The sequence below is a fragment of the Teleopsis dalmanni genome, chromosome 2 (assembly GCF_002237135.1).
Source record: "Teleopsis dalmanni isolate 2A chromosome 2, ASM223713v2, whole genome shotgun sequence".
In the NCBI taxonomy this organism is placed as follows: domain Eukaryota; kingdom Metazoa; phylum Arthropoda; class Insecta; order Diptera; family Diopsidae; genus Teleopsis; species Teleopsis dalmanni.
The window spans coordinates 230,997,140-231,069,228 of record NC_051847.1 but is presented as its reverse complement, the minus strand read 5'-3'; positions in this window follow the sequence as shown (position 1 = coordinate 231,069,228).

Here is a 72,089-nt window from a genome sequence, read left to right as displayed (position 1 = left end):
TATGTGGATATCCTAATTCTGAATTATATTCTCGGTTGTTATTTAAAGTATTTTATCTAGAATCTGTCTGTGAGTTTGCTTTATATTTTTTTATTTTTTCAACTATTCTGATCCCATCACTTAATGGCATGAAGCATTAGCATTTGTTGCTAGGTATTATAAACCAATACTCCGCTGATTGATTTGCTTGTGGAGCAGTACTGTATCACCTATTCTTCTTTTTATTTATTTTTTTGTTTTTTTTCAAGTTTTCAGGTGATGGATTTTAAATTCTGTTAATACTGCATAAATTTTTGTACATAAGACATTCAAATCAATAATGAAACTAATGTAATCAGTAATTAAAAAAATGTCTAATTGAATATGCTTATATTATATTATATATATTAGTAATTAAAAAATATATTTAATTCAAAATATGGTAAATATATATTTATAATAAAACTGCAGTGCAATATTTATTAAATTAAGTGCGTTGAACTTATATGAGGCCGTAGCTGGTATGTTTATGTCCATTCACATACAATCTATTCTAGGTGGTACCAAAAAGTACTGCGCGGTGGTGACTTTAGTTGTTAAAAATGCTTTCAATTCTGTTGAGTGGAGTAGCATCTTAAATGCACTGATGAAAATAAGAGTTCCAGAATATCTTTTGAAAATATTTACATCTTATTTTAAAGACAGATTACTCTTATATGATACAGAATCCGGACCCAAAACATATAAGATTACGGGAGGGGTTCCCCAGGGATCAGTTCTAGGGCCAATTCTATTGAATATCATGTACGATGGTATCCTTCGAATTGAAAAGCCGGACGGAGTGAACGTAGTTGGGTATGCAGATGATATTGCAAACCACTACTAGGTTGCAAAAACTTTAGACGAAGTGGCTAGGAATTGCAACGCTACTATTGCAGCAGCTAAATCGTGGTTGCAGTACAACGGATTGAAGCTCGCTGAGCATAAAATTGAGGTGCGGTTAATTAGCAGTAGAAAAAAGATTGAACAACTCTCAATTAAAGAGGGTGGCGTAGATACACAATCCACCCCCCAACTTACGTATCTTGATGTTACCCTAGATAGTATGTTGAGTTTCAAAACTCACCTAAAGCAATCGGGAGACAAAGCCGCACGTGTTTAAAACACATTATCCCGGTTAATGCCAAACATAGAAGGCCTCAAGGACACCGCTAAAGTTCTTTTAGCATCAGTTTCGAAGTCGATGATGCTGTATGCTGCTTCTGTGTGGATGCATGCTACAACCATAAAGTCGTATTCACGCGTAATGAAAAGCACATAGATTGTCAAACTTACGCATCTGCCGTGCTTACCGCACCGGACGAAGTTACAGGAGTATTGACTGGACGTATGCCAATAGACCTTGAAGCGATTTTGGCCAAAAACAGTTTTTTTCTACGTTCTCGTCTACAAATGACTAAAACTGAGCAATCTTTGTAAGATTCTTATCTAGAAATAAGAGACAAATACCTTAAGGAATGACAACATTGGTGGAACCATTCCCAAAACTCAAGATGGACGCATTCGTTAATTCCAAATATGAAAGTTTGGATTAACTGAGGATCTGGAGACTTGGGATTTCAAATAATACAGTTCCTCCGAGAATACTTATACCGGTTCAGACTGGCAAGTAACCCGTGTTGCCAGTTTTGTGCAGATCAAATTGAGAGTCCTGACCATATAATTAGAAACTGTATAATATTCGTAGATACTAGACAAAATCTTGAGCCACTAATTGGTGAAGCCAGCCTTTCTATTATGGTAATGCAGATGTTGGCAGGCATTGAAGAGTGGAGCCTATACAAGTGCATAATCTCTAGAACAATAAATATTGTTGGAGCGGACGAACTTCTTAGTATACAATCGAAGTTAAAGCACGCTGAGTGCTCTTCTAACCTGCCCTGTGAAGGAATACCTTAATTGGTCATACTGCAGGGATTTTCAGGATTTTGAGCTGAGAATATGGTGACTTTTTAGTCCGTAAGCATTTATGACTCAATTGAGTCGTGCAAATGGTACGGGCCACTTGTATCTTTAGAACATTTTTCCCCGAAGTTCGATACCAAAAAAAACAAAAAACGGCCACAAATCACATACGATTTTACTATGTATTATGTTATTATGTTATATAACGAGTTCTCAGCTGATATTGAGATATGTATTATTAGGTGTGGTTTTCGTTAATACATGGACGAAATTTGAAAAAAGGTTTTCAGAATTATTAAAGAATTATCAAATGGGAAGTATTTTAGAATAGCTAAATGCTATGAAAAAAGTATTATATATAACTTGTGAATTGTGCTAGTGCAGCATAAATTGTGATAAAACAATACAAAAGTATTAGACCTAATTAAAAATGTGTTTTTATGTAATAATTATTATTAATGCCAATTAATAAATGAAGTTGATCAAAAATAACAGTACGCATAATAAAAGTAAATGCCAAAATAACCCTAAAAAATCAAAAACTCACAGTGTAAAATTCACATCCGGCGTTGAAGAAAATTGGTCAAAAGCCAAACAATTAGCACAGAAACAATGAGCCAATATTGGCTGATGGAGCTAAAATGGATTATTACACACATAAATAATGCTTTGTGGACTTTGTTGGTTTCATCTTTGTTGCTTTTAAAAACCTTTCATACAAAGTTGGGTAATTTAAGTGCACACCAATCGATCGCAACGGCACCGGAAGTTCACTCGAAACTCGCGCATTTGCTATTTGGTCTACTCCTTACGGCTGAGTTGGTCGCCGCTTTTGCGAAGCATTTCAAAATTTATTTATTTGTTTATATTTAAAAAATATAAATAAATTGAAAGTGAAATAAATAAAACAAATGAAAAATTCACTCGAAACACTTCCGGTGGGCATGTTGCATTATCGAGGCTCACCGCCATTGTTTCAGGAGTGCGTTGCACACCAGAATTAAAGCCCATAAAGTAAATATGGCGTAATGCAACAACAAAAACAGCAGCAACAACAACTTAACAAAAAGAACTAACAAAATAAAAAATGGAGTGCAAAACTTTTTTATAAATTTATTTTGTTTTCAGTTTGTATTTTACCGCTTTAACCACGCGGGATTTGTGATTGCGCTTTTGAACAGTGATTGCGGCTTCAGTACTCACGCGGCAATTACTTCTGGAGCATTCACTTTAGGCAGCATTTAAGCCTATGGCCTTTACATCTCCTTACACCCCATATTGTAGTATATGAAGCATATGTAATTGTTCGGTAGCAGAGAGCTTTTGTAGGCTAGTATACGGCGGCAACGTAGTGGCTTTCGCGTTCATCGAATTGTGGACTTTATTTTCAATTGCTGTCAATTTCATTTTACTTTGTCATCCCGTTTTATGGCGATTTTTATTCACTATCTTTCTTTCTGCAATCGAATTGCCTGCACTGCTCTGCACCCTTAGTTCACCTGCATTGTTATGATGACTTCACTATAAAATATATAATTTTGCAACGCTCTTTGTTGTTTTTAATAAAATCTTTCTGTATATTTTGCACTTGAGTTGTCTTTTTTCATGTTCACTGACAATGAGCGGAAATGAATTATGTTGGGTGAAGTGCAGAGTGAGTGCATTTTGGAGTTCATTGTATGATGCAGACAAATAAATCAGCACCGAGCGACTATATTGTTTGTTAAAATATTGCTCCATAATATTTTTGATATTTGCGATAAATAAAATTTAAATTATATTCTTTTTCATCATACAAAATCTCAATGTGGCAACAATTTATGGCGGCTGACCAATAAATGTTACTACTTTACAAATCGCTGTGGTAATCCTTTGTCAATTTACATATAGCGAGTTAACAATTCGGGAAGAAATACAATCTAGAGAATTTAAAATAGTTTTAGATTGTTCACAATATTTGAACTTATCATAATTCTTTCATACTGAAGGTCTGACATTCTTGGTTTTTGTTTGCATTCACGATGTAATGAGAATAAAATAATTATGTCTTTAGTACCAGTTAACAGAATGATATACCAACTCTTGCTTATTTAATGCCCGATTCTCGAAGCAACTATGAATAAACTGTAATTGCTTATAACATATTTCATCTAAGTCTTTTATTAAACAATTAGAAAAAACAGAATATCACTGAATTTTTATAAAAATAATAATAATAAATAAAAACAAAAAAATTTGTTTCTTACAAGTTCAATATGTGTTTTTCAATCGATATATGTTATTATTTGCAATTCTAAAACATATATTTAAATTAATTAATTTTAAAATTTATTTTTTTTGACGTTATACTAAGTTTGAGTCCTTTACTATGTTCTAGTCACCTAAAGGTGATCAGCTCACAACAAACAACAAAGTTAGCTTCTTTCTTTGTAGCTGCCGGAAAAAATACATACATAGTAACACGTTTAGCGGATGCGGATACATGACACCGTAGTTACTTCCGCATAATACTATGCGACACGACACTCTATTGAATTTCGATAAAAATCGGAAAGTCTTTTTTGGTAATATTTATTTGCAATGATTTTCTGGCGCTCAACTACCATTTGCAATAACAATAATGGTACATTTGCGGCATGTCATCGCCTGCAAGTATTTTTCAGTACATATTTTTTACTCATGTGAATATCCTTTTGCTCCAAATAAGCACACATACAGCCGTGCATGTACATTGATTGAAATTTTAATAGATTGCTTCCGTTTTGCAAACAGCACAGTTGAGCCGGAGTCTGCTTACTGCCGTGGCAGCACATGTGCTGTGCATGTTGCTTGCGAGTTGCATATGTTTTTATTTCTTCGATTTATCTTTATTTTGCAATCTTAGGTGCCGGTGTTAAATGCGAGTCTCGCCTTCTACCTTAGATGAATTCGATGTGACTTTTATGCGATAATTTCAGTATCTTCGAATTTACTTCTGTCAAATGGTAACACAGTTGAGTACACCGCCAAATGGGCTCTTAATAATATACATAAATGAGGAAGTTCGGAAGAGGGAGTTATGTATATCTGGCCTTAAACTTGTGGTTTAGCATACAAATTTACGAGTTTTATTTCAATAAGTATCTTTCATCTTTTCATGATTCGGTTGTCTAAATTTTTTTACAATATGTGACAAGGTTCTCTACTTACGAAATATAACGTTTACTTTACAAATTTCTTTAACAAAATTTCTCTTAACATAATATCATAACCTACTACTTACATGAATACTTATATATATGGTGTAGTTATCACCATTGCACTGCGTTTGAGAATTACTTCCAACTCATTAAGAAGCTTAATTGGCCTTTTTATGGGAATTGATAACAGAGCCAACATCTGCTCTTTAATGCTATTTAACTCATTATGATGCAACGTTGTGTCTCTCCAGTGTGAAACATGTAAAGCGAACGTCTGTGCATGAAGTTAAAGGTGCTGCAGGTGCAGTAAATAAATTTATGTAACCTGCGCAAATAACTGGAAAAATCATAAAATTATTTAAATTGTATCAATTTGTAGTCTTTTTCAATATACACGTATATAAATGAACTAATGGAACATGTTGTAATGTGACCAATTCGATTGCTGATTTTTCTATAGATTTTTGTATGATATTTGCAGAAACGTTTGAGAATTTTAAGAAATTTTAAACAAATAATTTTTAATAAATCATGATTTTTTTTATTATATATTGGTAATAAAAACATAAAAATATTTGTTTTATTAAAATAGTCCTTAGATGGCTTAACACATTATAGGAATTAAGGTGACTTGTTATCCCGATCTTTCCTTAGTCGATTATAAATATTAATAGGATTTCATTTGAATGTTAGTTTTGTTTTATTGTGATTTATTATACATATAGAGCTGAGAAGTGCTTTCTGTTGATAAAAAATTTCCAAATGAGATAGGTTATAAAGTTCGGAGTTCGCTGTTTAAAGGTGAAAACAAATGATCTTAGAATAGTGATTGACATTCTTATGTCCTTCAAGCAACACAATAGAGGTGAGAAGAAAACAGTTAAGTTAAACTGTGCTCTCTCTCACGTCTTGGTAAGCATAGGTTAATCTCTTTCAATTTGGTAAACTTGATTAGCTCAATTAAAATTTGTAGTGTATAGGTATAGGCTATTTTGAAAGAAACATATATTCCTGGTATAAGATCAACTTACTGCAGAAGTGCATTATGAAAATTACACAGCTCTCACACAGCTCGGAAATCAGTTACTAAAATTAGTGAATAATAATTATAGTACGAACAATTCAATGAAGCAATCAAAACAACGAACCTCCCTAAAAAACGGAGTTAACCAAACAATAGATAGGAAGGTTTATTGCAGACTTTTTGTTTAATCACTATAGAGATGAGATCTATAAATTTGAAGATCGGTGAAATAAGTTTATTGAGATTCAAGCACATTTTACCTAAAATAGCTAATACATTTTGATTAATCATTCACTAAAAATTAATAATAAAATTAATAATAATTATTTTATTCATCATTTTTAATTCCGCACCTTTTTTTGAGATAGCTCAACTTAATAATTTTTATTATACATAGTACATAGTATTGATGTATACTTAAGTATTGATGTCAAATAAGTTTAACTTGAAGCTATTATAATTTTTGTACAAAGTAAGATAGGTACTGAGGTTTCAAGTATAGTAGCGCACCACATTATAACTCCGTTTTATAAACCAACAATTAAAGCAAATACAACGGGCTTAAAGAAGAAGAAGAAAAAGTCATAGCTGCGAAAGTAAGCAAATCTTGAAATCATCAAATAGAGTTGATGATGTTCTTAAGTTAATTATAAATTGTTGGAAACCACAAATGCTTCCATTTGGTTTGTTTTGTTTTTAATTTTTCCTGGTAAGCGTTGAGTAAGAAGAAACAAGAAAGGGGTTAAGTTGTAAGGAAGAAATGTGTATATATGTTTATATAAATATTTTTTTGGATGTCATGGAATTAAAAGTTTATTTCGCATTACCGTTACTTTGCAAAGTTTAAATTGAATTAATGTTTGATAACAAACCCGAAGTTTCTCCTGATTGCTCAAGAAAGGAGTGGGGTTGTTTTGACTTCACGTCAATGCTGTATATTCTGTGCCATTCGCGTTTTTCTTAATGGTTTGCTTTGAATTAATTCAAATATAAATTAAAAATGCAAGAAACCTTTGAGTTCGGTTTTTGCATATTTAAGTTGTTAAGGTAAGTTAATAAGAATTCTCTAATTGTTGGATAAACAAAAATCTTAAGCAAGTATTTCATTTAAAATGTTGAGATATGAACTTACTGACAGTTGATGTCGTTAAATTTTCTAGCATATTTCTTTTTCAATTCCAGTTTATCCTCAATGACTGGAATCGAATTATATAAGTGCTCACGATTTTAAGACAGGAAATGCAAACAAACCATTAAAATTAACAAATGAAAATGGAGAAAAAAATGCATAAAAATTCATCCAGAAAGAATTTCTACTTTTTTCGCTGAGGTGCTTGTGAATTATTTATAACACTTGCCACAAAACAGATTACAAGATTAAATTAAGGTTACAACAGCATTAAGTAACTGCTTTGCATAATTTACAATCGCAGTAGAGGCAACAACAGAGCGACTAAGATCCTTTCCTTTCAGACTATCAGCAGTGCAAAAGTACTTAAGATGTTGGCAAAGTATTCATTCATAGTAGAATTCATGAAATACGCAAAGGCCAATATAAAAAGTTATAAAGTATAAACATAGGTAAACACTGAAATACTACAAGGAAGCTGCCAACGAAGTTAATTTTTTCTTTGGAACTGGGATTTGTCGGTGCACATTTTTCACTGCACAAAATTCCTTTGTGACGGTGACTGCGGTTCCATCTTCACACTCAGTTCACGAGAAAGCATTCTGTTAATAATAACATGCTTCTTCTTATTCACTACTTCCCAACATATTGGAAGCATTTAAGACACCTGAGGGAGCTATGTATGAGGGGGTTGTGAAAACGCGGCAGACAATCTGATGACTTTATGTCTTTCAATTCTTACTTGAGCACTCGGTATTTTTTGATACCTAATTTACATTTTAATTTAATTTCTTTTGACTTCTCTTCTCCTTACAGCCATCAGAGTCGAAAAACCAACAAATGAATCTGGTAGCATTTGTTGTCTGCCATTGAAGTAGACGCATATGAAGATGAGAACTACTCGTTGCAAGTTAATTTACGGAATGTGTGTGTTGAGAAAACACAAGGTCGCCTGGCATTCTCTTAACTGAGGTCCTTTGCAAGTTTGTGTTACGAGTAACACAATATTGTTTAATTATTTCTTTTAAAAAACAAAAAGTCAGAATCATTCAAATATGACGCTTCAAATAAAAAATAAGAAATCAATTCTTGAAATTAATATGGGAAGAGAATGAATATACATATAATATTTATAGAATCATTCCTATATGTGAATTGAAGTGTTGACTATCAGTGTACCGGGATTAGCTTAATATTTTTATTTATGTAATAATCTAGTTAAATACAATGTAATTCTGTTAATAAGGTGGATGATCGATAAGAGTGATGTTATTTTCGGTGAATAATTTGCGTTTGAGCAATGATGTATTGTCGCGCAATAGAAAGCAACTGCTTGATTTTCGATATTCTGTTCGAATTTTTTTTTTCTTTTTGATTCCTTTTGAATTTGTTTCTGTCTTCGTATTGTTGAATTCTCCAGTCTTTTTAGACGCCCGTTGAAGTTTGTACATAGCTTTCGTTTAGTGAAATCTTCGGTGAAAATTTGAAAGGTTATGCCTTTTGATATTTTACTTTCCTCTATGACGAGCCTCGCTGATAAACAATTGTTGCTTTAAAGAATTGTTTTAATTTTTTCAATGTTTTTCATTGCAATTGCGTTTTGGCGACGTCCGGTATTCGTCTTCAATAGAAAACTTGTAAGAATGATATGCATTCATTTCCGTAAACATTTATTAGCATTTTGTACGTTTCTGCACCATTTTCAACTAATTTAAGATAATATTTAATACAGATACGCTGTTTATTCAATGATGTTTTTTTAAATATGAAATGTCTAGTCACAGCAGAAAGTTAAAAACATTCGCTCCAATTTTGTTAATAAGTAAATAAATAGCACCCAATTTACATACCATTACTCACTCATAGATGTCACTGCGTTAAGTTTTTCATGGAACAAGCCCAATAATGTTTGGGACAGACTATAATTAAATGATATTTGAACTGATATTTCGATGGTACATAACACATATGAATATTGCAATGAATGCCGTTGGCAGTTTACTTTATTTTTACTATTGCATAAATCTACATCTTAACTTTATGATTGTTTCTTGCGGTTATGTTTTTTGAAACATCGGCAACGACAATGCCAAAAACAAAAACAAAGAGTTTATATTTAACAACCGGAAGCGAAATTTCTAGACAATATGCGGTTGAATTTTAAACTCAAGTGCACAGGGTCTTCTTTCTGCATTCGTACGTCGGGCGCAACCTACTGCGGCGGATCTATTAGAAAATCATAAAATGGTTATGCAGCATAAAATTATAACGACAAAGACTGATGTTATCGATACAACAAAAATGAACACGTGTAACAAGCCGTGATGGTGCCATAGAAAGCGGGGGAACGGAATAATCCTCAATTTCTCCTGAATTGACAGGCGAAGGTTAAGCTCATAAAAAATACTTAGACAGAGAATCGAACATAATTTCATTGATGTGGAAAAACAAAAGGAGCAACTTTTAAGCAAATAATAAATTTATTGCGCTAACTTTTGTGCTCCTGTGCCTCCATCTATTGCGTTTGTAAGAATTTCCGTCATTTTATATAACTTTTTTATCACTTTTTGGCTTGAGGTGAAATTATTGGAAAATTATGCCAGAGGAATGCAAAATTTTGCGATTTGATTTTAAAGGAATTTCATTAGAGGTAAAATCGTTTAATATCACAATTCGATAAGCTCAATCAAGGATGTATGCTTGAAAATTTATTAAAGATTTATTAATAGAGATGGAGGCAGCAGCGAACATTTATCGCCATCGGAGTTGGTGGAGTGCGGATATGTAAAGTTGATGGAATTCCATTTTATTATTCCACTTCAGCAAAGAATTTAGCTTTTTTTCTAAATTTATGCAAACAATGTTAAGGTTTATACTTTGCAATGTTTGTTTAAATTTTTAAAAAGGAATTTTCTTATGACTTGTGCAAACAAAGACTACCCGGATGAACACAACTGTTATGGGAAGGTACATTGAAGTAAAGAGCTTCATGGACATTTCGCTTGTGTACCATATGCACACTCCCACATGAGCATTATCAGAAAGTGGCGAAGCATATGTGTATGTTTAATCCTTGCCAGAAACTGAATATACCTAAATTCACTTTATGTTTAGTGTGGACATATTCATATCCAGTATTTCTTAGCGGTGATTTTTATTCCGGAACACGTTTTCTATTAAATATTGTCATTCTATGATTCTTGTATGTGGAATTTTTTCCAAAGTTGAAGTTCGAGTTTTCTATATTTACATAATTATATAAGTTCGCTATTTTGCATGTGATAAGTATTTGAACTTTTTTATTAACACTATGTTCTATAAAAATTTTAAGTTAAATTTAAAAGAAATTTAAGAGATTAATTTATTTTAATTTTCTAAATGCGGTTAAAACTTTTAGTACCTGCCAAAAAAGGTATATCACCAAAAATTTTTCCCGCGTCGTTACATGAAATCCTTGAATTAAGGACACTGGAAACAGTTGCCAGTTCCTGTTGTCGTGTTACGGTTCATAATTTTTTAAATTTATGATCTGTGTCCATATAAAGTTCAGTAGTCTCCGGTTGTCGATTACAACAGATACTGCATAGATACCACAGCATGTCTGGCCATTAACGCGAAGGCAACTGGAGTAGAAGCCGAAACTGCGGTACAGCGGTAGTGGATGAGATACTTGCACAAGGTGATATTTTATGCGGGTTAATACTGATTGCATTGGGTGACAGTTTTGTTAAATGGAGCTTGAAGCAATCATTACTACTATGAAGGCAATCGTTAGACAATTTTGGTTCAATTGATATTAAATTGATTTTATGGTATAATTGACCTGCAGCTTTACACTAGATTTTTTTCGATTCATTTAAATTTAGTAAACGGTATACTTTTACTTAAAGTTTCTTAGCTATGAGAAAATCTAAAGTAAATTATCAGTGTAAATAAAATATGAATATTAAAAATGTTTTTGTTCAACTTAAATATATTAATAACTTGATAAACTAATCGGAGTTATATGCACAATATTGTTTACGTAACATAAAATAAAATTTTGTATTTATGAAATATCTCATTTGAAAAACTATTTGTAATTTCAGAATCTAAAAGAAGTCAGTTCCTTGAACTGGAAGTTTCCAACTTTTAGTGAATAAGTAGAATTCATCCTCTTGAGAAGCCTGCAATTTCTTAAAGTCGTGTCCTTAGGGGCGTATAGATGTAGGATCAGCTTTGATATGTCCCGAGTTTTAAAGTATGAAATTAGGTCCCAAAGATTTTTAGTCTTTCGAGACTAGTTTTTATTGTTTGAGGCAATTGGACTTTTATTGGTCAAAGGCGGACACTGCCGCAAAAGGAGAAATAAAGTTTCTACCTCATCTATAGAACCACATCCAGATTAAATGTTTTTTTATGATAGGCCTTGTCTCAATATATGTGCTCCTAATACACAGTAAGGTCTCTGCCAGCTCCGCTTTGAGCAATTTTTGTCTAATTTGAAAAAATAAATCTTGGGGATTCACAAAAACCTTAATCTACCAATAAATTTTTAACCTATTGTAGATATTTAGATATTTACAGGTAGTTATTTAGGTGTAACGCGCAGCGTAGTCGTTACAAGTAAGATAAAAATATCCGAGAAGAGAAATTTAAAGAGTAGTATTCAGCTTGCTTGTATGAAATCTGCTTGCATATAAGTTAGGAACTGACATGCCTAGCAAACATATTGGAAGCCTGAAATTATAAAATTGTTAAGGATGTAGCTGTAGAGCTTACTAGAAATTTGAAGGAAGCGATATTATAAGGCCTTCATCTAACAAAGACTATTTTATCTAGAGTTCAATTATCTCTACTGAGGGTGGAGAGTTGAATCCTTTTTAGAGATTCGGGCCAAATCAAATATAGTCAATAGAAATCCTGACTCAGAGCAATAGATAAGTGGGTCGAAACATTGAGTCGGGTTGCCATTATTGCTGCTTTTCACAATCTAAGACGGTAACCAATGAAGTAATTCGAAAAGCCTTTATAGAGGTATAACATAAAGTTCCAGTAATTTACTGTGCAGCACTCCTTCTTGTTTTGATCTTAGGCAGCTAATATTTTCAGTTGTTTGTCGCCGAAATATATCCCCAAAGAAAAGAAATAGTTTCATGATAGCGTACCTAGAGCTTGATTTGAGGTTAAAGACTTTTCTGCGAGGAACAGTAATTAGCATATGGACATATTAATTTATGGACATATTGTTTTGATTTTAGTTAAGTTGGCTTTCTAGCTGAGTTTCAGTTTAAAAATTAGACAGAGTTATGAGGTATTCGTGCTTAATGAAATTTCTACTTTATATTGAAGAGCATAAATTTCGTTCTTATTGGATTAACCCCTAGATCAGATGTACCGCAGATTTTTGTAACAGAGACAAGTAAACCGTTTAATATAGTAATATCATCCTTATAAGTTACAACGCTGTATTCGGACAGAAGTACTATATTATAATTGAAATGTTTATTCAAAACCTTCATTCTCTTGATATACGTATAAAACAACAAAATACAAAGATAGATTAACAAAAGCTACTATTATAACACAATTCAAAAGATAAGGAGGTACAATGTTATCGCAAACTGTTAAGTATGACTAAAGATCAGAATTATAGATTAATAGTATATTCTTTCTCCAAAAGAAATGCACAAACTCATTACCAAATGCAATAGATAAGCAAATCGATCACATATTTATGGGCAAACGACATGCTGACTTTGTAATTATTTTCAAATAATAATGTTATAAAAGAAATTAAAATCCAAAGTTTATGGATCATAACTCTAACGTAGAGTTATGTTGTACTAAATGTGCGGATGCAAGTAAGTGCTGACTGATAGTAAAATTTTCAGAACAACAAATTAAATTGTTTATTAAATTGAAGACTAACTACCTCTAAAAACCATTACAATTAACACAATTTTTTTTATAGGAATTTATAATTTAGCCTTCCCGAAATAATAGTTAATATATATCTCCAAACTAACCAAACTTTTTGTTACTGGCTTTAAATCAATCTAAAGCCCTTTAAAATATAATAAATAACACATGTTATTATAAAAAACTGAATTTTTATTAATTAATTCACTTCTAAGTAAAGCAGTGTATGAAATGTTGGTAATAGCGGAAAGGTTAGAGCTAAAAATGATACTCTTCTGTGTTTCTGGATAATATGTGTTGCTTTCTTATACTGTGAAGTTACTAAGTTGATGTTGGTACACGTAGATAATAAATTAAAAGCAACTGATCTCACAGGTCGCAGAGTAGCGTTGTTTGTCTTGAAAGACATTGGATTTAATTCGATGTTGGACTGTCGCTTTCCTGATTCAATTAAGTCTATCATTCATCTCTAAATTCGAGTACGTATACTTGTTTTGAACGACAGTGAATGTAGTATTTTTTATTGTGTCAGTATTTTAAAAATAGGTTTTGCTGTTGTCAATCTTGCTGAACATTGATATTTTTGTCTTAAGATAATTACAACATTTATTGTCTGTGTTATACAAGTAATTCAACCCTTAATACATTATTTAAAGTCACCTTCACTTGATAAAAGTTGTGAATTACTTTAACCATACTCCACTTAATTGTAGCAGAGATAAAGCGATAAATACTTTGTGGCGTTGACACAAACACCGCAACAACCACTTGGAAACCATAAGCCTAGCCGGGAGCAGCACAGGAAGAATGGAATGAGAACACTCAACAAGCTTTTGAATTACCTACTTAAGAAATTCTGTTTCAAGTGAGGCGGTGTTAAGGAACGCTGAACAATGCGCGGATGTCTTCTGCATGGAAGACAAATTTGCTTGCCAAGTGCCATTATGAATATTTCCGGGTTTGGTTAGACATAGGAAAGTTTCATCGTTATTACCTGCTGTTAAGATCGTCGTTATATTGCAGATAATGTTTTAATGTTAATTTTTTACGAGCTCGTTCAGAAGCTGTAATGTTCTTTATATTTTTGAGGTTGCTTTGCTTTGTTAATTCCCTTTCATAAAAGGACGAAATGCGGCGCAAGGATAATCAAAACCATTTCTTTAGGGAAGTTTTTAAGTGTTTCGCGTAAACAGGTAATTTAATTGTGCTTCGTAAAGTATAAAATTTTCAAGGAATTTTTAAACAAACTATAAGAAAAAAGCAACAAATAAGTTTAAAAACAACTATGAGTTAATTTTGTGGAAAATTACAAAATAATGTTGACCGATTGCAAAGCAAATGTCAGGCAGCTAATACGTGACGTGTTCTTCGCTCCAGTAGTACACAAAATGGGGTTCAGAAGTGAGTTGTCGGAATAAGCACAAATGCCTGACTTATGTGCAAAAGCGGACAAATGTGCCAAATACGGATGTGTTTTAAGGCACAAATGCAAACAAACACATCCAAACATATTTACAAAGAATTTTTTGACAAATTTCGAACAAACGTTTAGAAAGCAGAACATTTCGGAGAATGTTAACACTTCCTTCTTTGTTGAGAGTTACTGCAGAGTCGTGCAAAATTTTCAGAAAGGATTTTATATTTTGTAGATATGACATATTTTGCTATAATTGCCCTATAAGCTTTATGATATGATAAGGTGCAGAAAAGATGCAGTCAACTTATTAATTTGTGAAAGCAAAATTTTATTTTATCTAAAATAATTCTGTATTTTTTAAGTTTTATATCGCATAGAAATACTAGAAATCTTTCAATATAATATAGTCAACTGAAATGAGTATTTAGTTAATAAATAAAAAATTGAAAAAATTTATGTAATTAAATTTTTAAATTTTGATAACATTTAATTTATATTTTTAAATAAAACTTTTAAATTGGTTTTAGAAATTGTATTTTACTGCATTTTATTTTATTGTATTTTAATCTTTAAGGTAAAAATTCTGTTTCTATGTGAGGCTTGAGAATTTCTGTAAGTTGTTTTGACTTATCTCGCAGTTTACACCAACGTCTGGATGTATATTATTTTTAGCTTCGAACGTATTCAATTGTATATTTAGCCGCAAACAAGTACCTTTATAATGAATGTATAAATTTACTGAGAAAAATACCTTTTGGCAAGCATTTGGCCCCAAATTGCAGCCAAGAAATTGTTTTTTCACTTTTGCGGAATTTGTGTCCAATATGCATTTGGCGTCATAGATGTTGAGCTGAGGGGTTTACGTAGAAGTAAAGTGCAGTGTAGCTGCAATACAACACTTTTTATCTAAAACCTCAGTCAGTGGATAATTTATTTACTTAGATGCACAACGAAGTGGATAGAGTAGCAAACAGCCAGACAGACGTAGGAAACTACAAAAAGTGACAGCTCATATCGCATTCAGGGGCTGAAGAATCTCACGTGCAAATCCGCGATCACTACATTACATGGCCACCACCGCTGCCTTCTCTGATTCCACAAAAATGTTCTCAACATAGCACAGCAATTTTAATTGAAATTACTGTGAATTCCGAAAGTAAGACGAAAATCCTTTTTTAATGCAGCACAGTTTTTACCGAAACATTTGTATTCAATGTTGGATTCTTACATGTTAGTCTAATTTAAGTAATGTATTTTTATTTTAATTTAATTTAATATTCGTAGAATTCTTCTTTTGAAATCAGAGGTAGATCAGCACCTGCAACATATTATATTTGTTTTTTATTAAGTGGCAATTGTACTATAGACATAAAAAAGCTTCCAAAAGTTTCATAGAATGTAAAATAGCCGAATTAAGCGACAAAACATTTTATACTGAAGTTGAACAATGAAATAATTAGTGACTAATTCTATTTTCTTCGTAAGTGATGATTATAAATTATTTTTTTAAGATAAAAATATAAGAATTATTTACAAATTACAGAGCCATGTAAATCCGTAAACTAAAGATTTAGTTATAGATAATGAAAAAATTATGAACTTATTTATAGATATTTAAATATTTTTATACATCAAGAACGGGGTATTCAGATTGAATTTGATAATTCAGTACTCGGTTATTTTTTCTGCGTGAAATAACCCCTCTACCGAGTCCATAAACCCTGTGTTCCACAGCATCAGGTCTATTCAGTAAAGTATTTTTTTTTGCACTTTATCTAGATTTTATATTTTAATGCACTTCGAATGCAGGTTGACATACTCTAAAAAGTACTTTGCACGTCAAGTGATTGCCAAATAAAAATTGATCATTTCAAGTGGAAAACCTTGTTTGTAAGTACATAAACGTGTGCTGGTTTCGGATTATACAGTAGTTCAGTCATGAGACTCTATGTGAAAGTGTATAATATTTTTTATGGATTCCCTATTGCACCATGTGACCAATTTTGTGCATCTCCCTTTGACTTGATTTTAAAGCACAAAAATATGTAAAAAAAATTCGTGTGTGGGTAAATGCAAATGGAAATTTGTTCAAATATATTTTGGCGTTTGTCCAACCATTTAATGATGCTCGTTGCTTATTGAAGCAGTATGAATGCTTGAGAAATATGGGCTTCTTACGAATTAATTTAATTTATGTTGGACCAATTTTCATTTAGGCTCACTTATATAAATGTAAAAATCGCATCTGAAAGATTGGCACCTTTGCGTTTAATACAGCGAATGCTACCGCACGCAATGCATCACTCTTGCATGGGAGATTATGATAGGCTAAAAGGCGCATAAGAAAGTGGAAAATTAGTGCCACGGCTAATCACTGATACATATAGCTGTACTGAAAACCAATTTTCGCTTAACAGAAATGCCAGCATATATATATCAGAGCAAATTTATGAAATTTAAATTTTGCCCATAAAAAAGATTTCAAGATGATGCTACCAAATGTTGCAGCAATTGCCTTTTGCAACGTGCGTGTGGTCGCGCAGTCGTGCAGGATAACAGCAATTATATTGTATGAAATTAATTTGTTATTGCGATTCAGATTCTTTGACTATATTCAAGAACTCGCCTCTAGAAATATTTTGCTATGCAACACCAAATTATTAATTTAGCATCACAACACTACACCTAAATCTGCCGAGTGAAATTGTGATGACAAATTAAAGTGTAAATTATTAACTGGCAAATTGCAATTAGTTGCTTATAATTTACGAATATTTATCTTAATTGCAAACATGTTCCGAGCAATAAATGCACATAACTCATTTCTGTATTCGGTTTCCGTAAGGATTGGTTTTTTAATTTCAACTCAGTATTTGAAAATATTTTTGCAATCAGAACACATTATTTGCTCACTCAACTGTTCGTAGGTCAATTGTTCCTCAAATTTTAATCCCATCCAAAGTTTCATATGAACAGAATCTATTTTTGTATATACTAGTATGGTACCTACGCCACCAACGCTTCATTTTACTCATTATTTCGTATTATATGCTACCAATTAGTGTAGAAAATTAGCTACAGTCGGTCAAAACCTGTGCTATATCAATAGTATCTTAAATTTGTAAAGTCAACTACAATTGCACTAATCTAGTGGGTAATACAACTTAATAGTTCTATTTTTTTTTTGCATTTTATAATAAGTGTAAGTGTATCAAATATGTATTTTAAAATAGATTTATTTGGACATTTTAATAAATCTGAAATTAATAATTTTAACTTTATGTATAACACACAATATAATATTTATTATATTCCCATGTAATTTATAACTTGTTATATTGGTGCTTCAATTTTAATATTTTTTGTTTTTTAAATTTCATCACGTTCATTGGAATGAATGATTTTTCACATTCTTTCCAGGCGTTACTTATCAGGTACATCCGATATATCATTTCCGTTCCGATATACATCAAAACTGATCACAGTGGTTTCAAGTATTAACAAGCATGCAAATACGTATGTATACATATGATATATAATTAATTATATATACAAATCTAAATAATTAATTCCAGTTCAGTTATGCAAAAATCGATTAATGTTATTCTCTTGGCTTATTTGTACAACGTAATGAAATTTAAGACAATGAATACTATCCGTTGCGAAACTTATTTTATCCTGCTATATTCTATGGAGTTCCCAGTTCTATCTTGTACTCATAAGTGATGGGTCTCATAAAATCGCTGATTACCTTAACAAATGTTTAATCACAGTTCAAAAAAGAGTCAATCCCATTAACTAAACAAGTACAGTTCCAAAGTTTAGTATGTGATCAGAGAATGTAGTTTGCCGGCAATGAATTGTTTCTACTACAGTAAATTTGGTTTTCATTCGTTGAATTCATTTGTTGCTTTTTTAATAAATTTGCGTTTTCCTGTTAATTTTATTTTCGGTTTGGTTGAATTTATTTTCAAAAAAGGTAGAACATACTGCACCGGAAATGTAGGGAAATGTAAGTGTGAATGTGCCTGCGAGTGTGTGTTAAAAAGGGTTTAATTTAATATACACAACCGAACTGAACAGAATGCACACACAGCATTACCAAGAGCTCAACATATCATCACTGGAGCATATGCGTCTGTCAGTTTTCGTTGGCGATTATTTGACCAGAAATCGGATTAAATTTATTGAATGTTAAGCGTTGAAAGCTTATTTTTATTAGCACGCTTCAATAGCCTCGTCTCATCCTGTTAAGCAGGAGCTGCACATATTTATGGCATACGTATTATCCCGACCGGTGATACGCGGTCAATGATTCTCATAAATAATAGTTCCTTTTATTATTTAAATTTAAATCAAATATAGTTTCAATAAGAAAATCTACATGAAAATTGACTCATATACCCTTCTTTTCATACTCGCAGATAAACAGTGGCCTTATGCATATCTCTATTCTAATCCTTATAATCCGCATTATCCTCATAAAACCCATAACACTTTTCATCATTTATCTTGCAGGCACTAAAATTCCAATACCAAAAATATTAAGTAAACGCGTTTAAGCAAATACTTTCCCATTTATTACAACTTCATTGCCATGCGAGTGAGTTTCTTATGTTACACTCGCTTACGTAGCACTTTTGTTGTTTCAGCCCCCTGCTATTGTCGCGCTCCCGTAAAGAAATTACCTTAAGGCTATAAAGCAAATAACTTTCATTACACCGTCGCTCATATGAGTGAGCATAGGAGTAAGTATGTGTTCATTGCGTTGTGTTTGCCCGTGTATGTGTTTTTGTTTGCGTATGATTAAACGAATATCGCGGAACGCTTTCTTACCTACCTCGAGGGACTGCGACAATGGCGTTAGTTCCTTGAGAAGCTTACGCTGTGTTATGGAATAATCAAGTGTGTTTGATGATAATGTGAGCCATTGTTTGTTTATTTTTGAGAAATGCTGATGTGGATAATCATCAGGAATGAGTGAAATGTATATAAGGTTGATAATGATGGCTCAATGACGCTGATAGTATATTGCCATACAAATTTAGGAATAATAGCGGAAGTATGGTTGGAGTCTTGTCAATAAGTGTAAGTAAAATATTTACACGAACTAGTTTTTTATTCAAAACTGATTCGAAAATTGTGTAATAAATTTTTTAATTAAAAATTTATATAAAATATTATTTATCAACGGTTTCGAATTTCTATTATTCATATTATCTAATTTATTTTTATACAATTTTAATTCAAAATCATTTAACAAAATTTGTAGCTGTGGTTAGTTGCTCACTTTATGTAATATTCTAAGATATAAAGTTCTTCTATGTGAACTTCTGGCTAGAGTTCAATGCAAACTCGTATGTTATTTTGAAAGACTTTCTTTATAATTTATCATTTTCCGTTGGGAAAATATGTATACAATTTTGTTAAAAAAGAACAAACTTGAAAGTACTCTTAAAATAAAAATAAATATTTGTCTTCCACCTGTTATCTAATATTATTTGCCATTTACATTCCCTTCATTAACACTACAGTTCTTGTAGGTAAGTCATTTGAATTTTCAAATGAAAATAATGGTAACCGCACCTGTGACCGCACCATGTACTACTTCTTTTTATTTTTGTGACACTAAGTAACAATTTCATTGTTTGCAAAATAATTGCATGGATTTTTGCAGCTGATACCGAACATCAGTTCGAGGGTCGATTGCGAATCCAAATCCGTGCTGACGTACGTGTTGCCATTTGAATATTCAATTTTATTAAAGGTGACAGAAAATACATAAAAATTGATCAGACATTGCTGCCGCTTTTGCTGAAGTATAAATCACGCCATTGTTTTTGATGAGTTTCCATTTATTCGGTTTTTCGGTTTGGGGTTCAAATTTAATATTAACAGCATGCGCTCTCATTATGCTCCTGGTAATCTCAATAAAAATCCTACACATTATAACAATCGATTGCGCAATATGAATGTGTTTATATACAATAGTATGGTATAGTATACTTTAATATATTTTACTAGTAAAGCACACAAAGGCAAATACCTTTATTCCTACAATTGTTGCCGTTGCCGTCATTCAAACCTGCTGTTGCTCGCCAGACTTTGTATCCGACTGAATGTGTGCTCCTTTATTTTGCCTTGCACTGGAATTAGAATTTTCTGGCTTATTCATGAGCCTCACTTGGCGCAATGGGCGAAAAGTGCCAATAAAGCACATTCATTGTTCAAGAAGTGCTTAATAAAACGTCAACGTCACTAAAAAGTAACGTAACGTAAGCGTAACAAATAAACGTATGAATAGGTAAAAACGGAAATGCTTGAATAAGCAGGACTTGTGAGTATGATTATTATTACTAGCGGCAGTTGGGAAGGCAATGCCCGAGTATTAAAAACGCCATAATGAATACTCCTGCTTTGTTCCGTTGTAGGCGAATATTGGATGCAGTCATTACTTCCGTTGTTGTTGTTGTGATACGATGCGATGTGGCCCTATTGGGCTTCAATTTCAATTGTTTATCGAGGTAGTCCAAAGACTAGTGCCAAAGCTATTATTAACACACGTTTAGTAAACACTGTTTTAACAGGGTTATCCTACAAGTAATTTATAGAAGTATTTTAGAAATAACAATTTTTTTATTCATCAATTTGAAAAATACGTCCTTTGTTATATCATCTAAAATATTATATTACATTACACTTAAGCTTTTTGAAGTAATGAATAAATGTTAGTGATAATTATTATGTCTAATTATTATGTCTATTTGTAATTATAATATATGTTACTATCTTTAATCAGAGTATCTGTAATTAACTGTTATTATTGCATAAATAAATTATTACACAAATTTGATTAAACCAAAAAGGAATTAAATGTATAAAAAATGTATTTAAATTCGGCTAAAATTTTTATAATTTAATAAAGAGTACAAACTTTTACAATACATCATTCTGTTTTTGACCCTGTATCCAACGCAAGTTAAATTCACCTTATTGACCTTATTGTATTTTTCGACTATCCAATATAAAGAATTATTATTTGCCCTTATTCCCCCTTATTTTATAGGAAAAGTACAACTTAGTATAGGTTAATCTGCTTGCGTTTAAGTATCCATCCATGTGTGTCGTTATTTTTGTACTGTAATGTTCAGCATTTTTTATTGCTTAAGAAACAATTTAAAGGTGGGCTTGACAAATCCTGTAAACAATAAAAAGAGAAGACGAATTTAATCGTTTTCGTTTTCGTTTTACTGACGTATCCTTAATGATATAGTCTTTCCGCATATGAACACCTTTTATCAAGGATTATGGTACAAGCCCGACAACATGTATGCAATCATGCTAACGTAGAAAGCAGCATTTCAAATTTCTCATGGGAAAAGATGAACTCAAGTAACATTATCCATTTCACTTGACCAGAACGGATATGTGAATCTATTTAACTAAGTTCGCTACTTCACCTCCTGCCAGCATATCAAATCGGTCGCTTCATTTCATTTCGCTTATATTCGCTTTTATTGACCACTTCAGTTTGCCGTGATTCCACTTAAAACGTTTTTAATTTGTTTGTTCGACTTCGAACGTGAGTAAATGTTTAAGTTGCTTTATTAACTCGGCTGTTACCGAAGGGACTGAAGTAAAGACAAGTGAGGTTCGTTATCTATTTTTACGTAAATTGAAGCTTGATTTGTAAAGCCAGCAACAAAGGCTTTAAAAAATATAAAAACCTCTTAAAGGTTACTTTATCAGATTGAAAGTGAGTCCCCACCACTCCCTCACATAAATTCGCACTCGCGTACCCATATTTCATGCGTATATTTAAAAATATTTGCGATAATGTTCATTTGCATTTAATTTTTGCCCGTGGTTTGTACACATAATGGTCGCCCATTAAAATGACTTATAGCCAACATTATTGGAAAATGTGTTTATTGTGAAAGTATGCAACCGCATGAGTACAAACAGAAATACTTCAGCCCGACATCGAAATTAAATAAAACGAAATATGTATTGAACTGCATATGGTTAAAAATAATGGACCCACAGTAATTATTACCTTAAAGGATATTTTACACAGTTCCAGGTACATTTCGTATATAAACAGTTAAAGTATTTTATAATTAATTTCTATTAGCAATAGTCTTATGTTTCAATAGTGCAATGTAAAGTTCGGAACATTGGAAGAAAAGTTTCCATTTCACAGTTTGTTGAAGAAAATTCTAAATAATACTTTTTGGACTTGGAAATCTAATAACTGAAATAAATAAAAATATAGCCTAATGATTGAATTTTAGTTGCTCACTACAGTAGCTGACGACTTTCTCTGTAGTCCTTACTGTAGTCCAATAGCTCAACTTAAGTTTTGACATTTCAAGGATAACGACAAAGTAATTATTATTATTTATTATGCAAATCAGAAAGAATAATAGGAAAATGAAATATAAAATATTAAAAACAAGAACTATTTCTGATATCATCGAAATAGTTAGGGAAAGTGGAGGAAGAAACGAATCCTCCTGAATTAGCTAAGAAAATCGTTTAGAAGAAGGTCAAGTTAGAATCAGTCAGAACTATTTATAAAGACGAAAGTGTAATGCTACTGCTGGGTCCGAAAAACTTAATTCTAGGTCTGGTCAAGCCTACAAACAGACACAGCAGGTGTTCTGGTGTCCTTTCTTCGAGATCTGCTAGACACGCGTTCCAGGAGATACTACAGGTTAGGTCGAGCCTAGCTTTATGCCGTCCGTTTGACTAGTGATCTGTAAAGACAAATATTAACCTAGATACCCTCTGATTTACTTTTGTGTATCAAATGAGAAGTTTTACATTTGGGCCCACTTCCTATTTGCCTGTCGCAAAGAATGAATCAACCTCTGACTACAGCTGAAAGGGATGGGGATTTAAATAGGTGCATCCGTAGAAGAGGCGTCCAGTCTAACAAGCTTTTCTAAACGCACATTTTCTACTATATTAGAAAACCCGGGAACCTAAACTAGAGTTACCTTAGAGATCATCGGAATGCCTAATAATAAAGAAAGGTTTCGTTCTCAAAGCTATTGATAATATTGGGATTAAGAGTGGAGTGTAAATCTTAAGCTCTGTCTAAACTAATTATATTCTGCATGTTGTTTCAAATCATTTGTATTACAATAACATGTAGATGCAATACATATTTTTTTATATACTCTTTACTTGGGACCTCTTAATGTTTAAATAAAATATTTTACAAAAATGCAAAGAATGGAACTCTTGATACAAACAATTCTTAAAAACAAAGAAAAATATTTTGCTTTAAAATATCAAACTCATTATACTAGAATGTGGTTAAAACTATTTTGAAAATACTGTCTGTTTTGCAACAGGCAAATATGAACTACAGGCAAATTTACCTTGACACGCAGCCAAGAGACAACATACTTGCAACATTGTAGTTGGTTAATGCTGCTGGCGAATTCTATGCGATATGTCATACTGCAATACAATCCCAACAAAAGAAAGCCATAAATTACTGAATCACTGACAGTTTTCAAGTTAAATGACCAAAAATTCGCAAAAAGTAAGGCAAGCGCAAAAACTTAATGGAAACTCGAGCTAAAATGAAAAGTGACGTTGATGCCGATCTGCTTGAGTTTCTGCTAATGGTGCTGATGTAGTCTTATAAGTAGTTCGTATTTCTTTAAAGTATTTGCATTAATAATACTTGTAAATAAGATTTTTGAGGTGAAAACAGCTTTCTTGATAGGAATAAAATAGTGTCACTATTCCAAATAGTGCATTGTGCTACAGCACAGACAACACCACGATCATATTGAAGGTGCAGTCTGAGTATTAATGCAGTCGTAGCCGGCAAAAAACTATTTAAAGTGTATAGATTCGTAGAAGGCCCTTTGCTCCGAAATTAAATTGACAGAATGAGAAATTGAAAAATATTTTAAATTCCCTCTGTGTTTAGTTTTGAAAATCTGCAACTTTGTTCTATGCCTTCAGTAGGAAGAGGGATATGGCAATACTGTAACATATGGTTTAATGTGGGCATCTAAGTTAGGAGTTCAGTACAAATCGATTAGAGAGCACTGAAATCAATTTTGAATCAATATTGCAAAATTCGAATATGTTCTGTGTAAATTTTGAGCATCAGCAGGCTAATTTATTTTGGGAACACACATAACCACACATAACATATGGACCAAAGCAAAACCATCAAAGGCCAAATGATTAACTACGTCACAGTGTATAGTGTTCCACACTTAATAATAATATTATTATATGGGTACCAGTTCCGGGTTCACAAGTCCAATTATCTCGCAATGTTGTGAAAATATGACTGCTATAGGTTGCTACTTTTGTGTAACGATAAAGGAATATATGTGCATGTAAAAGTTGCGGAAAATCTTTACAAGAAGTTAACACTTACAAACTAATAGTTGATATGATAAGTTTCATTCATTCTGATTCAAGTTTTCATCACCTCACAAACTGTGTTTAAATTGTAGGATGATAATGTCATCAGCAGAAATGTTGTACATAAACACCAGTAGCATTGCTAAGTACTCAAAACCCAGAACATGAGCATTAAGGCAATTATTACATAAAGCACCTTGTGCAGGCGTATGACATTTCCTAAGAGCAACATGACTTGCAGATTTTCATCATTTCACTTTTACGAAATATTTTCAATGTGTTTGGGTCACTGGAATATATAACGAATTGTTGCAGTGATCTAAAGCAGATTTGATTTTCTTAGACATGCCACATGCAATACAAGTGGCATGAAACCATAAAGGTTTATATTGATTATGTTGAAGCTATTTGAGCCAGTGCACTTGAGCACTTTTACTCTTTCTTAACTCGAAGTATTTTCAAAACCCCTCTTTACGCGTTGACTGAAATATTGTTTATCACTTCATCAGACTAAGCAATAATTCACCTCAGATACGCATACCTCCCCGAGGAACCTGTAATCATTCTGACGTTTGATAACGCGGTGTTGGTAAGTCTGTCAGCTTTCGCAAATAATGTCAGGGCTCTATCCTTTATGTTAGCAGTAGTTTAATAAAGCAGTAGTACCGTAACATTAAATTTCATAATTGCATTCAGTTTAATTATTTGAAATAAATTTTTAGATTGAGAATACTTGCATTACGGTTAATATATTGTTTCTACAATTGTTTACTATGTGCATAATTATTGTCTTATCTCGTGTTTTTTCACTTGGTTGCTTTGTGAAAAATATAGTTTCACAAATGGATATTATTATAAGTTTCAACGAGAGCTCAAACATACATCCTTAAATATCTTGCAAAAATTTATGCAAAAATACACTAAATTAAGTTTACATAAATCAAATTAATATTTTTCCATACAAAATAACACAAAAGTGATAAAATTCATTCATTCCATGGAGTATGAGTTTTCAGTCGAGTGTCAGTACGAGCACTAGACCCAGTGTGGATGTGTGAATCTGGCGATGTCTGTATGTGGCTGTGTTGATCTTCTAAGCCTGTGGAGTAGTTGAAGTATATGAAATTAATATTGTTTATGTTGCATAAACTACTTTAAAAAGTTTGCGCTTGATTGCCGCAAACGAAATGAAACTAACATTAGAAAACTGTAAGTTTCATATCAGTTGCACGTACGTAGTTCTTCTACTAAAAACGAAATAATAAAGTAAAATTACATAAAATTATGCATACACTTTGTTGGTACATCCTCACACACTATCGAATGTGTGGATGTAAATATTTGAAGGAAAATTTGTTCTTTACTTCGAGGAATTCTCTTAAACTAAAATAATTTTGGGAAATTTTTGGAGTGTAGTTCTCCCGGTAAATCCTTTACATTTACTTTACAGTAGTTTAAATTATAAAATATACCCAGTTGATGCTATTATTGTTTAGATTGAATTACTCACTACAAGTACAATATATACAATATATTTAATGAGTATAATGACACTATATATACTTATAATTATGGTTTGTACCTTTTCAAATTGAAATGTCATACTAATATGCTATTAAAAAAACACATTGCATCTTACACGACTACCATTTGATGTAATTATTACTCAAGTTTAAGCTCAGTCATATAGAACTTTAACACCAGTTGCTTCGAGATTCGTAGTTTTATAGTGAATAAATATATGTTAACTGGCCAACCTTAATTCTATTGCATTGAATTTTAGCATATGTCATTTAGCATTTCACGCTTTCGTAACCATCTGTCGATTGTCATCATTATTTGACATAGCACGATCAAGTCAAAATAACTTCCGTCATGCTTGCATTTGTGTAGGAATATGATCGCGCAAAAAATTATTTTCTGGTAGAGGCCTTATGCTCCACTGGGAAATGAGGATAAGAGAGAGAGAGCGAGAGAGAGAGAGAGAGAGAGAGAGAGAGAGAGAGAGAGAGAGAGAGTATGAGAGAGAAAGAGATTTAGTAAAATATTGTTAAAAGTAATGCAACACATCGCTTTTATGTTATGTGCTGTCATTATTTTTCTCCTAAATAATAACTCTTTATTTTATTTGATGATGATCTAAGTATTTTTATTTTTTGTTCAGTCCCTGTAACGTAATTTTCAAAATCTTTTGAAACAAACTGGTAACCCTCTCATTGCTGTTTGAAAGTCGATGACGATGCGTCCATCTTGACAAGATACCGAGACGAAAAAATATATTGTGAGAAGTCAGTCGGGTTTTTGACATTCGTACGGTGTGTTGTAGTGAGCTATTAAATTCATGTATTAAATTATAGAATAAGTTATTAAAAGATTCCTGAAATTAAAATCACAGATGCAATCAAACCTTTTAAAGTTACTTACCTCTTACCCATTTTCAAATCACATTACCAAATTTAAAAAAATATGTAATTTCGGCTATTGGTGGCTTAATAATAACCCTGATTTGTTAAAAAGCAGTGGGCAGTCATGACTGTCATGCATATATTCAATGACGAACGAAAGCTTATTTTGATGGATTTTCGTTCGTGACATGGTAATGATAGCGCCGCTGTTTAAAACTGCATGGTTTATGAATCATAACAATTAACTATGAACCTGACAAAATTTTACTTTGGATTATAAATTTTGCTATTACAACTGAAAGAGTAGATACTGGGATTAAATATTTAAAAACCACAAAGTTTTTTTTTTGTGTTTTTACCAGATTATAGCACTACAATCAGTGATAACCTCTAAAAAAGAGATAAAACATAAGTTCATAAATTTCAATCTAATTTAATAATGTGAAAGCTGTAGAGGTATTCCTGGTATAAATCATTATCGGTTCTTTTCTTACAGTACGTGTGTAATCAGTAAGATTTAAAGTAAGATTCGTTTAGATTTCGTTAGAATTTCATGATCAAAATTGTAGGTGGCTCATAAGAGGCTTGGATCCAATTTAATTATATGTGATAATTGCTTTTACATTATCGGTAAAGGCTTTCCTCCTAATGAACTATTAATGAACGTAACTTGCTTTTGTTGAATTATTAAACTTATTCTTTGTCCAATCAGGTATTTATTACAATTTAAAATATTTTTGTATTGCTCCACCGTTTCATCGAGAATTTATGTGGAAGCTTTCTGCATGTGTAAATCAAGAGTTCATCTGATGCAGATTCTAGCACACGAACACGTACTTCTAACTTCGCATGTGAAACTGTTTTCTTATCTATATGTATCGTTCGTATAGATGTGTTGATGTATTTACCGTATCCTTACATATTCTACGTGCTGTTGTGGTTACGTAAACTTAAATAAATGAAATTGAAAATATAATTTCCGTATAATCTCCATTTGTGGTTGTGGTGATTCTGCACTGCAATCACTATTCAAAAATTACAATTTTCATTGAAAAACTATTTAAAAGCAACAAATTAAATTCAAGCAAAATTCATATCGGACTGAAAACCCAAAGGATATTGTGGTTCAGACACCTTATGAAAGAAACTGCACATATGATATTGCAATGGTCACCTCACATACTTGTACTTACACATGCGAGTATACAATATATTCACATAAGAGTTTTCGCCCTCTTCTCTTATCTTATTTGTATAAAACGCCAAGTTTGGCAATCAAATTCTACATAAAATTGCGTTTCTAATAAAATTTAATATTATTTACACCTTATCATTTGCAACCAAAATCTCCTTGAATGGTGTCGCCTTCATATGCAAACTTTTACTGACGCGCAAAGCAAACAGTCCCAGAATCGTCTTCAAGAGATTTCAATCGCCCCCAGTAAACGCTTCAACCCTTGCAAATACTGATTTGAGCTGTTCCGTGTAAAAACAACCAGAAAGATATTTTTACAAAATTTGCAGAATTCCGTGGAAACACAAGCAGATATGCTGTCAATGCTGGTGAAAAGGAGGTGGAATATTGAAAAAATTTGTTTACCGTTTAAATTTGATTTTTATCCGATTTATCCTCTAAATTGTTGCAATTGAAAGGATTTACAATAGCTCCAATATCTGCATTGTGGGTGGGGACCGTTGAAGTGTTGTGATTCTTGTTACTCCAATATGACACGTTTGACTCAGAGATTGCCTCATATGATGTGCTGCTAGTGATGTAAGCTCACTGCTGGTGTAACGGGCTGTTTTGGCAAAAAATCTGTGATTTAAATCGTAGCTGATGCGCAAAAATATCGAATGAGTTTATTGAAGAATGATACCTCATATTAAAAAGAGAAAGGTGATTAAATAATTAGTAAAAATATTGGGAACAATTCGAAGAATGCGTTGACATGAAGTTTTCGCTATAATTTTAAAATATTATTGTGATATTTTCACCAATTTTCACCTTCTTTTTATGATTACGAACTGTAAATAAATAAATTTAAATACGTCGACCGCAGTCAGAGCAATAATTCATTTCCAATCCATTTCGCAATGGCATCGCTAGTGGCTGCAAATTAGTGTAGGCTTTTCACAGGTGAGTGCATGAAAGGGAAATGCATTCATGTGGAAACAATCGACGGATTACGTGGATGCAGAACAGAGCGTAAATCGGAATCCAGTGCTATGCATTGCAAGTGATTTGTGGGAATTATGTGCGCTGTGCCAATGAATGAATGAGACTACGTGAATTGGTACCATGTGAATACATGGAACAGACTTCGTTCTAGTAATCAAACGAAGTTGTGCATTTTTATGTATTTCATTTGGCTGTCTAAATTGTACCTCATGTGATGCGATTTATGTGCTTTAATTCGGGAGCATTTAACTCCTATTTTAGGTGTAATAAAATTCGCGTGTTTATCTTTTCAAACGACGCCTTTATCAAATTTATCACTTGACGTTTTGCTGTTACACTAAAAATTTATGCTCTTCGTTTGGCCGTCAAAATAGGTGACTTAGTGCGATGCGGGGCAGAGCTGGGCTGAGCTATTAACCCAGCACAATAGACAAATTTACGGCAGTGCCAATAATTCAGCGAAAAATGTTTAGATTTTTTCTGCAGTGCAAATAAAAACGCTCGAAAATAGAAAAAAGAAATAGAAATAGAAAAAGTGATATGTAATATATATAGTATTTTTTCAAGGATATTGAGGATATAATGCGTTGGGTGCAGTGCTGTTCTGTTCTGCTTGTTGTGATTGAGGCAAATCGTACGTGTTAACAACTGCAACAATAAAATCTAATTGATGTGAAATGCAACTAAAAACGGTAATAAATAATTTGTTGTTGGTTTTGTTTTTTATTTGTTGGGCCTTGCGAAACAAAACCTATTTGCATGTCGAGCATTTGAAGCAAAAGCCTAAAGTATATTTATGTTCAAAGACTTTTCACTCATATGTGGAGTAATTTATGATATTACTATGTTCCAGAATAAATGGGAATCGAGAAGTTACAAAACTCTTAAGCGCAACATTTTTGCGTTTTCGTCAACGAAGTCCAAAAAACATAGGCCATCCGATGAATTAAGCCAGTACTCTAATTTCTTCTTGTCAAAATTTGAGTGTAAATACAGTGTCCAAATATTCTAAGAACTTAATACCTAGTTTAGAGATAAAGGTCTTGAAAAAAATATTCATTGACATTGTTAAGTTCAGTAACAGTTGAAATATATGTATATGTGAAATGGAAGCTAAGACTTCACAGAAAATCGCGCATTCACTAAATCAAAACTATATTATTTACTAAACACACTTAATGATTTAAACGGTTAAGTTCTTAATGGCTAAGTTTCACTTCGTTTAATTGATCAATCTTTTTAAGTTTTTCAATGTGTTTGTTTTTCAATAGTATTGAAGATATATATGTAGGACTGTTTGTCCTATTTAAAAATTTCTGCTTATCACTAATATCTTATATTAAATTTATATTTAGATGAAATACGGATTCGTTTCATCTGTTGGATGAAATATAACATACGATAAAATTCAAAGCATTCGCATGTGGAATTAATCCTGAGTATTGATACTAAATATCCTTAATGAAAATGCCTAGTTATAATGCTAGTCATAATGCCTAGTTGATACCAGACGAGCTTATTGTTAGCAACAGTTTAACAAGATTGTACAAGATGGCTGTAAATAATCTGGGAGCCAAGTTTGACGCTGTCAGCAGCCAGGATATCCCTAGTAGACTTAGAACATGAGTGTAGATACTGGATAAGTCAGCTGAAAGAAATTTAAAACATCCTTAGATCTTGCAATAAGGACTTCTTAATTCACAACTTGAGGGCAGGCAAATTGGAAAAACTAATGAAGGGAAAAGACAGATAATGTAGATATTCAACTTTAAGTCTCTTAATTCACCGATAGAGAAAATGGTTGTAAAAAGTTTTGGTTATGTAGAGAATATTTTGCAAATTTGAATTTATTTTTCAAATAAACTAATAAACACAATACGCGCAGCAGCGAATTGGAGGTTTAACTTACAATCAGTTCTCGATTAAATTAGAGCAGCTTACTGAAGTGGGGTAGTTTTTTTGAAGAAGGCCTATAAAATATTCTACTCACCGTTGTAGTTAATCGTTGCAAACGGCTCGTCGGACAGCCATGACTACTTGCTGTGATAAGGAACTTTTATATCTTTTGTAATAATTGTTTCAATAATAAAAAAAAAATCACTCACCTTTATAAGTTTCTTGATCCGCTTGGTTGCCGGTTGAACAAATATAGTCCTCATGCAGGTACTGTAGAGGATAACCACTAAACGTTACAATGAAATAAAAGGTACTCTGTGGAAAAATAGATATAAAACTAAACTTTTTTTACTATTTTACGTAAGCGTAATCATTTAACTAATTTTAAAATTTACATTACCAATAAAACGTGATATAATTAATCTAGTTATGCGAGATTATTGCGGTAGTTAGACTAGCTGATCAACTCACTGTTTGCATTGTGAAAACCCTTCTTAGTGCGAAACCTAACTATTACTAATGGAACCGTTTCAAAATCCGAATAAAGTTCGTTTAAACTTTTGCAAAATATCGAGAAACATAATTGTTTAATTGCTTTTAGCACTATTAGTTTCTCGAACGGCACTATATTCTGAACAATAGCTTACTAGTCGCAATACGAACTGCGATATCGTTTCAGCATAGAATAGAATTAGCGTAGATTCAAAGGTCATTAAAAAGAGTCGGACTGTCTAAGTATTCGTTGACCAAGCACACAAGAAATCGCCTTGTTTATTGATTACATCCCAAGAGACATTAAAAAAAATGGTTACTAAAAGTTCATTAAGGTTACGGAAGTGGGTCGGTCGAAAGAAAGAAATTAGGGATATGGATGTCTGTTAATGAAATTGGCAGAAAATCTTTCCGATTAAAAGATTAAATAATACCGAAGGTGACTTTAAACAAAAATGTCAAAAAGGTTTTTCTGTTTAAAAGAATAGACAACACGATCTCTGTTAGTCGGCTTTAACACCTATTTTGAATCCATATAAATTGCGACATTGTTGCAGATATATACTCAGAAAGACTGAACTCTAAAAAGCCTGTGCATAACTTCAACCAATTGGGGTTAAATCCAATCGGAAGTGTTTGGATCATCCTTAAGCGAACGGTACAAAGTTTCTCAGATCTGCATCCTAGAACATCGAAATGCGGACGAAAACAAAAAAAGCAAATTGACTTTAATTTTATTGAAAAAAATGAAGTTAATGTCTTTGCAGGATATATGATATTGCACAAACAAGAAGCTATAATCTGAATTGAAAATTCCTATCCGTAGGATGAGTAATGATTCAAGAATTGGTAAATATCAAATACTTCATGATAAGTAGTTTATTTTCATATTACTTCCTTCTTAAGCATATCGAAGAAGAACAAGTCTTGTAAATTTGAATCTATTTCGTTTGTCATTCATCGTTTGTCGAAACAAAACTAAGCGAAATCGCTTTGCCTTTCTACCTTCCATTTTCGCTATTTGCACTCCTACATGGCACGACTTTACGTTGTTGGCACACTGTTTCCCATTACAATATCTCACACAGCCCGAAACATTCATTTGAAGTAATTTTATTACGGTTTTTGTCTGAATTCAATGCAATTTACGCTTTTCTTTATCACGTGTTCAATAATCCAATGAAGTATCTAAAGAGCGTGAGTATTTGTAGTATTGAAATTCAATTTACGGCTCATTTGAATTTGTCATTTCTGGGTTCCGCGCTGAGTTGACAAGTGTAAGCCAATCCTGGGCAAATTTAGCACAATGCACAATTCATCCTTAATTGCTTTCCAACCTGTTGAATTCATCTGACTTCGTTGAAATTTTGGGTTTTGTTTTTGGATTGTGCCGAAATGAAATTAAAGGAAGTTAAAGACTCTCGCTCGAAAAGAGTTGCTGCTGTATTGCTGTATTGTAACTGATAAATGCACATAAACTTTGCTAGCAGCTGTTAACTTACAAACTTTACTGATGTAACACCTAAATGACAAATGCCCCAAACGACATGTTCACATATGTTTTCGATATTATCACTCAGAGCAAAAAGTGAAAAATCCGCCACCCAATCCGCTACTTCCCAATCGCAGTACTGCCACAGCGTTGCACATAACGAAAACTTTGTCCGCACTCGAACTTTTAGTGTCGGTCTATAAATGAAAATCACCTTTTCCAATATCCTATGCTTAGCAAAATATTAATCCCATTCACTTATGTTCGACAGAAAGGGCGGATGTTGAACAACAGCTGCAGCAGTTGTAGTATCAATAGCATCACTAGAGCTCAGTAGAAACAAAGAACTTCGCTTTTTAGAAATAAAAGAAAAAAATGAAAATAAATTTTTTTGAAAAAACTTCACCGGTCAGCAAAACGATGGAGACTTTGTGCTAAGCTAAAAACTTCACATATTAGCAGAGCACATATGGTACGCCTTATTGAACCAACGCAGCAAGGTAGCATCTTTTATGCAGTCAACACACCGAGCGGATGTCGTCGATATCGACTAATGGCTTGTTTGACTTCGTATGCATGAAGGATACAAGCACTAAGTATCGGTCTGATTGCTGGAGTCACAGATAACAGGATGCACGCTCTTATGTGAAGGCATGTCCAACAAATGGCTCAAGTTTATTGCTTGGCTATGCTTTATGGGAGCCATAAACATACTTTTCATATTGGCAGTACATGCAGCTTTCGTTGCTTTGATTTATATGTTCACCCAAGTTGGTGAGCGGCATAACCGAAAAATGTATTTAGTTACCTAATATGCGAACTACGGTGTGATGCTAGCCATTTTTTCATAATCCTGTCGAGCACACATATACATATAATCGATTATTTAATTTGTAACAGAAGTGGCATCAATTGAAGTGGGGGTATCAGATGAATAAGTTATCGCAATGTTGCATGTCGAGAAAAAGTTCCATTTGTGATTAATAGCAGCGTTTTGAAAGACATCCTTTATTGGGAATGTGATTGTGATTATACCGATTACATTGAGGTGATTTTAAATGCAAGTGTTGATAGAAAGCAACATGTCTAAAACATTATAGCATTTTAAAAGCAAAACTCAACTTATATACTTTTAAGAATGTTTTCTAAGGATCGTTAGCTCATTAATATTGTGTTTGATAATCCTATTTGAATAGGGGTTTTTTGTGACTGCAATAGGTTCATATTTCCATGTTGGAAATTATAAAATAACTGCGTTGCATCGGATTACTTTGATTTTGATGAGTATGATATTTCTTTTTGGTTAAGTGTATATGTATACTGTTCGTATCACAGGTAAAAATAAAGATTGAAGTTATTTATTATTTTAACTGTTATTTTGGAATGTTATTGTACTGGTTTGTTAGTCCTGTGACTATCATTACGTGAAAATTTGATTGTTTGATTGCACTGAAAATAATCAAAATCAATTAATTACGTCAACTTGTGATACAATATGCAAAGAATGATGAGTCACTATCAGTTTCAGTATCATTATTCTCAATTATATAGCAAATACAACTTTAGGTAATTATAGTACATAAAGCGCGCTACACCTACAAGACTGAAAGTTTACTTATTACTGTTATCGCAATAGAATTTGAGAACAAACTACAGAGCGGTCTCCTCCATCCATTGGGAGAAGGCAATTTACATAAGTCTTAAATCACAGGAACGTGCACTCATTAATCTTAATAAAGTTAAGTGCGCGACAACTTTATTAAAATGAAATTGATTTGTAATGTCGCTAAGACGTGAAGCAGGAGTCAATGACGAGGAAGGTTCTGCCATACATTTTAGATAATGACAACGAAAACGACAGGGGGTGAGTTGTTAATATGTGCAGCACCCAACCTGTTGAAAATTATAAAGTTAAAATGACAGTAATGAACCGAAAAAGTGCTAACTCATGCGAATTCAAAGTTTCCATCCGTGATGTGCATCTTTCGGTTTCATTACTCAACTACGTGATAACTTAGAAAGAAGAAAAGTAATGACACTTCGAAAAATACTGTCAGGATTAGGTTGACAAATCCAGAAACAGAGTTACCTTCAGCTACATACGAGAATAATCTTTCGATGTTGTAAATTGCGAAAATTCTTTAAAACATAATATGCCTAGATAATGACAAGATTGAATTTTATCTATTGTTGAATATGTTTTGTGTTTACACACTTCCTTCAACACTTACCTACTTGCAACATTATGCAAAAGTAATTTATTAGCAACAGACTCATGTGTGTAAGTGGCAAATGAATTATGAGCTGTTGACAGTCAACGTTGCCAGCATTTAACTATTAATATGAGGTAACAGAGGAAAACCACTTTAATTAGCTCAAACTAACCATAATGTGCAACAACAACAGGGACAATGGCGACAAAAGCACTTGATGTGGAGCTCGTCGAAAGTAGCTATCCTTTAATAGAAGGAGTTGAGTAGCATAAGTAGCAGCTCAAGCCTGCCTGCAGTTGCGGTTTCTACGTCTGCCATTGCTACTTATGGGCTTGTTAATGGACAGCTGAAAACTCTGCCATATTGCTTATACTCTCATTCAGCAAATTGTCACTAATATGCATTTTAATAGTGACACAGCACACACGCACAAAGTTATGTATATCCACCTATCAACCTATGCACCAACTCACGCGTTCACTAATTTAGTTAATCCACCTATGAAATTTTGCATACGAAATCATATGCACCAAGTTTGAGTTTTAGTTGCACGCCCCCTGCAATTGTCGTGCCCTTGTTGCCACTGTGTTTGGTTTTGACTTTAATTGACTCACAAATCAACCAAGTATTTTGCACCGCAAATTGTGCGGTAATTAGTGCACGAGTAACTGTTTTGCAACTAAATCAGGCAAATTTCCAGCGTTCGCCCATGTTTCGTATTGTTCCATGGTAATTTATAACGTGGCAAATGGTTTACTGCTTTCGTTGGAGCTTCCACTGCTGTGATAATGTGTTTTGTTAAAATGACTCCTGTTGCTGTCTGAGCTGATGCCTTCTGCGATTTAAGTAGACTCCACTTGTCAAACTAGGCGTTAAGGTCTTCTTCGGAGTAAAACATAATTAACATTCTAATGAGTGAATGAGTTTTTACCCTCAAAGGTTTAATGAGTCTTATGTGTTTATATTTTTGTAGTGTATGTGTTTATTTTCAAAGATTCAAGAAGAATTATGAATTAATATCCTTATAACACAAAATTAGTGTTCTTTGTTGTCCCTCACGTTGGATGGAATATTTCATATTGGAACTTGAAAAATTTGTAGCAATGTAAAGTATTATACTAAGATTCAATTCTTGATATTTTTAGTACTTCAAGTCGTTGGATGAATTCGTTTATCATATAAATACATGTTTTAAGTTCTGGTAGTTAATTGAACTAAAGAACGATTAAGGTGACTAACTTTCTTCTTAAATTTTTTTGAAAAAATGAACTGAATCTATTGACTCTAACCAACAGTCAAAGAACACATTAATATTCTCACACCACAGTACAGTCTCCATGCTTATACGATAAAGAATTGGTGGATTTGTTGTACAGTTTTCTTTATTTGATGAGATATTATTATGATACGTGAGTTCTCAGCTGGGAAAGATGAAACATCATCGACGCTTAATAGTTGCACAAAGCGTCAGACTGGCGCCAGGTTTTTATATCCAAGTAGTCGTTGTGTTCATTTGGCTTTCGTAAATGATTGGTTTCATTTCAATGGACAAGGTAAGTAACAGCCACAGAAGAGCTGGCAGTAACGAAAGCACCGAACTAAAAAATACAAACTGTATACTTTGTTTTGTTTATTTAAAAGTAAGAATGAAGTACAAGAGCAAACTTATCTATGAAAACTTAACATTCGTACGTTTAATCCTAGCAACGGAAGTGATTTCAGTGTTTTATGGTAATAAGAATTTGATTCATTTTTTATTGCCTACTTTTGGGAAATAAATCTTTGTTGGACATTTTGAACGAGTACACGACGAGTGACAGCATCAGTTAATGAAATACTATAAACTAAGAAAAAAATTTTTACAAAATTAAATAAAAATATTTCCATTTTGTGATTAAACAAATATTTAAAATATATAATAATAAATACTGTTTTCTAAATTTAAAATAGACTATATAAAGTTGAATAAATATATAACAGGTATAACATATATACTTTGACTTTACAATCTTTTCCAGATTGCGTTGCTCAGGCCTAAATATGAGTAAAATTTAAATTTCGTCTAATAATATTTAGGAAAAATATTATAATATATATGTCAACATATATTATTTCGTTATGTCGTTCGTTTTCAGCAAATATTTGACTTATCATATTTTCCTTTTCTAAAAAAAAAATATTTACAGTAATTTAATAACAGTAAGAATTAAATATTGTATTTCTGTTTTCTTTTGTCTGTTTATGAAAGACTGTTAGAATTCTGTTGTTAACAGAAAATCCAAAACATAGATATATATGCATTCTATGTTTTTAATAAAAACGTAGTAACTGTTATTGTTGATTTTTATTCAACATAAAATTTTTTTTTATTGAATCTAATGTACATGTAGGTTGCCATAACTAATAGTCCGTTTTTCAGAAGACTAAATAATTTCTCATGGACAGTCTTTTAATAAATTTCTTACTTCCTAAATTTGGATATAATGCAAGATTTGTAAATAATTGTGTGCGCAAGTACGTTAATGTGTTTCTCACCAAAGCTTTCAGTTTCAGCTCTCTGTACTCAAAGATTGTGCTCACAAAATAGGTGAGTTTACAATGCACACCTGTTATCGTTCGTAAGCAAGCTTATAACATTTTTCTTTGTAGTTGTAGCGGCGAGGCAATTGGCGTTGGTAGTGGTATACCTGTGAGGGACTTAGTACTCGTACCTGTTATGTAGAATGCATATCATAATATATTTTATGCTTCGCTGGCGTTTTTGGGAGGTGTTAAAAAATGTTCTTAGTGATTGGGTTTCTCATTCGCTGGAAGCTCTTCCTTCTGTTCCAGGAAATTTCTACAAAATTTTGATGTATTGCGCACACCTGACACAACAGTTTCTTAATGTCATTATGTGTTCAGCACTAATGTTGAACGATTTCGGTCAAACTAACCACAAACACAATTTATGCTTCGTGTTTCTTCTCTTTTCTACTTATTATTATATCTAGAAGTGCTGCAATATAAGGTTTTATCTCTGTTTTACACCTCTTTTAGGTGCATTTGGCACTTGGCCAACCCTTTGTTGGAATGTATAATATTCCGACGGAAAATTTTTTTTTGACTATAAACCTTCAGTCATACATCAGAAACTTTTCTGAAGAAATTAGTTTTCATCATTATTCTATTTTTAGCTGGAGGGTATTGTATTAAAACATAAACAGTTAATTAGTTATACATACCAAAATTTTATTATCTTTAATTCATCTTTATCATCTTTAATAAATGGTAAAAGTGTAGTTATATCTAAGCATTTGCTAAAATATTTTTAAATGTAATAATCAACTCCGTTAAGTGTTCTCCGGTCAACGTTACTATATAAAAATAAGGAAATGTTTTAATCCAATTTTTGAGAACAATCCTCAACATTATGCCTTTCTGTGTCTCGAGCTACTCATACGTCCGTCCAATTTCGTAATTTTATGGATTATAATCTCAGCTTAATTTAGAATCCACTTCGATTTTTATTATAAAAGCCATCAAACTTTCGTAAATTTAACAGACATATAAGTAGTCCGAGACACAGGTAGGCACAATATATTCTAGAGGTTGGTTATGGGAAGTTTATATGACGCCTTTATCATTTTAACTACTTATTGTTTCTATATATAATTCTTTTCATACCCACAAATCTCTTATCTTCATCTCCCAGTGGAGCATAGGGACTCGACCATCTTTTTATATCGGATTCTGTTATTTGATTCTCGGTATATATCACTCCAGGTATAATTGGCGTCTATTAGTTTTTCTTCCATTGTCCTCCTCCAAGTTTTAGCCGGTGCCGGTCCTAACAGCAACAGGTGATTGATCCGTAACGACTTATAGGTTGATGCTTGTGATGCTGTTGGACCACCATATTTTTAATATTTGTCGTAAACATTTGTTCACAAAAGTTTGTATTTTTGTATCAATCTCCCTTGATCTTTTCCAAGACTCACAGGCATAGATTAACAGAGACTTTATATTGGAGTTGTAAATTTGTGTGGAAATTTTATTTAAGCACATCACGTCACGACACACAACACGGAACATATTAAATGCAGTTTTGGCTTCGATTAAACAAGAGTTAATGTCTTCGTCCGCGCCGCACTTAGCTGCGACTATACTATCTAGATAACTGAATTTCTCCACACATTCTACTGTTTCTTTTTTTATTTAAACAATTGGCGAAGAGTTTGAGCTGTGTCCTCCAGTCATCACTTTTGTCTTGTTGCGATTAATCTCTAGGCCGACGACTGCTGCATTTATCCTAAGTGCTTCAATATTTTTTTGTAAGTCTCTGATGTTATGGCTAAGTACACAAACGTCATCTGCATATTCCACGTCTTCCAGTTACATGAATGCATTCCACTGGATACCTTTGTTGCCCTTTAAGGACGCTCGCTCAGTTCGTCCACCACGCCTTTTTGAAGTCAATAAAGGCTGCGTATACTGATGACCGGAACTCGTTACATTGTTCAAACACAATGTGGAATGTGTTGATTAGATCGACGCATGAGTGATTTTCCCGAAATTCGAACTGATTTGCGCGCAACGTTTTGTTCACTTCTTCTGAAATGCGTGATAGAATATAATGGTTCAGTATCTTACTTGGAATAGGAACCAAGGTTATGTCTCGATAGTTATTACAGTCTTTGGTGTCGCTCTTTTTGGGGATTTTTACCTCATTCCAGATTTTTTGAATAAGTGGAAACCATATTGTGGCTGTCTGTTCTATATCGCACTGCAGTAATTCAGCAGTTTCTAGCTGACTTGCCACGCATTAGTTACATCGCTTTTTGTTGGTGTTGAGTAATTTATTCCAGATAGAGTAATATTATGTTCAGGTGGTATTTGCTGATCTGTACATACCCAAAAATATGCCGTAGAAACATCTCTTCACACTTTTCTCTGGATATAAGTCTCAATTGTATAAGATCATTAGATTTTGGAAGTAAAATCTGCTAATGTCATTATTACAATTCAATTATTACAATTATTGACGCACAATAATTTTTCTGTCGATATGAGAACTGAGATTCGCGAAGTCATCTATAATCTATATATTACACATCAAAGTTTTTTCTCTGTTGTTATCTATTCAGTTTTTATGGATTTTGTTTTGTTCTTGGTTTCAAGTAGTGCAACTTGGTTTGTTAATTATCCATATGTCTTCCGCCTTTTGTCAGTTCTTTTAACGGGTGGAGTGTCTACTCTACTCATATAAAAGTGCTTTTGTATGCTGACGATGTGGTTCTATTTGCGGACTCACCTGATGTATTACAAATTATAATAGATTATCTGTTTAGGTGTTGTTCATAATGGGGTCTTATCGCGAATCTAGATAAATCTAAGATAATGATTTCAAGGAAAGGTTCTAGAGTAAGTAATTCGTTGTCGTGGAAATTTGTGGAAAGACAAATAGAAATTGTCAGTGAATATAAATACCTCGGAATAATATTTACGTATAACCTTTCCTACAATAAAGATTTGACCTCTAAACTCTCCTTAAGTAAAAGTGCAATTAACTCTTGGCAAAGTACTTGTCTAATCCTAAAATAACTTTCACAACTTTAATAAATAAATTGAAAATTTTCTACACGGTAGCACGTTCGATTGTACTTTACGGTGCCCAAGTTTGGGGTTACAAGCACTATGATAAAGTGGAAAAACTTTTTAGATTTCTTATAAAAAAGATACTATTCCTACCCACTAACACCCTAAACTATATGCTCCACTTAGAAACGGGTTTAGCAACGCAGTTTATAGACACAGTGAAAACACATTTCGCCTATGTAAGAAAAATTGTTAATCTCTCTTCTACAAGGCTTCCTCGAATACTAGCTGAATTTACAATGACAAAGGCATATATGCACCTCTTTTGTATGTCAATCTGACACACAACAAATATGTTATTGTTAATTTAGACTTTAAGTAAAATTCTATGATTTTTGTCAGTGCTGTATGATTTTTTTGAATCAATAAATAATAATAAAATAATAATCCATTTGTTTGTCTATTTCTAAAAATTTTAAAAGCCTTTCGGTTCGGTATTTGGGTATTACAATATCATTTACTTATGTAAAGAATTAGTACGATTTTGAGATGATATTTAGTACGCTTTGTTACACTTAAGTTGCAAAATTTTTCCTAATTTTTTTTGAATTTCATTTTCTCAAAAAATAATGTACACCCCACATTTTTGATGAATGGTTTTTTATATTTAGTTTTTCCGTATAATTGGGTTTATTTTGATATAGAAATGATCTTGCAAACTTCAGTATTCTCTATATGTTATTTTTTGGTGATGTTTTCAATACCAACAATGCATTTTGCAATCCGAATGTTATAGATTGATCATTTTTTAAATGAACACTGAGTTGTGTAGTAGTAGATCAGAGATCAATTAAGTTCAAACTGTAAAACTTACAGTTATATTCATTCAGATATTTCAATATTTTTATAGGTAATATTAAAAACTCAATAATAAGTAAAATGAATAGGAGCTCTGAAAATTCAGCGAAATTTTGGACTATATGACACAATTTATTGATTACCAATTGTCTTGTCAACTATGGAATCAAGGCTGTAACGTGTTTGATTAAATTAAAAGTCTAGCTTCATATTCTAATGTCTTTATTGTTTTCCCAAAATTTTAAAAGGAGCAGAACTTTTTTAAGAAAGATTTTTCGGCATTTGCATCTTTTATAGGTCCTTAGTTTCGTTCTAAAAACCAACACCAATCCAATAAGAACAAATTTGACAAATTCGCAACAAAATATGTCAAATAAAGTATTATATGGAGTAAATAGAGTATAATAGACAATATAATTATTCTATAATAGTAAGATTAGAATAGATTTTGATTTGAGTTTTTCTTAATATTTAAATAATATAATTAATTATTATTTAAGTAATAAATACTTCTTTTTATTCTGTGTTCCATTTACATGCTTTTATGGGTTTTAACGCATTTATAATTGTATATTAAAAATTAATTGCATATTAAAGTGTTTAATAATAAATAATTTAATTTCAGTGAAGCAGAGTTAAGCTTTGATCCTAATCCACCTGTGGTTTCACATGAGCTCTGCAAAGGATCAACAAGTGTAATTTGCAGTTACTCTGGTGTTGAAGCCCAATTCCAACATATTTTATTACACTCAGTATAAATAAATGCTTTTTATGTAATTAGACAGGCACCCACAAATTGGCAGACGATGTGGTACGGGTTTTTTTACTGTTAGGATGTGGGTAGGCTTAATCATTTAGGCAAACAGTCAAATTTGTGTTGTAACTAATTTTATCATCAAAGCAGGATTTTGATGTTCACGTGTGATATATTCTAATTTGCTTATGAATTTTGTGTTCGAATTGAAGCTATTGATAGTGCTGTCGTTGCAAAGGTAATGTTTTCCAAAACTACTCCTACATTATGTCGGCTTGTGGAATATTAATGTGGGAACGATTTCTCCACAAAATAAACTATTGCAGCCACAAACAAGACAAACATACTCCAATCAACAAGCAAACATGTCGCCACATAAGTACACGCATAAGCTCTTCGCACTACTGACGTTCTGGGTTCCGTTTGGGTTGATGAGATAGTGGAAGGTGCTTGAAACAACATATACAACCTACCGCTTTACGTTATTTACATTTCGCCACTAAGTAAATTGTTTTGACTGATTTTCAACGTCAAAAGCAATTAATTTAATTGCCACATGTTCATCAAACTCTACGTAGATACTAAAAAATTGATTCAAGTCGCGCGACACTTAAGGTGAAATTATTTCAAAATTGGGAATAATGTGTCAAGAGTTATTCAGTTGCTTGAACCACAAAATAAAGAGGCTTCTTCCTACTGCTTTGGTAAACACGGAAATGCTGCTTTAGATGTGTTCTTGCTTGTATACCTACAAAGTGGCAAAGGGGCATTCACACGAACATGTAAGTTTCATACTTGAAGAGCTGGTGTGGCAACTATGATGCTATCTGTCATTTTATCTTTCACTTTTGTCAGCATTTAAACAATGGCCTCTTAATTATGCTCCAAAGGATTGGAAAACAGTTGTAAGTGTAGATGAACGTTCAAAATCTTTAACATGGTATAGTAGTTAAGAATTTGATATATTTATTTTGCACTTCTAAGTTTTACATGCTTTAAATTCTTTCCTTAATTGTTTCTTTAAATTATTATTATATTGAAGCTGTTTTGAGCCAGTGCACTTAAGTACTTTTACTCTTTCTTAACTCGAGGTATTTTCAAAACCTCACTTTACACCTTGACTAGATTATTGTTTATCACTTCATCAGACTAAGCAATAATTGACCTCAGATCTTTTGACCTCCCCGAGGAGCCTGTAACCATTTTAGATTTGATAACGCGGTGTTGGTAAGTCTGTCAGTTTTTGCAAATAATGTCAGGACTCTATCGTTTATGTATTTTTTGATGGCATCAATTTGATGTCCCTGAGAATGTCATTCCTCCTAATGTACCATGCAACTTTGAAAAGTCTTCTCAGAGCCTGGCTTTGTTTCATACAATTTAACCAATGAACCAAAAAGGTCGAAATAATTATATAAAACTATGAATATTGTTAGATATGGGGACTATGGGAACTGTGATCTCACGGAAATAATTTTCGGAGATTTTAAAAATGCAACGTTAACAGTCTATTATCAAATTTCGACGTGCCACAAAGATTCCACCCAGGCGTTTAAACTTTATATGTAGCTTTTTAAGTCTTATACAAAAATTTTAAGCAGTGCTTCTTCAACCTTATCTCTTAACGGGAGATACATCTCAGTAACCTAAAGAGAGTAAATTTTGCAAAAAAACTACGAAGATAATGTGTTCCATCGTTGCATTTGAGTTAGGTATATCGCATTTCCAATAGTGCTTGTGTCTGCATGTGACAGTAGCAGAATATGCCCTGTAAGAGTTAGTAGTTTGTAAACCTCACATTATACGAATCGTACATAATCCCAGCTACTTTGTAATTTTATGTTTGCATCTACACTCTATTCGCTTACCTAAACAAGCACCAATCCTGTATTTGCTGTATTTGTATTGCAGTCTTCTTTCATAATCTAGAAGCCTTAGTGGTGTTCTCGATTTCTTTCTGTGGAGTAAGTCTCCCTCGACACATATATCCGTTCTCTGGCTTTTTAAAATCTCTCAGATTTATATTTCATTAAAATAATTTGAGTTTTCTTTTGGATCTAGTGCTAGAATGTAATTTCCTAAAGACTGCTATTGTTGATCATGTCCAGATTCTGTGACATCAGAGATAGATCTGGGACGTTGTGTTCTTAGCTTCAAAATATTTTTAAATCACTCCTAGTTAGTCAGACAAAGGTTTCTGAATCCAACTTTTTTCAAAAACCTTTCATACAGCGTTTATACAAATATCGGAGTGAAATCAATAAACTTCCATTTGTCAGTTTTAAATGAGTATGGGTAGTAAGATAAATATTGAAGTAATTTAATGAAAATAAATCAATCGTGCATGTTGTTATTTTCAATTATTATATTCTTTTATATTTAATTTGGGTAGAAAATATAAAACTTAATTTTTCCTATAAGCCACTTGAGTTTTTCATTGCTCACATTTGTTGTCTTTCTGTATTTTTACTTTCAGGATGTTTGCCCCATCTTCTGTATAAGGACACATCTCAACGCAAAGCCGCACCATCGTCCTCACTGTTCAAAGTATATTACAGCAATAATAATTATTATAAAGCAAAATCTTTTCCGCGTGCGAAAAAACACGTTCGGAAAACTTTGAACAATTTTTCTTTGGTTTTAGCTGCTTCTTAGTACCACAATTTCTAATTAACGTTAATTTATTAAATCAGTAAGTAAAAGAATGTGGCATTATCTGCACTTCAGCAGGGAGAAGACAAAAGTTTACACATTGCCACGCAGCTTCTTGAAGTGAATGAGGCTGGTGCAGGAGTACGAAGGTTGCGAAGATGATGGCGTTGTTACTGACATTTGCTAAAATGATTTTCAGCTCGAAAAGCATGAAAACCACACGCAGTAATTATTAATTCAATTATTTTAGTTCAAACACACCACCTAAGAGATGAATGCCATACTTACTAGTTACAAGGACATGAAATACTTCATACTTTCGGATATACAAAAATGTGATGATGTTATTATGAAAAACAAATAGTTGAAAAACGATATTAATGCCGAAAAATATCATCATTATGTCAGACTAGGAGAATAAATTGAAGAAACGCTGATGCACATCCATAATCCAGTCGATGGAGCTGAACAAATAGAGCAGGAAATTTAATTAGTGGTAAAATTTTCTATGAGGTTGAAAATATTTATATAAAGAATGTTCTTATTACTTTAATAAGGTCGAAGATAGTTAAGACAATGATTCAATAAAGGAAATGATGTAAAAAATTAATTGTCTTCACGCTCAATTAAAATTTTTATCATTAAAGTATTTGATTATATAACATATTACATAAACAAAAATTGATTTTTGTTTCGGAATTATGGAATATTTAGTTAACTTAAATAAAAATCGTCAATTCAAAATCTATAATAATACAAAATTCAATGTAAAACCGAAACGATTTCGATAGAAATTGCAGATTTTCCACAGTTGATATTACCTTTTCCTTTTTGGTCCTAACTTGAAATTAGATTCTAATCATATTTTACATTGAAATGTCATTATCCATAATTCGTTTAAATGCAATTTTGTAACAATGCAAATCAAGGCGGGGATAGTCACACAGGCACACAATCATATAGCCAAACAGCCAAGCAGCAACACACCAACGGCACACATTACGGAAGAATGGAGTTCAGTTCTCCAAAGCCAATGCTAATGCATCATAAATAACCAATTCGTGTACGTTAACATCCGTGCGTATGCAAACCATATTTTAGCCTCAATTTAACTACGTTGATGCAGTAAATCACTGCCTTCTACGGATTTGGACAACATTAAGCATTTTGGCCAATCTCCATGAAATGTGCCAGTACGAATGACGCACACACATGGATGAATAGCATTGCTTCATCATGTCAAACTGATTGTGGAATTCGAGTGCGGCTCTGCAACTGCTTTGTGCTTTACTGCAGCTTTGTCCGTTTACGTTTAATCAATTTATGTTGATGATTTTGATATTTCAAAATTCCAACAAATCAATTTGTACATTTCGGTCCCCCTTTGCCTTGATTCATTGAAACTTACCTCGCTTCAACGATGGTAGTTTCAAAATCAATTGGCAAAAGGACGGCAAATAATAATTCTCAATTTCGCATGAATTTCAAACGTAATCATTGATTTCATACTTGAATTGTTTTATAATTGCAAATTAATTGGACAGATTGAAATTAAAATTTATGAGACCGAGTTGAGTGAGAGTAAATGCAAGTACATTGATATATGACTGCAGGTACTCTTAGTGTGAATGACTGTGAGAAATTTCTTCTCTAGTAATAATGTCAGAAGTAATGCACGAGCCAGAAGTCTTCTTACAAAAATTTTCTTTCGCTGTACTTTTTTAAGCAAAATTATGCATTCAATAAACGTTTAGAGTTATCAAATGCTTCTTGGCATTAGAAAGTACCGGCAGTATTGTTATTTAGAAAATGGATTTTATACAATTCTCTTCGAAATCATTAAGAAATAAAGCACAGTTCACGATTTCTCTGAAGAAGAATATTTGGCTCTAAAATATTCCTTTTCTTATAATAGTCCTTATTCTTATAATAGTCGATTTGGCATAACAAAATATATGTCATCAAGTAGACATGACAGCACTTTGGATGCAGCATCTACGTTAAACACTTTGTTTAAAGACTCCAGAAGAAACTTAACGGCGACAGTATACCACACTGTAATGCAAAATCATAGCCCTAACAGCTTCAACTGCTTATCAAAGACAAACAGATCGGTTTATAATTGAAAGCATTACTGCGTATGAACTGAATATGAACTAATTATTCGTAATGAGTATCTTTAACAGAACAAAGATATAAATCTAGGTACATCGTTTTTAGATTCGTTACATGAACTTCACAAAAGGTATTTAAAAAAAAAGTCCTGTATTCAATTTTAGTAAATATTACTTGCAGCGTAATGAGTATTGATTTTGTAATTATAAGACCACGAATCTATTTGCATTTTGATAGCTTACCTACCAGAATTACCAGAGTTAAAATTGCTAAGGTATTCAAAAATATAAAGTTAGTTTCGACTTCATCAGTTGAACGAGCATTAGAATTATTTGAGATTACAAAAATACTTTTTTTTTAATTCGTAAACATCTCTACTAATTTTAAAAAAACGTTTTCTTTCTCCTAATGACTCAATAGGAATGAATAATAATTTGTGACTTGATGATTTACAAAGAATTTTGAAGATACTAAGAAATAATGTATGGAAAGATAGCGCTGCTGAGCATATTATAAGAAGTGGATTAACATTTTTAATTTTGTATCAAAATCGTTATTAAAAATCTACTGAGAAGTGTTTAACTCAAAAATTAATAAAATTTTTTATTCATTGCCGGTAAATGTCATCGTCGAACGATAAAAATTTTGTTGTCAGTTAAATTCAATTCAGTCACACTTTACTTTGAAATCCAATCACATAAGTTGGGAACATAATTTCACGCCCAACTTTCAGAAATATTTCAGAGAACAAACAAAGCGATTTAAGAACAGAGCTTAAATGAGTTTTCAAGTCGATGCGATTTTCCATTCAAAAAGTATCTCGACTAATAATGAAGATTAACACAAAAGCCATTATCATAACGACCGCGATATTCATCGTTGAATTACGAAAAGTTTGAGAATCAAAATGTCTTAAAATGTTTCAAGTTGGCGAACCAATAAATTTGAATTGTTTTATGGGTACTGCTGACTGAAGAAAATCAAAGTTGTCCTCATCATTATCATCATCGAATATAATAATGAAAGTTATAATCATAATAACAATTAAATAAATGACAAACGAAATGTGCGTCTAATGTTTATTAGCCACGAATCTAGCGATGTTTAATTCATTCCACTCCACCAAGTCGGTTTGTTTTTTATCAAATGAAAAGTTTAAGTTGTTTACTTAGAACAGAAACATTCCTTACTCATTCAATTGGTTGATTGTACTATGATACTTATGAAAGTTATTTAATATCACATCTGCTATATTACGAATACCTCTATAATGTTCAAGTAATAACAGAATAGTTTCATATATCACAGGTACTCATAATAAATTTTTATATATTGTTTCTTATGACGATGAGCACAACTTTTCACAGCCGTTGATAGCTGGGATAGATCACGAATTTTAAGAGATGCTACATTATAGTATATTTTCTTAGGCAAATGATGACGGTATTTTGTAGCTGTATATTGAGTGCCGACTGGCTGGCCATATGATTAGAACGCCCATTTAACCTTCATTTCCCAGGAAATGAATAAGTTTAATCGTGTTAACATTGCTGTGCTGAATCATTTTGATTTATGGGCCGACTACTCAATACAGCTACTGTTGCCTTGACTAGACTGTTGACGCGTTGAACTAAAGTACTTAAATTGGTTGGCTGAGTTGAGCGGCGTTTTACCTTCAGCCGAAGTGTGATCATTTCGCAATAGGAAAGAAGAAATTGTGCAGGTTTTTTCCTTTCTTAAAATAGTGTCTTGAATTCACCTAACAGCCGGTATTGTATCCAGAAGAGTCCTATTGTATCAAATTCACTTTTAATTGCACAAAGCTCTTTAAAGCTTCTGTAAATAAAGTTCAGAACTTGATTTAGAGAAGAGATCTGAATTTGTTCTGATGACAGAAATTCCTCATGAGCAAGTTTCTTCTGTCCGTTGTTAAAACTGGACAATCACATAGAATATGCAGTTTTTCATTGTCGAAGCATAAACTGCATTCCGAATTAGCAGATAATTGATGTTTATGTAATTGATATTTCAGACCATATGGACCCGTAATAGAACCTGTTAGCAATCTTAATTGTGCAGGTTATTTACTGTCGATTGTATTAATACATACTATCGACCTAATTTCTACTTTTAGCGGAATAACTTATAGTAATATTATTACTGGATCAGTTATATTTGGATGGGATCTATGCTACCGATACGTTGCATAAGCTAGGAGAAATTTCGATTTAGGAGTTTCTAGGTTCCACTCTATTCTTTAATAACCTACAGAATTCCCAAGGGTCACGGGGAATACCGAAGTGTACTTCTATTACGTATTCTGTTATTCTGGCTGTTTAATTAAATGCCTCCAATCGTATATCAATCATGATAACTACTGGATTACTAAATCCTGTATTCTGTCTAAATTGAGGTTGGAATTGTACTGCTCATTTATACCCATATTACTTCTGACATCATTTAATGTGCTTATAAAGTTTCATATACTCTGGTCGTGCACACAAGATTTACTCAATTTGGTCTTAGTGAGATTAGTTCGTTTCCAGTAATTTAATTTTACTAGGATATTATTGTCTTTAGGAAATAAACGACTTTTCAATAAAAAGTTTTAATGATTACTTACATTACCTTTTATAATCTAATCTTAGATGTTACTTTTTAAGAAATTAACCATTTTTGTATTAAAAGAAGTATATTCGATGTAAATTTTTGATTTCTAACTTAGTCAACACAAAAATTTTAAAAAGGTTTATTGATCACTAACATGTGTGAATTTCTAGAAATATTTCGAATTATTTACATCTGCAAGGCAACAGTTTTGATTCCTGTTTTGAGTCATAAAACAAGTGTTTTTGGTTCTTCAATTTTAAGTTCGCCTGTATGACATTAGACTAATCACAATGAAAAACGGATTAAATTTTGTAAAAATGCTGGCACACACTGAAATGTGTCTTCAAAAATTAAAATCGAGTAACGAAAATAAAAATATCTGAATAAAAAAAGGATATGAGTGCTATTTTAAATTCTCTTTTCGGACTCGCAAATGCAACCGAAAATTGTCTGCAACTTTGTTTATAGTTGATAAATGTTTGCAAAAGGATCAGCTGTAGTGGTTATAAAGTCCTTGCATACTACAATTAGAAGGCGTCATTGTAGCGTCATACCAGATTTACTACATTTACTGATGTGGTACGGGAAAGGAATACTGGGCAACGTTTTACTTCATTTTATCTTTGTTGATTTAATTAGTGATGTGAAGATTATTAGTATCCACATTCAACCACTAAGGCCAAAGCGACGTTTAGTTTGACCACGGAGAAATGCAAAAGAGAAGAGTTCCTCGCTGTCTTCTGCTTCAATGTTGACTTATTTAGTTAAATTGCAGGTTCCACTGTCAGTTGAGGCGAAGAGTGACACATGTCAGAAACATAAAATCAGGCGTTGTGAAATGCTTGAATGTGTGTGAAAGAAGTGAGTGGATGAGACATACATCATAGCAATTTACTCAGTACGATTCAAAATTTTAACTTTTACTTGATGCCACAAAACAGAACAGAATTCATTGTTTAATAAAAGTTTCAATATTTAAAATGCAAATTCTGCAAACAATGGAGGTAGCTGCACTGGAGAAATTCCATAATTTGTATAATTTATGTGTGCGTACATATATCATCAGCTATTTAAATCGGTTTAATTTATAAATATTTTTAATATGTAGTTTGAAAATATTTTCAGTAACTATAATGTAACAGTTGTACTCTATTACCTACAACTTAACCACTGTTTACTAACCAGCTCAGTTCCATCTAATCTTTAACAAGAGCCAAGTTATATTAGAGCTGAACTTATATAGATAATTTGCTGTCAATTTGGTCACTTAAACCTATCCGTTTAACCTTCATTTCCCAGGTATTAAGTTTAATCATATGATGAGGCAATTTGGACTCTTCTGCACTGTAACCACTTCGAAGGGCCACTATTACCTTTTGTGCTCGTAGCATCCTAAATTGAGTCATAAATTATGCGACAAGCATACGAATCCCTTTATTATTAGGCAATAAATCTTTTGGCCAACATTTTCAGTTGTTTTCTTTATTGTCTCACTTTTGTACAGCTTCAAAAAATGCCAATAAATTGTAATTTTTATGTATTGGCATCAATTGGCCAAAACAGTTTTCGAAAGCCAGAAAAGTGGAAAATTCAGTATATTGGCTAAATCATTATGTGATATTTATGTGGCATTCGATTGAAGTTTATTGGATTTGTTGTAGTTTTGCTATTAATTCAAGTTGATTGAGTTAAGGACGCAAAGTATCTGCCGGGTTTCAGGTGTGACAATAATCGTAAAGACTTTCTTAATGTAAGACCATAAATTTTTGTTTGATATTGATGCCAGAAAAGCGTTTATTTTAAATTATTGTTGATGTCATATTCTAAATGATTATTTATGCATTTAAAAGGATGGAAAGCAAATTGAAGTACCCGAATAATTCCTTGCCCTGCTATATGTATCAGGCTTTTTATTCATATAAGGAAAAATGTCAATAGATTTTGGTTAAAAATAGTATTTATCAGCAATTGCAATTCTCTATGAATTAAGCAAATTATAATAAATTCGAAGCTAAGCAAATGATTATTTACATAGACTATATTGATATTAATAGATTATGTAATTATGTTTTAATTGTTTGCTTTTTTGTGGTTCAAACAATTTATGGAACATTAAGTTTTTAAATTCATCAATCACTACGTTTAACAAAAAACAACATACGAAATCCTATTCAAGCCACCATGAGAACTCGTACCAATCAAGGGTGAAATTGATATCCTGTCTAAGGTGATTTAGTAACAACCGCAAACGTTGGTTCAGTTTTGTTGTGTATTTAGGTGTAAACCGTTCGAATGGCTGGGGCTATGTCGGTACTTAGACTGTTTAACAGGCCAAATAGATTACAGTAACAGGACTAAAGCCAAAGTAAATAGTTTTTGTGGTGCTGGCATTTTAAGGTTAAATGATATTTTGTACCAATGACATGTTTAAAATTTTCACTATTCAACAAAAAATACTGAAAAATGATTGATGGTATTTTATTGACAGCCGTCAGGAGCGAACAGTAGTTCGAATGACAAAATTGACGAACACATCCCAAACGTTCAGTGCTCTAACTACAACGCTAACGATCCAGTGTACCACTAGAAGGAAGTAATTTGATGTTCGTTTAAGATATGCGATTGGGCATCATTCAAGGTGGAATAAAAAATGATTTCCTTAAAATCAGCAAAATTAAATTTTTTAAAATTTAACTAAAAGCCTCATTGTTTATTTAAGCTATTGATTTTTGTTTGAGCAGGTTTTTTGTCGCTTCTTCCATAAAATGGTGACCCTCAATAAAGGAAATTGCACACATGAATGCATCCATAAACTTTGTCCTCTTTTATTTCCGTCACATTTTTCATGTATTTCTTGTAAATTTAATCCCGTGAATATACTTCCATAGACAACTTATGGCAGCACACTTAACGTAAAACTCAATTTCCTCTTAGCAGCCTTCGACGGTTTATGAGTTTTCCTTTTTTGCTCATAAATTGACTAGTATAAATTTGAACGGTGAGCCATTTTGTATGCCTGTCGTTCATAATGTAATCAGTGTGTGCGAAATCCAAATCATATTTCCTTTCACTGACCACAAGATGTGTTTCCAATATTTGTATACCAAATTCTTCACATGCGTTTGTTGTTCCGTAACCCTTTCAGTGCTCACTTTTTCCTTCCTTTTTAGTGTGCCACTAAAAAATTTCGTTCATAGCTCCGTGGTATTTCTTAGCCCTATAATTTATAAAAAATGATTGGTCTGGACATATGCAGTACGCAATACTAATAAATAATATAAATTTTTGCAATTTTGTGGTTAAATTTGAAATTCACCTTCATTAGATTTCGATGCGGATACGATTTTGTGCATACGTTGGCGATTTTGTATTTATTGACGGGACATCTTTCAGGCAACTTTATGAATAGGTGTTGGACAGTTGATGCTCTTTGACAAGGGATAAAGTATGCATGTATTTTATATTTACTTTCGAAAAGCGTTTAATATTGTTCTTGAGTTTGGGGTTGGTTAAGAAATAAAACCGAATATAAATTATATTTTCCGAATTTATTTAAAAACAAAACTAAAACAATATTAATGGAAACCGGGTTATAACTTCCAGAAATAAGTACTTATAACAATGGTCTAAAGACGCTTTAAATTTATGCACTTCTCCAGGACACCCAGAGCTTTTGATTATTAATAAATTTTAAGATGAACATTGGGCCCTGCACGGAGTTCCAATATGCCAGGTGCATACATTTTGAAGATCTTTTTTTGACCCTGCTTCATGTTTTTTTCTGACGGCTGTTTTTATATGACTTTGTGTCAATCCCTATGCATAACCCTAGCTTAACTTCCTGGAATGAAACTTGCTGACCACACAGTTAGTTCAATACTTACCGAGTGTTGGATAACTTTACAAGAATCGAACGTGGATGCTGTGTGATAACTTAGATTGAACACGATAAGGATGGGATCGCACTTTCTAAATTAAATGTTAAAAGACACATTGCCTTTCTATTCGCTCTTAGTGGTTCACGAAATCAGCTCATGAATAAATGTTATGTAAATAAACTTTGTTTTCTATTCTTATTCTCATGTAATGCAAACATCTTTTTATTTTTCGTAAAATTAATTTTACAACTAAATTCAAATTTTTATTTTTTGTGAAAAAAAGTTTATAAATAAATTGAGCCCAAAATTTAATCTGTTCCATTTATTTCATTTCATACTAAAATAATTAGGTTTCACGTACAAACTTATCAATAAAGCAACTTTTTCAAGTCAAGTTAATGTTATTTAAGAGTAAGACATTTTTTAAATCATCTTAGCTGCTATAAGAATTACAATGAATCTCATATCATATCCTGTTTTCAATGTGCTTATTGACAAGTCTATTAGGTGCGGTTATGCACATGAAAACATTGCTTCAAGTAAGTAAAAGAATTGTAGTTATAAAAGAATGTGGTACCGTATAAGGAAAATGTGTCTTTTTCGTACACACAAGGATCGCTGCATCCAGAAGTTTGTACACATACGAGGACGATGAGGATAGAAGCACTGTTGCTATGGATAAACTAAGCCAAAGGATAAAAGTCCAAGCGACACCATATTTAAACGAAATCGTGCAACACATAATGCTAGGCACCGACAGTACAAAAGAACTACAGGATGTTAATTTCTCTTTACGTATTTGAAAATTCCGAAGTACAAGCAGTGGAGATGTGCATCTGAGGAAATGTGCTGAAAACTTATTTCGAAACAAGCCTCAGGCAGCACTTTCCTATTAGATACTCGAATCTGAAAGAATTTTTGTGTTGCAAGTCTTAAGACATTTGCATCCAAAGTATTTCTGAGTCGTATAAGTGACCTTTGGTTGACTTCTTCTTGGCGACAATTGACGCCTTGCAGCCAACTTCGTTTGTGTGGTCATTTTCCTTTACTTTGATTAACTTACACAATTTGTCAAAGAAATTTAATTAAAAGTTGCATTGTTTCCTCTTTGTTTGAACTGCACATATGCTCTGGGTTATGTATTGTGAATGGGAAATATTAAGATTTTATTAAGCAGTAAAATATAATTTACATTTATTTAAAGGGTTATAAAAAAGTCATAAAATTTAATACCATTTAATTTACATTTTATTATACAATAATTTCTTCAAATCCAAAAAAAGCAGCTGACGGTAAATGTAATTGAATGTTATCTGTTTCCAATATAACCAAAGCGTGAATCTTGAAAAGCACTCATCAAAACCATGTGCTACTCAAAAACGTGTCATATCAAAAACTTTGATTAAAATCTCCAGAAAAAGTAAGCTCACACTTATTAATAGGATTTGAACCAACCCTTCGATAAGATTATATACTAGTACGAATCCTTTTTATGTTCAGCTCTTTGCGTCTTGCAATTCCAATTCTAATAAGATTCAGAAAGAAAGGCATTTGCTTCTATAGTTATTGTGTATCAATTTAACCGCAAATCCATGTATTGGAGACAACACCTCCCAGTTGGCCGAATAATAAGGATGTATTGTCTACAGCAATCACATATCCAGTCAACTACAAAGAGTTATGAATGAAACGTACTTGCCTCCCACCGAAATTTCAGTTCAATTTCTTGGTTTTCTTTTTTATGTAGTTTTTTCAAATGGAATCAGATAAAAATTTCATTACCTTATGGCCGCACATTATCGGCATGTGACATCGGCAAAGTACATTGAAGTGCTGGACAATGTGTTACTGATGATGATGATGGAGCTGTTGATGGCGTTGGTTAGTTTATTGCCTGTTGTTGTTGATACTCTCTCAAAAAAAAAAGAATTACTAAAAACATTACAAAAAAGATATTTGTATCCCACAAAATAATAAAAAAGAAATTGCAAATTATTTTTTTGCAAAACAGTTTGCTTTGTTGTGCAGCCAACAAACGTCAACCGGAAAACCGTCCAACAGGAAGCAAACAGTGAACTCCGAAACACCGCGCTCCCAATCCAGAATTGCCAAAAAATAAAAAAATTATAAAAAGGGTAATAATTTTATCTCGGATTCAGATCACACTCACGTCGCATTTTGTTATATTATTACATTGCATGTTCACATGCCTTCGTAATCCTTAACATTTTATACAGCTCCTCCTTGTTTTGACAATTTTTTATGTGCTCAACTTTTGGAGCTCTTCAAAAAGATTTCAATATTCTTTGTAAAACATGCAAACTCCATGCAATTTTTTCACTTCTGCTGACCATTACTGAACGGAAGCAACGGTAGAGCTACGTCTCATTTTCTCTTCTCAATGCATTACATGAAAACTCGAGTTCATATTCATAGAACATGCAAATAACGCCATTGACCCTCTTGAAATCATCTTGAACACTTTTAAACGTGCCAAGTGCCAAAACTTAGCAAATAAATTTTGGTCATTTCGCATTGGCTTTTATAGCTGCATGGAATCCGTGAAAGTGGTCAATTGAAAAGCATTTACCGTAAAAACTTTAATATCTGTAACATGTGCTTTGCTGTTGGAACTACAAAGAGTTTTGAGAGGTAACTCTATTCAATCACTCAATAGATTTAGTTTTGAACACGACCAAGGAATAAACACGGCGAAGGAATGTGTCGGCGACGATACATTTTGCCCCCTATGAATATTATCTGGTGAATTCAGTTCAAAAAACAACGCTATAAATTACAAATATCTGGTGATAATATTTGCAATTTAACCAATTAAAAGTGTAAATGTAGTTTTTTTTGTTTTAAGTTTGAGTTAGATATGTATATTAATTGTTGTATGGTGGGTGTATAATTGCATAAAAATATTGGAAATCGGTCAGTTGCATCGATGTACATAGACACTTCTACTCAAGTCCTTCATGAAGAGGTTCTATGTCAATAATCAAAAGTATCGCTGTAGCTGTGATAAAGGAATAAAAGTGAGCGAAATAAGGCTAAAGTTAAGGATGCTGATTACGAGCAAATCAATTTTTCGCATGATTCCATTGAAGTTGGCATAATAATTCTTTTATTCGTAAGTTCCTAGCGATGCATAAAATTTAACTGTTGAAGGTATTGAATTTCAAGCAGCTGCGTTGAATCGCCTTCTTTATTTTTCTTTTTTTGATTGTTACTTTTGTTACATCAAAAACTGAGATAAAATAAAAAGCAAACAATCCAAAGTACAACCAGGAGACATTTTGTTATGAGCGGTAAGCGCAGACCAAACTTTAAATATGCAACCAACTCTGAACTGGAATCAACAACGAATCCCAAAGTGTGGAGCACTACAATAAAAGTTTATGCAAATGTGTCGCTTCGCCTTGTTCTTGAAATCAAAGAAAAACCCTGTTGGGAATTCCAATTGAAATTATACCTGATGAGGTCCAATTGCCAGGATGTAATAAAATTTGGAAGAATTTGTAAATTCCAAAAAAGAAAAATGGTAAAAGAAAAAAATCGAGCGGTAATAAAAAGCACAGCAGTAGAAAAGTTGCTAAATTTATGCGACAATAAGAAACTAAGAAGGTACGGGCTCCTCGAAGGAAGGCGCTTGCAATTCAGTTCCAGTGAGAACTTACACAGGTGACTTGACTTTTTAAGAGACCTTCGAAAACGTTCGTTTTGGAAGATTGTTTCAAACTTTTGCTTTTGTTAAGATTGTGGAAAAAAAATAAATTTTTTCTGCCCAGTAATTAAGCGCACCTCAACGGAAGTTGTTTTCATCATGTTTTGTGAAAACGGAAGAAACATCCATGTCAGATGCTGTATGGATATGTTATGATTATTTCTATTAGGTATTGTTGTATCGTATGGAGCGGAAGGGCGTTATGCATTGCCTGCATCATGATTCCGCCACAGTGCAAAGAAGGATGTTATAATTAAATTAAATTTCCGCATTTTCCTGTTATGCACAATAAACTTTGCTGAGATTTTAATTATAATTTTTTAAACATGTTTTCAAATATTTAAGAATTATGTAAATACCAACATCACATAACTTAAATAATATGAAAGTGGTTAACGTTGGTCCAGTACAGTTATTCAAAGAATCCGTCTTTTTACTCATGTTTACGAATGTTAAGGAAAAGATCTTTCCTTCATAGAGTTTCGTTTATTACATTAATATTTTAAAAGTATTTCAAGAATATTTCAAGGAGGTTTATATCAAACTACTTACAGGTGTATTTTTTATTTTTTTTTAATATTATTAAGATGAAGAAAGACATATTAAGTTTGTTAATTTGTAAGTATTAATTGCATTTAAGCTAAGTAATTTTTCCCATAAATGTGGGTTCATAACAGAGTAGAGATAGAAATTTATTTTTTTGCCGTTTTACAAGCTTTTTCTGTTTTCTTAGTGAATTTATTTCTTCTGTCTCTTAGATTTCTGAAGCAGTTTTTATTAGTGCCACTGAATTATTTCGCTCCATTATGATACTTACTTGTGAAACACCGTCGCCGGCGTATCTGCTGTTTGTGAAGTGATACAACACCTACCGCACACCGCTGTGATTGCTTATGGTACCGTCCTATGCTCAACTGCTGCCATTGTGTCCAAACCAAATAATCAAGACACCAAAGTATCAAGGAAGCAACGTAAAAGTAAACTGAGCGCATTTAATTTAATTTTGAGCTTCTTGATTCCAATTGCTCTTGTTTCTTCGACTCACCCACTGTGCCCATATTTATACAGTAACGCGGCTGGCAGCAATACGTCCCGGAGGAGTGGCGACTTTTGTCAGAAACAGCTACACAATGCACGCCAAATGTAATTTTTACTGAAAGATGCTTGAATTAATGCGCTTTTAAGACACTGAATAAACGTGTCAGTGGTTACCGAAGAGAAGCGGCAAATATGGCAGGGTGAGCTGATTAGTAGCACTACGTTGAGTACAACCTTAAAGACTTTTATGCAAACATGATTTTCACTTAAAAAAATTATGGAGAATTGTTTACCAAACAGAAGATTAATGCGCAGTTTTATTTATAATTAAGGAACAGCACACATTTTTATATTCGAAACGGATTTGGTCGTTTTTAGCCATGAACAAAAGTATTTCTTTGACAAGATAACAACTCCAAATTACTAGAAGTTATTTTATTTGCGCTTTTGTGCCCGCATTTCGAAGGCACATCCATTATGTTAATACCTAACAAAATGGTTGTAGATATTCTTGAATAATGTGCCCGATTCAATTACCTAAAAAGAGGTAAGCTTCGTGCTACTCTCAGCATTGGCAAAGCACATGCATGCCACTACATCCTTCATGCTACTTGCTTCTTTCACCACTGCCACAGTACCGATAGAAACATCGCACCATTGGTCTTACCAGCATAGTTTGCTTGTGTTTTGTAGTAAGAAAGTATCTTAAAGATGGCAATCTATCAACATAATTGATTACTTTCGATTAGTAACGAATTCCGAAAGAAACACTAAGTCTGCATTTCTCAAGGATGTTTGCACAAATCGCCAATTAATTCAATATTTGTGAAGCGTTTGTTAGTGTCTCCAAACCAGGCGACCAGTAATAAAAGGTGGCTCTAACAATGAACACAAATCAATTAATCTGCAACTTAAAGATGCTAATTTATTTCGCTTTATAATCACTCTACCCAATAAATGATTTTGTACTATGATATTGCAAATATTAATTGCTCTCATTAAAATATCCGGTGATTTATTTTCAAATGAATTGATTTTGTAGTTCCCCGATGAAATATGTAAAGGTGTCATTGACTAGGATGACATAGTTTCCGTATTATGTGATTTTTTAGATTAAAGACAAAATGCACAATAATTTTATTTTATCTATAAAAACTGTCAAACCAGGATTTTTGCTTCGTTAGAAACCGTTTCGATTCTTGTTATATTCGTGTTGAGGCTAAATTTTGCCCAAATCAAATGTGCTGTCAGAAGCAGAGGTCGAAGTTTATGATAGAAAGGCTCACTAACATTGGTGACTTAAACATACAACAATAACGTCACAGGTGTTTTGTACCATTTAAGTTCGACATTTTTGCTTCGAACCTTTTTTACTTTTCGGAAAATATGTTTAAAATTTGTGAACAGTGCCCACTTGAAAATTTGTGTGTTTTCAGTGTTTGATTTTTTTTACTGAAGTTCTGGGTCAATAATCTGTTGGGGACTCAACAGTGCACATATATTTATTATTTTGTTCGCTACCTTTTTCAGTTGTCATAAAACACAATTGTGTGCTTAGTCAGTTTATGAGTTTGCATAAACTGATAAATATTCAACAATAAAATCATTCATGGTTAAAGTAGATAAAAATATAATAAATTCATTAAATTAATCATCTATTTTACATTTGGATTTTAAATATATATCTGTTTGTGATTTTTTTTAAACTTATTTTACAGCGTTAACATATAAAAATTAAAAATCTTTTTTTAAATAAAAAATTACACTTATAAATTTGTGTTAAATATTTAATTGAATTTTTTTTTATAAAAAATCATTTATATTCATGATATTTCGGTTAACTTCGTTTGCCATCTTCAGTGAATAATTATAATTGAAAGAAATTACATATTTAAATACATATAAATAAACACATAAACATATATCCAAAACAAAATACCAAAAATGTCATTTTTAACATTTAAATTTAAAAAACAATCATTTTTAATTAAAATTAAAACCAAATGAATAAATAATGAAAGAGAAAGTATGATTTTAAATTTATTATTTATATATTAAATTTTTTTATGGTTCATCAGTGACCTGTAAATTTCTGCAAGACTCTCTGTGTCTTTTTTTTTTGTAGTTATGTCTCTGATTGTTTCAAACATCTGGAACTAATTTAGTTTAGTTAATGCTTAGTTTCATTAACGGAGCAACCATGCGATATTATTTAAAAGCATGGTTGCTACCAAACAGGACATCAACTTGTTTGTCTGGAAAAGACCCGTTGGGCTGCGGTAGCTCTTAACTTCGCTAAAGTGCGTTAAGTCGCTTCTACTTGGACTATCGAACAAAGAACAGAAATGTGCTAGAAATGTACAAATTCTATTAAATTTGTAGTATGGTTCAATGCTGCGTTTTGACCATAGGGAGTTGATCTGATTTTTATGTCGTATTTGTGACCGACGATTCTCGTCCTAAGTTTGTTTTTTGTTGTACCAATTTACCTGCTGGCATATGTTAGACCAGTCGCCTCAAAATGGAATTTTATATACAGCATGATGTCATCTAATTCGTCCATTGGAGTTTTTGTTTTGTTAAAAAAATGACTTTTAATTGAAAGCTAATGTAATTTTACACCACAATAATATTTACCAGAGTGCACTACGTTCAGGATATATGATGCTGAACATTATTCAATTCCTGAAGAACCAATGAATTTGTCGTTTTTTCAGCAGTGTGAGTTAGGGCGTTATAGTGGTGCAGAAACTATAAGATTTGTATTCTTGAATCTCTTAAACCACTTCGAAATGGACACTTACGATGGTGCATTCTCTCCATATATTATTTGTCACTCAATTTTCCACACTCACAAACCTGAAGTTACGCCGAAATCCGTGATGTTACGCCTCGTTAAAATTTGCACTGACTGTATTTTATTAATAAGGCTGTTTTTGATTCCATTTTTTGAATTCTTAAAAATTTATTCTGTTTTGTCAATTATGCGAACTTTCATTATTTATTCCATATAATAAAATATAAAATAATTGCCACCCAAATAACTTTTACTTTTAGAGAATGCGACTTGTCAATGTAAGCGACTATCAAACTTCATATTTTAGACTGAAACTATCGTAAAAGCTATTCCACTTTTAAAGACAAGAGTCTTTAAAAAATATTTTTATGATGAAACTAAGATCTTGGACGCTTTATAACTATTTCATAAAAATAATTCTGATTAAGTTAATTCACACAAATATACGTATTTATATACATACTTAGCAAAGATAGCACGAACTACTGCTGCTTAATCATATAATAGTCTGTTAAAAATTCTATAAAGTTCATTACTCCATAGTACGAAAGTAACATATTTCAGCAAGTTAAAGTTCAACCTCATAAAATCTCAATTTTCGATTAAAAATTGCATAAATGAAAAGTAAACAAATTAACTAAAGTACTTTATATCCCGTTTCAAATAAGGATTACATTAAAACGCTTTTCATTCAGATACTACAGATGCAAGAGATACTCTTAGCTCTAAATATACAACAAAAAGTGTATCAAAAGTAAACCCCAAAGTGAGTTAAAATTTGTAAAGCACTTTAGAGTTAACCGCACCAGCTTACACAAATGCAGATCATTATAAAAACTTTTTATCCCGATAAGTGCTGACATAGGTACGACACTCATGCTGCGGCCTATGCTGATGAGGCGAGTGGCTCCAAGAGTAGAAAGTAGCAGTATAATAAACTTCAGCTTGAAACTAACGCCAGACAGAACTCCGCTCACCCACTCACCGACTCACCCCCCTTCACTCATTTGCCGATGTTTACGTGCGCGTTACTTTACCTCTAATTGAAACATTAAGTTTCATATCACGTACGCGGTGTTATACATCCACACCATTGAGGTGCTGTGAAAGTATTGGGAGTGCAGTAAGAGCAACTGAAAGAAGGGACATGGCTAAGCAATTTACTTGGCACTTGCGGATTGAAAAATTCCACTTAGAGGCAACATCATCATAATCAACGTTCATGTAATGTCGCCGAAGTGTTGCTTGATCTAAAACCAACGTAGGAAACCCACAGATGCCATATAGACGTTGTTTTTTCTCGTTTTTTTTTAGCGTTTCATCGTTTGTAATGGTTCATTGTTGTCTTGTAACATTGCAAGTCAATCATCTGAAAGGTAGCTAAATAGCAGCTTTTCATAGTATTTTCTCATATATTTTCGTGGCGTAGTGATAGTCAATGAATTTATTTAACAAAATGCAAGGAAAACTTTAATAGCTCATAGTCTGCTGCTATTTCATAAAATAAACTTCCAAATTAAGTGATTATCCTGACACCAGCATTTTTATTTTATTTTTTGCATAAGGCATTTTTACAGTTTTTCTCTACATTTTACACTTAGCAGACTTCTTTAAATGAGGATGTAATTAAGTGATTTTTAGACTAAACAAAGATGTTAACATAGGTGAATTAAATGTTAAATCCACAAAAATTCAACGTTGTGTACCACTTCTAGAGTAGCACTATAAATTGTCCACTTCAGTTCCAATTAGGAAAAGTGAGATGACGGCATTGTTGTAATTGTCGAACAAGTGCTGATACGAGCATCAACCTTTGACAGTCGATTTTTGTGCACTGTAAAGTAACCCAGCATTAAATTAAATTATAGTGTAAACTGCTGCTACCAAAACTGAATATTAAATATCACTGTAATTAATGTTAATAAACTTTTCATTTGCATATAAATCTGCAAACATTTGGAAGATTTCAGATGGAAGTTGGTCGCACGGTCGAATCGTCGAACGGTCTGCTACCAGTTTCAACCCATTTGCCTCTCTAGCATACAAATTTCGTAATTAAGCAGAAAAATTAACTAAAATAAAATTTTTGTGGACTTTTATGAACAGAAGTTTCGTAGGGTAGGTACTTTCGTACATGAGTGAAATTTTATGACTATTTATGTAATTTTGTATATTTTTGATTTCTGATCCCAAAGGTTAGATAACAGTCATTTTTGTTTTAATTAATTTTTTGAGTCAATTGGCTAAACTTGTGCTCTTGTTGCTAATGCCCTAATATGGTGAGTGTGGATGCGTGTGTGAGAGTTCGTAAGTGGGTCTGTAATTGGAACTTTATTTTTAGGGAAGTAAATGGAGTGGTGATGGTCATGTAAGCTTATTAAGATTTTATGCAGGATACTCTGTTGAAAATTTGTCAATTTAGTAAAGGCGAATTTGTTATTTAGTAAGAACATATCCTGACTACTAATGCTTCTATATGAAACCAATTATATTTATTGTATTTAACAATAATATATTTTACTGTGTGCACAGGAAATTGGTAAACCGAAATAAAAGTGTTCTAAATTCTTAGTGAATTCCTATTTGGTTAAGATCTTATGTAAAAACTTAAGTTAACAGAAATTAAGTAGAAGATTCTTTGATCATTGTGGGTAATAGGTTTTAAACATAATTTTCAATTTGAATTTCTTTGAATTTAGTTTTATATTTTCTTTAAAGAAAACATTTATTTTTGAATATTATGGATATTCTGATTAAATATTTTACGGAAACAAACTTTTAGAAAATCGTAGATTAATGAAGCGTAATAATCCATTTCTTTTATTGCTACCCGGATCAACTCTCATTTCTCCGTAACACGTAGGCTTAAAAATGAAATCCTCAGCAAATAACTTAAAAGAAACACAAGGCTCACGGGCACGATTTTTTTCAGCGGTAAAAAAGTGATAACGCAGTGATACCAAACAGTACACTTTACTTTCTCCACATGGTCTGACCCTCCTTAACGGTCAGGAACTCCTTCATGGATACTGTAAAAAGACCGCTGAGCGAGGTCTACTCAAAAGGCACACAATTAATTCGATAACATCTAGGGTACGATCTGGGCAAAAAAGGCAGAGGTCAAAACGCATAAACTTCATGGCGTCCCTATTCAATTCAAATCCTTTAGCGAAACATTGGAAGGTTTAACAACCACGCGTATCGTTGATATAAATGATGTTATTGGCACTATTATGCCTGTGAAATTGAGGTCAATAAACCAAAAAATCATAGATGTCTACCTCGATATTCTTGAGTACTTTTTAGAATAGGTAAGATCTAGTCTGGTGCTAAACTCAGTGTTGTCACCTTTATGGATCTTTATATCCAATCCTGTGAAAGTTCACGGAGCTGGACGAACGGGAAGGGAATTGCAAATGGGTCAGTTTTGCGATCAAAGCGTTCCTGGTTCATTTGACGTGGTATGGTGGCGTCCTGAGCTATGGTTTCACATCAGTTTATTTGAAGACTTATGAAAGGAATGAGAAACAATTGTCACCTGATGTGGTACGTCCAATGAAATATACTTCTCCCAATTCTCCTACAAATATAATTAAAAACTGAATACATTGCCTGGCCCTCGAACTATTTGGTATAACCTAAGTTTTTATTTGGCTTAAACTTAAATTTCTTATCAATTTCCAAGTTTGCAATTTATTATTTACTGAAAATCTTTTTCGGGCGAATTGTTTTCAACTTGAGCGCACAAATGACATTAACAAAACCGAAGATTTTTGCGTAAAACCGCACAACAAGTTGTTGTGCATTTGCCAGTGTGCAAATTGTAGTTGAACTTTGCCTCCTGGACATTTCCATTCCTAATTCTTGCTTCGTATAACCTTGTAAGAGATTTCACTGAGCCACTTTAATCCACTGAAAAGTATGACACACTGAGACTTTTGGCAATTTTCGATCTAAACTCACACACTCGGTGTGAGTTTGGTATACATTTCCAATATTGCGGCAGCTCGTTTTAGTGCCTATGCCTTGTTTTAGAAATATATCTATCTAGTCATAGAAGTTTTGTTAGTGCACAGAGAAAATTGAACATAGTAAGAAGTTTAGTTCACCACATTTTGTACTTTGTATGGAATTTTTGTATTTAAAAGCGCATTCTCACTTTGGACCGTAATGGACTTTTCCGGTATGAGCGTTGCCCGCTGACTTGTTTTGTGGTATAACAGTTGTGCGCGGCAAAGTTTTCCAATTAAGAATTTTATTCAATTCAAAAATAGCAAGAAACTAAAATTTTAAGGCTTTCAAGAATTTCAAATTCGAAAAGTTTTCAAACTGAGTTTCTATGGCGATTTTTCAATTGAATTTATCACTAAATGCTGTAGTTAGTAACATTGTGTGCTAACAAAAATATTCTTAGCTTTCTTTCATTTTGCAAATTTAGCAATGTTTTTTACACGAAAAGGTAAGTTTGAAATATGTAGTTTACACAGTTACAGAAAAAAGCACTGCATAGTTTTAGGTTGAACTCGTGCTCAACAGCAACACAGTTAAACATTTGTATGAATTTAAGAAAATTAATAAAATAGAATGAAACTAATTTCATATCCAGTTTCAACGAGCAACGAAGCCAACATTTTTGATAGTGAAAAAGGAAAAGTTGAAAATGCGTCCAACGGTTCTGCATTAATTTAGCAACAATAAAGTTTGCATCAACGCATTGAAGACAGCAATCAAAATTTACGGTGGCGCCATAAAGGGACTTTCGTATCATTACATTCCCAAATAAAAGCAACAAGAACAAAAAAGACACAATTATTCGCAAATGAGCATAACAGTGGCTGCCAAAAATGTCAAAAATGTCTTACTTAAGCTTTTCAAAATAAAACCACTAAAAATTTGAATTGTTACCGGTGCTGCTGCCACCAAACACCAAATCACACTCAATAGCATTCCCGTAGCTCACTGCAGATATTCAAATACTCGTCCGTACTGCGATCAGGCATTTCATAGCACTTCCTAACCCTGCACCCGCTACTACTGCTGCCGTAGTACTTTAGTGCTGCTGCTGCTGTTGCTTATAATGTCGTTTTGATATTTGACAAAAGACAAAACGAAACTTGTTTTCATATTTTGAATACAAATTGCTTTATTTGCACGCCCCCTTCTGCCAGTTGCGTCTGGCTGATTTTGAGCTACAGTGTGACTGAATTTTGTATGTTGGCTTGCCACACAATATCACACACACAAGCACACACGTATTTTATTTAGTGTTGTTTTGCTTGTTTCTTGACTGTTTGCTAAACGCATATCAAGTGACAGGGGCGAAAATATGAGATGAAATTTTTGCGTATATCGGAAAAGTGGGCGTATGTACGCCTCTTTCTTATTTTAATAATCATACACTTTCAACAGTCATTTTGTTATTGAGTGCTTTGCTAGATGCTGTTTTGCTTTAAAAATAATGTCTTTTATACAATGTAGCTCACTAATAAAAAAAGGTGAATCAAGTCGATGTGTCTCTCCAATCGACCCCTCTCTCCTGTCGTGTGTGTAATGCTATTGCGGTAGACAAATTGTTCCCCAGTGTCTAAGCCTCATTTTTTGCAAATATCTTTTTTAAAATCATTTTTTGTTGTTCGCTTTGTAATAATTCCATAATACATTTTTGCATATAAATCACAGGGTGGCAGTTAATATGACGTCAGCGCTCCTTTTCAAAGGACAATAAAAGTGAATAGCAAGGTAGCTGTCAACTTCTCTTTTAGCCCTTCTTTGCATTTTGTTCGCCAATTTAAATGCTCTTTTAATGTTGTTTATGCTGTCAACATCTCATGTAAAAGATTTAATTTTATTATTAAAAAAATATGCACAACCGAAATCTGCTTTTGATTTATTTGATTTTGAGTAAATTCATAAATTTTTGCACAAGTTAAGCCTTTTCAATGGGGTAGAATTGTCTTTATTTCGTCTGTGAGTCACACGGTAAAGATGGGTATTATGCATTTCAACTATTGGAATACTCACCTGTGCAATATAAAATTTAGTTCATTTTTATCAAATATGGAAGCCTCCTACAGTTATCGACAATTTTTAGTTTAGTATATATTTTTGCTGAGCGTAAATAGAGAATTTAATTTAATAAATATAAATAAAATGCAATTTATATACAAGTTTCTTTCTAAAATTTCGTAACGAACTAAGCTTCAAATGATAAAAATTTAGTTTTAATTGCAATGCGAAGAGGAAGAAGAAAGACTACAATAATCTGAAAAAATGTGAATGTACTCATACCTCCATGGCTGATGTATAGGCAAACGTATATCATCGTCGCAAAATGTTAACGATCTGATGGTGTTGAATATGTAATTAGAACATTTTGAAGCTAATTTTTATAATTTTTATGCCATGTTGGTCACCAACCAGCAAACATTCTATTCAAAATAACGCGACCAGATCAAAATGCATCACAGACCACCACCAAAAAGTTGGCACGCCTGGCCACAAAGTACATAAAGAACGGAAGGTGTGCACATTAAAAACCCCACAATTATTATGCAATGGGAATATGAACGGTGCTGGTGGAAGCATAATTCTCTTTTATGACTATTCCACGGCAATCGTGCATAGACAAAATCACTGGAAGCGCTGAGCAAAGTGGAACGCATTAAAAGCCGCGGAACGCAACCAAGAAGGCACATAAATTAGATTCCCGCATTTGCATGCGCTGCTCTGTGGCCAAGTGCGACTATGAAAAATTATGAGCAATAATTTAAGTTGGAAGATGAGTAGAAAGTCAAAGCTAGGAGAACCGGGCGCAAATGGGTAGAAGTTCCTTTCACTGCTTCGCTAATGGAATTAAGAAACATTTGGCTGCGGTTTTTTGTTCATTTTCATTATGGTTGACTTTTCTGGTCTTCGCTGACTACCGAAGCAACATTTGTTTATATCTCACGTAACAATTATTGCAAGCTATATGTTGTCATGATTCTATACAACTACAGTAGAAACTTTGACTACGTAAGGATGGGATTAAAGAACCACGAACACAAAACAGGTGTTGTCACGTAATTTATTGATGTTAAAGAACCATTTAAATATATCCAAAGCATTTAGTAAAAGCAACGAAACTCACAACATCCTTCAATTTTCAAAACAACGGATAATGTAAACTTCAAATTGGTTAAACACAATACCTCCAAGTTTATTTACTGATTCCGTGCACCAATATTTGTGGAGACAATTTCTAGGAGGAGTTAGAGTGCAAGCTGAAATTAGTTCTTTAAAATATTTCTTCACTTTAGTTTTTTTTACATATCTCTGAGTTTAATGTATTAAAATGAGTTAAAATTATTAATTACCACTATACTATAAGAGTTTACCACTATAGAGCAAAGTTTCCAATTCTAGAAACTGTAAGGAAACCTAATAAACTTTATAAAATATCTTTATATAAGTAATGGAAAAGATAAGTTGAGAGTTCAAAATATAATATATATGATAGTATCCTCAACAGATAACATATATTTGCATATATAAATAAAAGAGAATATATTTTTTTATGTCAATTTGGTATTATTCCGTTTGATGAAAGAATTGTTGGTAGAAAAATAGCTCACTTACTTACTTACTTAGTTGTCTATTATAGACATGAGACGTGCTGGAACTCGTCTAGTAGCTTCCGTCAAACAACCCGATCAGTGATCGTTAGTCACCTGTTTCTTCCACCGAATATACTGACGTCCTCTACCGCTAGAAAAAGAGCAGTAATGAGAATTATATAAGATTGCAAAAACAAAGAAATTAATGAATGTTAGTAAAGAAATTTAAATAAATTGATAAGCTTAAAGCAAATCTAATCAAGGTACAGAGCATATGAAACACCATAACAATGTAGTGAATGTGTGGAAGCAAGCCGTGTTTAAACAGCAAAATATGTGGTTAAATAACATACAAGCTAATTCAAAACTAATACCAATATCATTAAATTAAAATATTCAATTAAATAAATGTATTAGAATTTTCATAGGAATTCATATTTTGTATAAATAATTGTGGAATAATAAGAAATTTTTATCAGGAAGAATATTTTATTACGCATCCTGCAATGTTGCACAGCGAAAGAAATTCTTTTTAGTTGTTTTTGTTGTAAATAAAGGAATTCATTGTATTTAAAGATAATGACAATCAGTTGAACATATCATGTTCCCATTTGGAAGTGACACTTCGTTGACATCTAATTTCCTACCTTTTCGACGCCATTGTTTGCATTTGTCATTTGCTGTATTCAAATCATAACTGCAGTGTCATAAACATTACAACACCCCCACTTCAGCATTCAGCAATCATTTTTTATTTTAATTTTTAATATTTTTCCGCTCAACTACTTTCAGCCAGCGCAGCTTCTACTACTAAGCAAGTAGAAGATGAGCTTGCCTTGCGAAGACCCCAGCCGCAATAGCGCCGGTTTTAAATTATGCCAGACACGTTTGTTAGGTGAGACTTGAATGCGCCTGAGGTGCATTTCCTTCTGCTTCGTTATTCATTTCACACCAATGCGCGCTGAAGTTGGATGGGTGCATTTGTGATGTCAGCAAACCGCAAAGGTCCTTTAGTAGTAGTGCCAACGCTCCTTTCTTCGCATTCGCTTTTTAGGGATATGTATACGAGTGTAATTTGGAGCAAAAGCTGTGGGTGCAAAGTTTTCTTAAAAACTGCCTTCAGCTGTTTTATTTATTTTATACTAAATTTCTTTAGACAAGAACGTGTTGGTTGAAGTGCTATTCACGTGCGGGCATGCCTGTTTATTGACTGCTCTGGAGTATGCACTACACCAGTACATCAGTACATAAATGTTGACAGGACATTTCAACTATTGTTCCAAGTTTAATTCAGCATGAAATTGGTTCATGTTACTTGTGATGTGGAGGTGGATGTGGATGTGGATGTGGATGAGAGGGACTTTACACTTAATTAAAAGTATGACATATTTTATTGACTTTTGTCAGCTGTTAAATATAAAAATATATTGCAATATTATCAGAAGTAAAAAAAATCAATCAAAAACAGCAATGATTCAAAAAAGCAATGGTTCCATTTTTTTTGGGTTTTTAGTGAAATAATCATTAATGTACCAGATGAATTAATATTCTTTTTGTCTTTTTGTTTTTTTTCTTGATTTGTCCATTGCTATAATTCTATTATGAAAGAATAAAAATGGGCCCTGCTCGTGAATTATGATTTCAAGTGCTTTCACGTTTTCTTCCGCTGCACTAATGTGCCGTGCTGTCTTTTCGCATTAAAAGAAACATCTGCATTATGTAAACGTGTTATGCATTTCGTGTTTAACTGTACGGAAAAATAAGGCGATATTATAAATTGTTGGCTCGAAATAGAGTAAAAGCGCAAAAATTTATTCCACTTCAAATGAGAAGTAAAATATTAGAAACTTGAAAATAAATTCCAGTGCTACGCTGATTCCTGGCCGTTGTCCTTGCACCCTGCGCTTACTTTTCTAGTCGGCGCACATGTCGTAACTCTTGCTAAGGCCATAAACACACCAGGAAACATCCGCCGTAAATTCGTGTTATTCAACATTTTGTATAATTCCGCAATATAATATTTTGGCTGCAATTGCATGACTTCCTACCTTCGAAAGACATCCTAGTTGACTTGCAGTGTGCTTCATACGCGCTGAAGCGCAATCATAATAAACTAAAATTTCGAAAAATTATGAGTCCTCTTCCTTGTCGGTATTATTCGTACCTTTTCGTCCGAAAGGCAAAGATATATAAAACTCTTTATATGTTTGGGATGTTAGTGTTTTTGGGATTGGTTCTGGTATATGCAAACTCGAAAAGGAGGTCACATAGAGAAACACAAAGACTTGTTTTGGTTCAGATATTCATATTGCGAATCACTTTTAATTTGAAATTGTTGAAACTATGAATTTTAATGTAAATTTGGTCGAATTTAATATAAAACTGCAACTTTGAATGACTTACGCTTATTTTGTTGCCAACTTCTGATGAAATTGGGCTATTGTGAAAATATGAGTGACGCAGAATTGCAGTAAATGAATTGTTACAGAAGCTTATGTGTGCTTCATAGAGAAAAATTCAATTTGGATATATGTTTATTGTTTATACATACAAGTTTTTTGCCTACAAACATAATGGATTTCTTTGTCGTATTTATATTGTGAATAATAAACTAATTTTCGGTATTCACTTTGTTTGACTGCTAAAACATATAAGCAACCAATAATATCTATCAGCCGACTCGTTCTATTTGCATGTATAAAGTTTTGTTCGTCTAACTTATCTAATTGTGTTATATGCTCAAGTCAAATGGACTAATAGATCGACAAATGAATACATGGACATACAAATATATAAAAAGCAGACATACTTTATAC